General features: G+C 37.9%; 4 protein-coding genes and 1 long non-coding RNA gene across 7 annotated transcripts in view; 3 read left to right on the forward strand and 2 right to left on the reverse strand.

Annotated features, from left to right (window-relative positions):
* The window catches only part of LOC121294167, a 3016-nt gene extending 1517 nt beyond the window's left edge, over positions 1-1499 (reverse strand). Inside the window, exons 1-2 of the long non-coding RNA XR_005946701.1 lie at positions 954-1499; positions 737-831 (exon numbers count right to left, since the gene is read on the reverse strand). This is a non-coding gene — a long non-coding RNA (uncharacterized LOC121294167). The remainder of the gene's footprint in view (positions 1-736; positions 832-953) is intronic.
* A 3800-nt stretch (positions 1500-5299) lies between these two features.
* Positions 5300-9606, forward strand: LOC121330803 (glutamine synthetase). The gene is made up of 7 exons (XM_041277604.1): positions 5300-5404; positions 6446-6630; positions 6844-7005; positions 7306-7452; positions 7564-7691; positions 8031-8230; positions 8442-9606. The coding sequence occupies exons 2-7, from the start codon at positions 6465-6467 to the stop codon at positions 8758-8760; spliced, it is 1122 nt and encodes a 373-aa protein (XP_041133538.1). The 5' UTR covers positions 5300-5404; positions 6446-6464; the 3' UTR covers positions 8761-9606.
* Positions 9607-40922: 31316 nt separating this feature from the next.
* Positions 40923-72089, reverse strand: part of LOC121330908 (guanine nucleotide-binding protein G(I)/G(S)/G(O) subunit gamma-12-like) — a 63118-nt gene continuing 31951 nt past the window's right edge. For 2 of the 3 annotated variants that reach the window (XM_041277867.1, XM_041277866.1), the window contains 3 exons: positions 68849-68895; positions 68650-68760; positions 64517-68073 (listed from right to left, as the gene is read on the reverse strand). In XM_041277867.1, the coding sequence (XP_041133801.1) occupies positions 67948-68073; positions 68650-68742 (219 nt within the window). In that variant the 5' untranslated portion in view covers positions 68743-68760; positions 68849-68895 and the 3' untranslated portion in view covers positions 64517-67947. Of the gene's footprint in view, positions 41081-41882; positions 41953-46960; positions 47026-48233; positions 48355-48625; positions 48715-53512; positions 53611-64516; positions 68074-68649; positions 68761-68848; positions 68896-72089 lie in introns of those variants that run through there. The other variant, XM_041277865.1, reaches the window with a different exon arrangement.
* Positions 41914-46070, forward strand: LOC121330905 (zinc finger protein 648-like). Its single transcript, XM_041277860.1, has 2 exons — positions 41914-42079; positions 42695-46070. The coding sequence occupies exon 2, from the start codon at positions 42774-42776 to the stop codon at positions 44466-44468; it is 1695 nt and encodes a 564-aa protein (XP_041133794.1). The 5' UTR covers positions 41914-42079; positions 42695-42773; the 3' UTR covers positions 44469-46070.
* On the forward strand, positions 55572-58185 carry LOC121330907 (growth arrest and DNA damage-inducible protein GADD45 alpha-like). Its single transcript, XM_041277863.1, has 4 exons — positions 55572-55780; positions 56321-56422; positions 56534-56747; positions 57397-58185. The coding sequence occupies exons 1-4, from the start codon at positions 55731-55733 to the stop codon at positions 57508-57510; spliced, it is 480 nt and encodes a 159-aa protein (XP_041133797.1). The 5' UTR covers positions 55572-55730; the 3' UTR covers positions 57511-58185.

A 72089-nucleotide genomic window follows, 5' to 3' on the forward strand; every position in this document is an offset into this window, starting at 1 on the left:
AAAAGCATTGGCATATTTTATCACAATAAATCAGACTTGAGAGAATTATATAAAACGACTGTGTTATCACATCTCAAAATGTTTGCTCTCCACTCTATATTAAACCCAAAAGTCATATAGACTACTGGAAAATAATCAATTGTGCCTGAGATGGTTTCTGAGAATGGCATGTTCAGTAAGGTCTTCATGTTCATGTACAGTACTGCTTACTGTCGCAGGGTACCATAATTTTAACACTCAACATACTCTTCTTTTTCTAAGTAGAATGACAAGTCAGTGACTATAAAGCCCACGATGAGGGTTTTGTTGTTGACAACTCTGCGCTTTACTTGTGTGGTGTCTCCCTCTTCTTTCTTCTCAGTCACTTGTGTATTGGTGGTACCAGAACTACTAACTAAGGCAGCCACCAGACACTAGTGGAGTACATGAAAAAAGGAAGATTCTTTGCACAACTCTAGGGCATATGTTAACCAAAAAAAAAAAAGGTTAATGGTACAGTTAATATACCAAGCAATGCTATCACATGATTTCAGTCAGCAGCATGGTACATGAAATAAAGCCAAAATATTACTACATTTTTGACAACATGTCGTATGATGTCAAACCCTTTTAACAGCATGTCAATGAACATTCTCCAGCTCTAAGTGTGACACCTACGGTAATTCATTCATAATGAAAAGCAGTCATGTTCCATTTAGGTTCATTGGAACGTGATGTTTGCTTTAGCCATACATACCATAATATGGTCTGTTCTTGTAATAAAGTGTAATTTATGCTGGTCTCCTCGACTGCCAGTTTTGGATTCTTCTTAGCCACTTCTGTAAATGACATCTGATGACAAAACCACAGAAGTTGGAGGGAAAAGGCAAGAAAGAATCAGTGTGTATGATTACTACAGTTAGTAATTAGAAAACAAAAAGGGATATTTACATATATACGTGAAATATACATACATCTGAAGTATGGGTTGAATTTTAATGTATGTATAAACACATATTATAAAACATCTAGGTTTGACATGATATAGTCTTCAAAGATCTGTGTGTTTAGTGTGCCATCTGCTGGAGGTATGCTTTCTCTCACTTAATGTACAAGTAAGTCTACCACAGTATTTTAAAAAAAGAGAGAGAGATGTTGTGTGACGTAGTTCAGGTGGCTCGAAATCCGCAGTGTCTTCTCTGCTCAAATATACCCAAACTTGAAGTGGGGAGTTTCCACGTTTGGGGATATCAGTGGCTAATTGTGTCCTGCCCAGCTGAAAACTAAATGTGGTGAAATATTAATGTGATCATTGTTTCTGTGAGTAGGTATTATTTTTATCGGTATAACTGAATGAGCTGTACTGCCTGTTTTTTTGTGTGTGTGTGTTTTTTTTTAATAATTCTCTGCTGCCGGTTCTAAGCATGCTTTGCGCACGGTTTACTGTGTGAGTGTGAATGGTGGGAGTTATATAAATGAGTCATTGTAAATACCAGCCAATGAGCAATAAGAATATAAACGCGGCCTGCGCTCGCTGCGTGCGTGTGTGCTTGTGTGCGTGTGCGTGCGAGTACGTACTGAAGACAACCGTTCTTCGTCAAATGAGATTTAAACAAACGCAGATGCCAAAGGTTTCAACAGCAGCCGTGCATGTTTCTAGATTTCTGAGGGAGCATTTTGAGTTATGACGCAAAAGACAACAACCACAGTGCATATTTGTTTGTAAAAAAAGGTAGCAGTAAACATCCCCTAAAGATTAGAACGAGATAATTGGTAATTCAGTTTGGACTTTGTTCAAGGTAGTTGAAGATAAATGATGCTAAATAACAGACCAGAATAGCATTTTTCCCTATCAATGAAAAACAAAAAAAACGACAAGCAGTTAAAGTACATAGCATGCATTTAAATCAATTAGTACTCCTCAGACTTTTAAGAGAATGCTTTAATGCAAACATTGGCATGTTACAGATAGGCTTTTGTGTACCTGATGTGTAAGTGCATTATTTACTTGGAATAAAATATTTTCAGTAAACCAGGGTACAGAGATTGAATGGAGTTCTAAAAAGGGACTTACAGCCCTGCTGCCTATTCCTTGCACCTCCTTTAGAAAGCTGACTTGTCGCATCATTATAAAAGCAAAGTGTAGTGAAAGCGAAATTAAGCATGTAAAAAAATAACTATACATTTGTAATTAAATAAAAATAAAGCTGCAAGTCCATGAAACTAACTGAATAGAAAAAAAACCGAGGTAGGGTGATTGCAGTTGTTAGTGATACAGTTTGCCACTAGAGGGCAGGATCCAACCGCAATCATGAATACAATTATTGCATCACGGAAGTTTATATTCTATAGAACTGCATTTAATAAAACATCTGTGGGGAAAAAATGCATGGCACCAAAAAGCATTGCTACTACATTTGTATATTTGACCAATAAAGCCAAGCAAAATGATAGAGATTAGGTATGAGACGGACGCATCAAACAGAGGCAGCTATTCTATTCTGCTGTGGGATCACTGCACTTGTGAAAATGTACAGCCTGTGCAAATCCATGTGTATTTTGTACTTTCTTGCTGAGAATGGCACCAGGCTAGCTGTGACAAAATAAAACACACCACAGCTCTCAAGCGCAAACAGCAAGGTCTTCTGCTGTAAGCAGGATGATAGAGCTCTCGTAACGGGCGTTATTGTACAGTCACCCCTCTTCTTAACAGAACAGAGGGTCTTGAATGTACGGGCTGCTATCATAACCTTTGCAATGCGTGTTTAGAGTCTGCTTCTAATCATGCCCCAGGCAAAATACTTACATGGGCTTAGTCTGAGGAATACGGTTATGCTTTACTATAAATAGCAATGTTCAAGAACTACAAGCTCGACTAAGACAGTGCTTGCTTTTATTCACACCGGGCGCCTCGCTTCACAGTTTGCATCTAGTTTTCATATCTGTGTGGACTAAAGAACAACAAGGTAAAGAGCTTCAATACCAGGGCCACACATCGGAACAGACTGAGCCACAATTCAAACACAGGACCTTAAGCCCTAGGCTGCACCGTCTTCATTAATTAAGGTTCTGTGTTAACTTTTTATCTCCTCAAAAAAAAAAAAAAAAAAAAAAAAAAAGGCTAATTCACTAGACTAGCTGGAGGGTAAAAGGAAACTAAAAGATATGTTTAAGATGTGAGAGCAGCCATTTGTCAGTCCAAGGCAGTAGAGCTTGGTTTTGTATTTATTTAGTCTTCATCGTTGATAAAGTTTAGAATGCAAGGTGGCTTCATGTCCATTTCAAAGTTAATTCTTGAAATTAATAAATGTATCTCTCAATCAAAGATGAGCAGACATGTAACTGTAAAAAGTCTGCAATTCTGAAACTTTATTGTTTAATTCAGCATTATTGTTTATTAATCGGAAACAGCTGATCTGCATTAAGTGTGAAGAAACCAATCTGGGAGACAGTGGAAGGGGGGGGGGGGCTTGGTAGTGAGGAGGTGATCTGTAAACATCATTACTTATTAATAAACATTTTACATTTTTCAACAGCAAGTCATAGGTTGCCATTGAACATATGCAAAAAAGCTACATGTGCAATATTAGGCTACCCCGCATTACTGGATATTTATCGTGAATGCCCCAGTAACTCTTAGAACCTTTATGTAAATGTTTTTTTTTTCTCGACACTCATAAATTAAGCCACTGAAAGCAGCCCCAAGCAATGGAATTTTCCATTCACTTTAAGAATGACTAAAGTTCAACTGATGTCCAGATGTTCACCTCCGATTCCTTTCTGGTATGGTTTGCATGTCATGCATTCACTAGCCTAAATGTAATTGGTTAGATTTAGATATACAAACATCATATTTTCCTTTAATATCCTGCAGTGTGCAGTGCAGCGTTTTTTTCAATTTGTTTTACAAGTTTATTATTATTATTATATTTTATTATTATTATTATTATTATTATTATTATTATTATTATTGACCTGTTGATCATTTATACCCGAATATAATTTATTTGAATGAAAAGTGTATTGTTCATTTATAAACCAAGAAACAGGCTTTCCATTGCCTTTCCACAATGAACCGAATAACATGTCCCTTTGAGTCCCGGAAGCCTGTTCAAACGAACCCATTCTGGTGGAATTTTCCAGGCATCGTGTCTAAACGGGTTTAGGCTTGTGTTACTGGTGTATTTTAACAGTATTATATAGTATCTTTAAACCACTATACAGAAGTATTACATTTTGGTTTACATCTCAAATCGAATTGCAGATAAAACCAGACTGTGTCACGTCCGTACTTTCGCAGACAGGATTTCATAGGGTGGATGCGTGTTAGTAGTTATTATGGTTTTATCTTGAGGTAAACATTTTAGATGGCACACCTAATTAGTTAGTATAACTATTGTATTATGTATACCAACTTTGCAGAATAGAAAGCAAATACGACTGTTTCCAAAGAGATTACTAAATACTTGTAATCCTGTGCATCCAATACTTATTATTAAATTTTAAGAATTAAGCCTACTGTTTGTTATTCTGTCCTAATGTGTTAATCAGATTATTGTCAATTTTATTGCAGCTGCTGTGCCATTTAGTACAGCGAAAATTGTAAAGGGGTACTTGAGCTGAAACCTCTAGACAGAATGGGGTACAGTTTCAAAAAAAAGAAACCCCCTGCACTATAGTATAAAATAGAAACGAACACAGAACACAATACATTACATTAATATGGCACTTTTACATGGACCGCAGGGTGGCGTTTCAGTACAAAAGATGGATTTCAGTTGCTCAGCCGACTATCGGTATACTATATATATATATTATATATATATGTATATATATATGATTATATATATATGAGTATATATGGTGTGAGCATTGTGTGTGTGTGTGTGTGTGTGTGTGTGTGTGTGTGGTATATATATATATATATATATATATATATATATATATATATATATAATATTATCTATATATATAATATCGTATAAGGGCGGTAATTAAATTCTTTTATTTGGTGCAAATTCCCCACACAACAGCGAGTAAAATAAATTCTTTAAAAATACATTCGAGAAATCCCTAACATACGATTTTTGATCAACGATTTTGTATTTCTGGGACAAAAAAAGCCACAAAGTCCAGAATTCGAGTCACGCAGACTGTGAGACTCATCCTAACCAATCAGGAAGCTGCTCCTCGTTTCCATTGTCCAATGATTTCACCGCATGTCGTCCATCACCTGAACATGCAAGGATCACGTTCCCCTCCGACCAATCACGGGCCAGAGGATCTAATAATCCCTGTTATAAATTTCAGTGTAGCGCAATAAATTAGTTCAGGAGAATGAGACAACTACACAAGGGATATTTGGAAACAATTCGCTGGATTCAACGCCAGTCTGAAAACTTTCTTGATTTGTATTTGTTACCAGGTACTTCAATCTTATAAATTCTTCTTACTTTTTTTTCTATTGTCTGTTATGTAGGCTAATTCTGTTATAGTGTATTCATTCATTCAGAGGCATATGTGAGACTAGTAAAGTATTCGCTTTTGTTTAACTTTTTTTTTTTTTAAATAATTTTAACCATTATAATCCAAGATATTCGGATATTTATTTATTGTAAAAATCCTGTTTTTTGTGTGTTTCTTGTACTAGTGGTTCTATACAATATAAAGTTATTTATTTTGTAATTTAACCATTTAAAGCTATTTTGCTGAGTTTTAGTAATTCACCCTTCCATTTAAAAGTACTGTTATACTAGCGTGATTGTAATGACATGAAAACACGCCGCTTCCCTCCAAGATTGTCCTGTTTTAAGATCAAGTCTAGCTTCCAAACGCGGTTGGCAAACTTACTTGCCTAGTAACGAGATAATTCGATTACTACTTCTCTCATAACAATGCAACTCGGATATATATATGATCGGGCTTCATTTAGTGTAGAAAACGAAAACATAGTGTGCAGTGTGTGAACAATGCTGTGAAAACAAAACGTGTCTGTAGTAAGGTACTGCTCACACTATATTATTATTTTGTTGTACTTGTTTATGAAATGTAAATTGTACTGGTATATATTGTGTGAATTGACTGTAGCGCAGTGTTTTGTACACAACTTTGTTGATCCCAATTGGTCTGTTGCACGTGGGGTTGCACGCTGTTTTTTTTTTTTTTGCTGGGGGGAAGGGAAGGGGGGGGGTCTTTGTTAATCTGCGGCGTACACTGAGTGAATTGGATTCGACACATTTGATCAATTTTAGCGTAAACTCGACTGAAATTTCTCAGTTTTCTGACGTCACTGAATAGATGTATTACTTGACATTTATAAATAAGTGGTTCCAACGGAATATGAAAAAAACATATGTCTTGCATGTAACGTGAGGCGCGTTTAATCATGTCTGATGTTTATGCTACACTGTATTGCGTGTGTTTTTTTTTTTTATTTGAATTAATGTATCCCTCACTCCTTTTCCAGGACTCTTTTAGTAATTAAGATGGCCACCTCTTGCAGCTCACGGTTGAGTAAATGCGTTAAGCAGCACTACTTGGATCTCCCGCAAGGTGACAAGGTTCAAGCTATGTACATCTGGATCGATGGAACGGGAGAGAGCGTTCGATGCAAAACCCGGACCCTGGACACCGAGCCAAAAAGCGTTGACGGTAATTCTAACAGTAGAAAAATGAAACGGCCACTGTATACCTGCAACAAGTTAGGTTTTATTCTAACACTACTTCTAAATGTTGCTTTACGTCTGTTTGTATTCTGTAATAAGATTTCTGTTAAACTTGAGTGTTTGGGAGTCTAGAGATGCAAATAAGGCTTTTTATGCTATGTAAATACTGAAACAAATCCTGTGCTTCCTCCCAATGCAGATCTGCCAGAGTGGAACTTTGATGGCTCCAGTACCTACCAGTCTGAGGGCTCCAACAGTGACATGTACCTGATCCCTGTTGCCATGTTCAGGGATCCCTTCCGGAAAGACCCCAACAAACTGGTCCTGTGTGAAGTGCTGAAGTACAACAGGAAACCAGCAGGCAAGCAGCTTTGCTATTCAGAATCCTTATTCATCTGAAGCAGTGGTGCACAACTCAGTCCTGGAGGGCTGGAGTCCCTGCAAGTTTTTATTCCAACTGCACCCTAAAGTATTTTGTTGGACCTGATTAGAAGCTTAATTGGTCCAGTTAACTAATTTAGGGTATGGTTAGAACAAAAACCAGGAGGGACACCGGCCTTCCATGACCTGAGTTGTGCACCACTGCTTTAAAGCCTTTCTTGAGAGCACAGTTCAGTTGATTTTATGCAGAAATGTAACTGATGTCCTTTTAACTCCACAGAAACAAACCTTCGTCATTCCTGTAAGAGAATCATGGAGATGGTGGCGAACCAGCACCCATGGTTTGGTATGGAGCAGGAATACACCATTCTTGGAACTGATGGGCACCCATTTGGCTGGCCTTCCAATGGTTTCCCTGGTCCTCAAGGTAAAGGGATATTACCCTTTTAAATAACTGCACAGCTGTTGCAGCTTCAGAATCTGCACTTCCAGCATCTCCTCATGTGAAGCTTCATCCAAAACATGTGATCCCCTCCAGGTCCCTATTACTGTGGTGTTGGTGCAGACAAGGCCTATGGCAGAGATATCGTGGAAGCTCATTACAGAGCCTGCCTCTACGCTGGAGTCGAAATCTGTGGAACAAATGCTGAAGTCATGCCAGCTCAGGTGAATACCATGCTGCTTTAGTTGTGCTCTTTTAATTGCTGAACGGTTTGCAAATCTGATAACTTGCCATGCTTTGTATTGTATTATTCATCAGTCAATACTGGAAACCAGGGCTAGACCAGAGCATGTTCTATTTCATGAGCAATATGCTTTGCTCATGAAGCATGAGGAATTCTCACAGCTGTTCGTATTGCTGCTCTTCAGCTGTATCCTAGATACTCTTCTCTTTGTACGACAGACCGAGCTCAGACCGCTTTTAATACAGGGCTGCTGACTGGGACATGGGTTGAGCTGGTTTTTTTTTGCGGGGCTCAACCTAAAATCTGATTTCCTTTGCAGTGGGAGTTCCAGGTTGGCCCCTCTGAAGGAATCAACATGGGAGACCACTTGTGGGCAGCCCGGTTTATCCTGCACCGAGTTTGTGAAGATTTCGGAGTCATCGTCTCATTTGACCCCAAGCCGATCCCCGGCAACTGGAATGGAGCTGGCTGCCATACCAACTTCAGCACCAAGGAGATGAGGGAAGATGGAGGCTTGACGTGAGTTTAATCTCAGGCAGTGCTTTCTAATCCATGTGCTTTGCGTTGTGTTGCATATTGGAATTAAGCAAACCCTGGAGTATAGTGTCAAATCCATACTCTATGGGATTAACACCTCTACTCTGAAAAGGTAACGGAGTACCATGAGGGGAGAGTATCTCTGGGAGGGATGCGGTGTTCTGATGCTTTGTCTAATTCTCTCTGCTCTTAGGTACATTGAGGAGTCCATTGAGAAGCTTGCCAAGAGGCATGACTATCACATCCGGGCCTACGATCCTAAGGGGGGGTTGGATAACGCCAGGCGCCTCACCGGTCACCATGAAACCTCCAACATACACGAGTTCTCTGCCGGCGTGGCCAATCGTGGGGCTAGTATCCGAATCCCACGAGCAGTGGGCCAGGATAAGAAGGGCTACTTTGAAGACCGCCGTCCTTCTGCCAACTGCGACCCCTACAGTGTAACAGAAGCACTGGTTCGTACGTGTTTGCTTGGTGAAGAGGGGGAGGAGCCTGTGGAATACAAGAACTAAACTAAAAGACTGAACTTTTTAAATAGCTGTGTTTATAAATTTGTTGGGGGGGAGGGGGCGGCCTATGTGTCTAAAGCCAGTACTGTACTTTTTTTATTTTTTATTTTCTTGGTGGGCTTTTTTTTTTTTTTTTCTTTTTTAGGTCAAGGGGAGAAATAAATGTTGTCTGTGTCTTAATAGCTCTCCAGTAACATAAGTTGACAGGTCAACTTAAAGCAAAAGGAATTAATAATAAAAAATAAAGTTTTAAATCTGAATGTGCTGTAGGACTTTGCAATGCCTGGGCACACCAGCATCCTATCTTGCTCTAAATAGAGTGACAACTGGTTTCATGCCCTTTGGCAATCCTACCAAGTTACACCAGTGATTATCATTCCTAAATAACTAGATTGGACTAACATCCCTAGTAACACTTTCCGTTGAACACTAATATGTATACAGTTGGGGTGGAGATCATAAGTTTGGGGGGATGGGAGTGCAAGGACATTAACGTTCCCCATATTTTGTGTATTGTACACTGAGATTGTAGAAATATTCTCTTTCTTGTTAGTGTCTGATCAGACAGATTAACAAAGTACAGTTTGTCACTGCCCTCCTTTCAGTGTATTTTATAGAATCCATTTAGAAGTTATTAAAATAAGACTTCTGGAAGTGACTGTTTTTGAGTCCAGATGCATTTTGTCCAATTATGCGTCAGGCTCCCTTGGAAGATTGTAATACTTGTTGCTTCTTGCTGTCTAGTATTGTCTAATAGATTTTTATGGCATTTTGTTAGAAATTTACAAATAATTAGTGAACATGGTGTTTTATTGAACCATTAAAACCTTTGTTATATTTTTACCAACATTTGAATGCCTCAAGTATGGTGGCTCTAGATCCTCTTGCTTCAATATCAAAGCACAGGTTGTTCTTTTAAAAGGTGCAGTCCCTTATTCGTTTATAAAATGAAAGCTGGAGGTAACAGTGTGCATGCTGGTTTGGTCCATTAGCAGGCATAAGGCTTCAAATAAGGATGAAGCTTGCCTGCAAATGAAACTACTGGACAACCTACAACGTTAAACATGAATATGTAGTCGAAACCCAGAAATCATATATAAAATGAAAAACTGCAGAATACATCTAGCTGCCCACAAGTGTGTAATGTGTCCAAATCCCCCATAAGAAGCAAATGAGAAACCTAACACACAGATAGATGGGAAGGAAGGCTGTTAAAACCTTTTTTCAAGTTCAGTGGGATTGTCACTTGCCTTGTACTGCCTGCTGGTGGTCACATTGTAAATTACCAAGTTTAACAGGCATGTGCATATTATGAAGTACCAACCATTGCCAAAAACATTATTGAGGCCTCCTTTAGGTTTTTATTATAATTATTTAACCTATTAGATAGTGTGGAGGCGCCTGTTCCACACACATTTTGCCGTACAGTTTAGAGAAAGAATTCCTTCCAATGATCGTCACCATTGATAAGGTCTTTAGCAAAACATTGAAGGTATCAGAATTTGGGGATATACTTGTTCTAAAGGAATCTATAAAAGTAATAATTAGTTTAACTTTGTCTGGAGTCCAAAGTTGCTGATTTTGAAAAGCAACAAATAAAATAACTGAGAAAGTAAGTATTATTTCCTGTATAAATGCTCAGCTTTTCTGAGTGGAGTTATCATTAATTTAAAGATGACTTAATAATTGACATGAAACATCATAACTGGGCTTGTAAAAAGTGTCCTTAATTGACACAGCCTTTAATTATTTAACTTAAATAGAAATAAATAAAAAGGAATTACTGAAACTGGTACATACTGTTGGTTCAGTTTATGATTTGTGTATGGTTTGTGTGCTTAAAAGGTTCCCTAATGGTCATTTTCATTCTGACGTGTATGCCTAGTCATGTCTGTTCTCTTGTAACAATGGAAACTAAATTAAAAATGAATGCCGACGGAAAGCTACAGCTATACATTCAGTGAAAAGCAATACAAGTGCAGGCAAATTCATGGGAGGGTTTGGTTTCCTATTGATGAGTCAATGCTTTAGATTACTCACTAGATAAAGAGCACTAAATACATAATTTACCAGCCTGCGTAATCATACTCGCCCCTACTTCTACTGTGCCTTCTGAACTTGAAATTCTGCAGCCAATTAAAACAAATATCCTGCTGCAATACCCTGTATTCAAGGGGTTTTTTTTGTCTCCCTACTAAGAAAACGACAAGCCTTTTACTCGCCAACCTTGTGTAACTGGTGGAGGCGGGGTTATGGTCCCAAAGCGAACACCTTAACCAATTATAAACCAGTGCTTTTAATGTGTGGTTATTACACATGTATCTTATCACCTCATCTCAACAGCAAGACTCAGAAGTGTATTAGAAGCATTACCCACAAACGCATTGTTTTTTTTTACCCAGCTTTGACACAAACTGTCATGCAGTGCTCTGCCTTTATAACACTAGCAGTGACAAGCTGCAGGTGTTCTGCATTCTAATTAGAATACAATGCTAGTGCAATAGCATTATGGGGAGAATTGGCGCCATGAGCATACCACCTTATAACCTGTTCAGTGGTATACCCTAAATCAGCTATCAATACCATATGCTCACTACAATAACCTACCCTACTGGTTCAGCCTTAACTTACTGAAGTTTTAATGAAGTCAAATGCCCACACTCATTACCATCTGTTATCCATGCACACTGACCAGTGAGCCAATCTATGTGTCTATACATGAACTACATCAATTGTATGTAAACCAGTCCAGGAGATGTTTTTTCCTGTAAGTAAAACATTTGGGATGAACCTAGCTGATGAGTCATTGGATTTGAATCAACCTTGGTTTAATTAAGATTCTATAACCTCAGTTTAATTAATTTATCCAATTAGAGTCTATGCTTAAAATTTAGGGAAACCTAATAAACAAAAATAGAATTACATCACATTACAGTTTGATGTGATCAGGAGATTAAATTAGATTATTATAACCACTGAAGCAAACACATTGTGAGGCTGTGCACATTCAGGAAATGTTTTAATTAAAGTCACTTTTTTTTTTTTTTTTTTTTTTTTTTAAGATGTCAGGGTCAAACAAAACCAAATAGAGCTGCACATACAGTATTTCTCAGGATCATTTTACAATCGTCGATGCAGCCCAATCTGGGAGCTAAAAGTGTGGCTTGTATTTTGTCTATAATATGCCTAAAGTAAAACAGTCAAAACAGAAAAAAAAAAAAAAAAAAAAAAACATACAGAATTAATATTTTGTTGCTGTATAATGTTTGTGAGAATCTCATCCAGAAATATAAAACACTCAACAGTGTTTCATTTATAAATACTAAAAAAGCATATTCAATTAAATGACAAACATCTGAATTTAAAGTTTATTTGCAGTAGCATAGCTAAAAATAGCAACAAATAGCCACCACTGCGTTAATCATTGACCTCTAATTGATAATTAATTTCCCAGATTATTACAGACATGTGTCTTCCTTTCCATATCTCTGCCCCCCCCCCCCCCCCGCCCCCCCGCCCCCCCCCTGTTTCTGCGAAGATTAACATGCGCTCTGCACTAAAATTACGTATTGCTTAATCATTGTCAGTAAATGTCCTCTAGTTTATTATTATTTTACACTCAGTGGTACCAATGAGCTTTCTCATACGATTATTAATAGATAAAATGAGCTTTCTCATACGATCTCACATATAACAGCTGTGAAATTGTTGCTACTTTTTCTCCTGTCCAGACCAAAGCGACAGCTGGCTATCACAGTCTCTGGGAGATATACACTAACAGTGCAGATCGATTTTCAGTCACAGTACTTTACAGGAGTTTTTATTTATTTTTTTATATTGGTATTTAGGGAAGATTCAATCAAAAAAGAATACAGCTCATTTCTATCCATTGATGGCTCTGCTGTTCAACTGAATTCACAGACATTGCCGACACATCATTGCATTTCTTAATTCAGGCTGTTTACCATTATTTCAGTAACGCCCGGGCAAATAATGTAATAAGCACAGAAGCTGCCCATTGCGTTTTGTGTTTATTTAGGTTACGTGATTATACGATCTGGAATTCTGTGGGCGCTGCGTTTAACCTTCCTTCTTTGTATTGGTTGACGTTAGTGAAACTGGCAGACGGTCCTGTCTCATTATTCTTCATATTCGTTGTTTAAACATGAGTTTGTCAGTAAACAGGGTCAGAGTCAGGCAAGGAAGGACAAACCTACCTCATAAACAACTTCTTGGAACATGTCTTATTTACTTCTCTCTCTTTTGTGCTGAATAATGTCCCCACCCTTATCTGGCAGGCACAATTGCTGTTTTTTTTTTTTTTTTTTTTTTTTTTTTTTTTCTTCTTTGCTACTGGAAAATACCCGTCTGTCAAAGGAAAAAAATATTTACATACTCAATCCCTTTCAGTACATCTTGGGGAGAGTTAGCAGGGCGGCTTGTTTTTAGACCTTTTACCTACTTTTTTGTCCACCAAACAGACAGAAACACAGAGACGCTATTGGTGGGTCTTAAAACAGCTCAGCCAATCACAAAACACCGGGAATTCAGTTTCCCGTATGTGCTAATTAGCACTAAGCTATGTTGCTGGGAAGATAAACTTTGAAAATGCCTAATATTATAACTTTAGAGTAATTATACGTGTTATCCTCCTGTAAAACACAGCATGAAAAATAAAAGTATAAATGAAAAGAAACAGAGGTTTAGTGGGGTATGCAAAGTACTGCAAAGCATAGCACATAAAACCAAAGCAATGCATACTGCCATTTTACTGAGATTTATGCTGTAGTTAAACAGGCAATGCACTGTGAATCATTGCATCGTGTACAGCAAGCAACAAGTTATTGTGATTGTTAGACTGTAGTGCAGATAGCTTCATATCTGCACAGTTGATCAGCAGATGGTTCACTGGATCTCCAGGAAGCCTGACTGTTTAAATTCTCTTATGTAATTATGACTTCCAGACATACATTGAAAACACAAGCATTTACCTTTAATGAATGCCACAACAAAACAGGGATATTATATTATTAAAAGTGACAGGTGGTGCTTTATTATCTTTTTGCATTTCTGTTTATTTATTTGTAATTATAACTTCTTTACTGATATTTAAATCACTAGCTGAGCCTGTATACATAATTCATTTATGAAGACTTTCAGGAAAAGACATTATTTATCACACCCCCATCTTCCCTTGTTTGAACTGCAGAGTGAGCTAATGCTAGCCGTAACCTTTCACCCATATGCCTCATTCCGGGGTTGCTGTGTTTATGACACAGCCAGCCACCAAGATCTCTAAATTTAACAGGGAGTCCTAAACACGGTTGGCCCCGCCCCTCCTTGGGAAACTGTGCTTTAATCTGAAGCCCAGCTCTGTTTCTTTACACACTAGGATGTCTGGAACTTATTACATGTGCTTCCAATCTTATTGGAACTTGAAAACACCATTGTGTGTTCCGAAATTCGGAACATTCTGTACATTCTCAGTACTGCAGAGCAATAATAACAAGAAGAATCTGTCAAAATATAATTACTATAACTGGCTATTCCTAATTAAGATGTATTTTACTTCACGTGAATGTATTTACAGAACATGAATTGTGTCTTTTAAAACAATGCATATCAGATTTTGTCTGTTCAATTTATAGTCTAGTCTTTCTTTTTGGTTCCAGTAAGGTGGGCTTGTGTGTTCGTTTGATGTTCCAATGTGTCTTATAAACAGAATCCAGCAATATACCTTTGGAAATGAATGCTTTAACAATCATTGATTTATTCTTTCTTAAAATAAAAACTTAACGTGTACAGCAATTATTATAGTGATTTAAAAAAAAAAATGTGTTACCTCTTTTGACCTGGAATGAATACACATTGCAAGTGTGTTTTTTCAAATTTCTCATAGATGGACAATCGATTTGCTCGTGATCAGTTCATTTTGTTGTTGAATTCATCCACTTCAATCACTGTATGTATATATGTTCTATATTAACTTTCCAATCTATGGATCTACTTTATATTATAATGCATACATTTACATATAGTGTTGGGATTATACCCCCTTGAGTTCACAGAAACAGTTTTACAAATTAAAAAAAAAAAAAAGTTATGTAATTAAAAATCGTGACGAAAGGGGATCTATGTTTAACCACACGGGAAAGTGGTTTATTCTCATATTCCAAAATTCATATCTTAAATAAATACAAACATATGTAAATTTCCCATACTTGATATGTAAAGTGTAATCTGAGTTGGATTGTTGTATTAAATATTGGCGATAGAGTGAATTCTTCCTGAGAAATGTAATGCGGTACACTGGTGCAGTCTTGGAATTAACAGGTATTACAGTGACAGAACATTTTTTGGTTTTAGATTAAAAAGCTGTGTTTTATGTATATGACAAGTACTTAAAATTGCACATATTTAATAAATAATCAAACTACCATACAAGAAGAGAAGACAGACACTTTTGACTCTGCAGCTCTTGATCCCTGTAAAGAGTTTTATTGCAGGAAGTCTCCTGTTGTGACAGTTTGGCTGTAATTGATCAGTTGCTGTTTGTAAGTAGCTTGTTCATAAAGATAAAATGAATGCGTGACAAACATGATAAGAAGATTGTTGATAGAGGAGAGATTTCTCTGTACTGTATCAGCAGATTTAGAAAAAAGTTGTTTTTTTAACAGATATTCCTCCCTTGTTTGACATTTCTGCAGTCCGACTGGATACTTTCACAAGTTTAAATACACAGAAGGCAGATAACCAGCTAATGGTTGATGATAACAAGAGACAAGCATCTCAAAAGCTGTGGCCATCTCGATATTGAGGGATGAAGAAGCAGTGCCATCTCCCTGTCTGTCCACAGCCTTTGAAAGCTGCAGGTTTTGAACCAGGTGCTCAGTATTGGTGGTTGCAAATTATGAATTGTAGCTTTTTGCGATGTGTCCAGTTGAGACCACCAAATGAATCTGACTTGAGACTGAACCCATGGCTATATTGAGGTTGAAAGGCTAGTGCATACACACTGAGCACCGGAGAGTATTTGTTGTTGCCCATGCCTTGCACCAGGTTTAGTCGAGAACAGACAGTGGTCACAGATTAATCTGATGGCAAGAAGAAAGCATGTGACAGCATGTTCTGTGTTCCAGTTAACTTTTTTTTCTGCTTGTAAACAGCAGCAGCTGATTGTGAAACATCCCACATTCAAAACAAAAATTTGAGTTGAATCTCAGCATGTCAGCATCCTCTAGTGCTCATGGTATTCAATAATACCAACCACTTAGACTGGCCAGCTGGCTTGCTTAAAGAATAGGGAGGAGTATGGCACTCCTAGCCAAGAACATGCTTAGTGAGAACAGCCACTGTTCGTGGCAAAGTACTCCATTGTCTTCTGTTTTAGTTGTCTTCTCTGTTGGTGTTTACTTTGTGTCTCTTATAAAGACAGCCGTTGATCCTGTAATCTATTTATGTTTATTTCCATTTCCTTTTCAATAAAAAAGAGTATACATGCAATATATATACACACACACACACACAGCAGATGATTATAGATCAGTGTTTTAATGTTCATAAACACAGCTGAAATATACATTCAAGGGAGCATTTTAAAATGTAACACAAAAAAAAAATAATAATAAAAACAATTCACTTTAGCGAACAAAACTGGATTCAAACCCGGGTCCTCCAGAAGTAAAAGTCTGATTCATTAACCCGTGGCTTGATTAGTCACTCTTACTTGCACAAATTAAAGCCTTGTTTCATTCTTCAGTCACGTGAAAACATTTCTATCAAAAATCTAACCAGTATATAAGAATCCAGTAGCATCGATAGCCTTACAGCATTATTCCATTCAGAAAGCACCATCATTAAACAGGAAATACGCAATTCCGAATCTAGCCTGTTTCATTATTTGTTGTTTGGTACAAGTTTTTTAATAGAGTAAAATTCTACAATATACTACAAAAACCATTAAGGTGCAGATACAGATTTTCTGAGGTTCCTAGCTGCTAAAGATCTGGGGGGTATTGGCTAGGGGTTAACACATTCTTGTAAAATTCCATTAGATTTTTAATATGTGGCACGTTCAAAAATATATATGTTTATATATTTTGCTCACTTAAGAATCTTTCACTTAAATATACAATAATTATTTCTATGCTACATTTTTAATAAACTCACTTCAGCTTGAAAAACATTTGTACTACGTTACCACATAACCACACGTTGCAAGCTAATAGAGTCAGGTTTTCCTCAGTGTATGACAGACAGAACTGCAGTCAGTGGATTGGTGTTGAATTTCTCTGCGGAAGTCAACAGATTGAGCAAGAACATAATTTTCTACACCAGGTGACACTGTAGCCGGAGCCTAACTGACATGCTTACAAAGCACAAATTTAAAAAAACAAATTAAAAACAAGTGTTACATAACATGTATATATTTACACATGTAAAGAGATTGAAATAAAAGCTAAATATAACATTCTCTATTTTCTACACGCTATTGTCTCACAAATAGGATATTCTATGCTTTTCAGCCTATATAGATATGTGTTACATGGTGCATTTTGGATTTGATATCATGTTAAATGTATATTTTAAAATTATTAAATTAATTAAAACTATGAACATGATATAAAGATGTGCATTTCAGCTTTTTGTTTTATTGACTCAGATAAGAGTCTGGATGGTATGTGCTTGTTTTTCGTCACTGTCGAGTAAAAATCTTGTAACAGATGTTTTAATCTTGAGGAACTAGAGTTTATTCTGGCTTTAATATTTCAAGTCATTTGCAAAGCCCTCGTCCTCTACAATAAACTAGACAAGTGAATACAGATACATAGAAATGTTAATTGAAAACATATTATAAAAACTTACATACACTGTCCCCTACACAGTGCATGTGTAATACGTTGTATGGAGCAAATAATAGCAAATACGCACGTTTTATTAGAAACTCAATCAAGATGTGTTTTGACGTAAACACGGATTAGGTTTTGTTTTGTTTTTTTTGTTTTTTTTGTATTGACCCTCAGGTTACCCTGGTGTCCTCCTACACATTGGTATTATCAACCACAAAAAACAATAGGCTAATTGACAGAAAAAAACAACTGAAAATGTGCTGGAATTCTCCAGAAATGTAATACGTTGCTGCAATACCATCTGCTTTCCAGATTAATTCACAGCATCTAGTTTGCAAATTATATTGAATCTGCTTTTGGTAACACATGTACTTTGCAATCACTGTTTTAACCACATGTGTGATACAAAATCAATGTTCTAAAAACATGCTAACAGTCTGAATATCGTTTACAAATTTTGAAACCTCACATGGCACCATATTTTATTTCTGTAATAATATTTACCTTGGACAAGCATGAGTTTCCAAAGATGCATTCCTGTCCTCAGGCTGGTTTGTTAAAATTAATCTCTACCATCAACTGAAACATTTTGTTCCATTCTTTTCCCTCTTTTTAAAACCAGATTTCCATTCACCCATGAGATGCAGGAATATATCTGTGTGCATAGTGCAAGGGGTTATAACTTTTTTTTTTTTTTTAAAGAAACACATATAATGTATATTTAAGCAAATTAATAATACTACATTAGGTCCATAAATACTTATACTAATACAACTAAACTACAATCAGTGCATGTTAGTGTGCATTTAAGAAATCAGTTAGCCCATGCATTGCTGACACATGCAATGAGGGCAACCAATCAGAAACAACTACAGCAGTAGACTATTTGTCAATAAGCCACATCAAATAACCAAATCTAAATCAAGTATAAAAACTTAAATTCAAGTAAATTCTGCCTTGTAACAGATTCCACTGGCAGAAATCCAACCAAAGATCACTCATTCTTCAACAAAACTGCCAGGCAGGAAAACACATTGGCTATAACGTGCAAATGCAGTGCAAACTGAAAAAAAGATTACTTTAAAATATGCTTTTACTATTTAACCATATAAGTCAGCTGTTTTTTTCGCCAGCAGGTGTAATTCTACTTGCACTCTGATCTCCATTTTCCATCAAAATGCATACAATTATTCGTGTTTGGCAGAAGTTTATTTTCTCTGAACCTTGTGGTGGCTGTCAGTCAGGCATAAATCTACCAAGAAACTACTGTAGGAAGGGGCAAGGTAGCTTCAAGCATGTTTTGCTAGTGGGACATGTGTTCTTCCACTTCACCTCCAAAAAACAAGTTTCTGCAATGACTGCCAATATGGTGCCAGTCGCCATTGAAGACAAATGACACTCTAGTGTTCTAGGAAAGAAAGTGTTAATTCTTTGGTGTAAAAACTAAAAGGCTGAATGTGGAAATATAAAACCGGTAATCATGTGTAATTATATGCCCCTGGTAATTAGCTCTAAATATTTTTACATATTCATTGGTGAAGCTTTGCAAAAGTGTTTGATAAGGTAGTTGTGGGAAGGATGAGAAACCGATTTTAGAAACCTGAAGTCTGTATTTATAGAGGCCTGATAGACACCTGTTGTCTGTGCACACCACTAAGGATTGGAGAGCCATAGAGGGACTGTGCAAAACAAACTGCTGTAGCACATGAGAGATTTAACAAAGCCCTTGCAGGAAAGCTATTAATATGGTGGTATGTACAGTAATGCATGCCAAGAAAAATACACCACCTTCCCTGGCATCTTTATATAGCCTGCACATCCTTCAGCTCTCAAACGAGTTTCCAAAACCAATATCCCCGGACCTTAGTAACAGTGGAAAACACAGCTGTCACAGATCATGAAAAAGAGCCTGAAAGCACATATATAATTGGGAAACTCCTTACTATATAGCAACACTCTGCAGGGAAAACAGTTGTGTTTTTAACCTTAAGAAATGAACCTATTGTCTTTAGAGACCTTTACAGATCACATGCAACGATAGCCAATGCTAGCTGTACATCACAAAACTAAATAGGGGGCATCAGTCCAATTGATTTACCTCTCGAGGCTTACTTATTGCAGCTTCACTAAGAACCATAGTTTAGCCATTGAAGTGCCACAGCATTGACATTGAAAATAATTTGAGGGTATGGAGAATGTTAATTCCTTATTTTCTAAGAAATTCTTTTGGGAGCATGTTGACATGAGGGGGTGAGTTCATGTTTCTTACTGTATTCATTAACAAGGGGGGGTGGGTTCAGTGCCAGCCAATAGCAAACGGATTAGAGAGGGGCCGCAAAGGGGAACAATATGGTCAGTTCAACCAGAAGGGGCACTCTCAGGTCTTGGGAATTAAAAGAAAGCTGAGATAACATCTTACAAACAGCTACAGAAAGACAAATCACTTCCTGATGGAAACAGAACAAGAAAATAAAGGTGCTTTTAATAGAATTAGCCACTGTGGTTACAGCACACTCGCTATGCATCTCAATATACTGTACTGCTGCAAAACACCAAACAGATGCATTCTGTCCCCCAGTTGACTTGGTTGTTAGTTTTTGCACAGCATTTACGTAAACAGGGCAAGGTCTTGCAATTGGAAGGAACCAGACTCTGAAAACAAAGCAACAGTTGAGTGAAGTTGGAAACTACTGAGCTCAGCATAAACGGTACCCTAAGCACCTCTGTCAAATACACATGTCTGGATTCATGAAAATGCTAACTAAATAAGATCAGGCTGAGAGAACAAATGGTATAAAATGTCTCTGCGCTCAAAGTCATAATTGTTTTCTTACTTTTGGTATATTTACGATGCCTGTGTCTCACCAGGTTAGCACTTTAAACCAATGCAGGTAATGCATATTTCCAGTAAAAACAGTAGGCTTGGATTTAAGTTGGTCGAGTTTTACTATACTACCAAGTCTGTAATCATTATACTATCTACAGTTTTTTTAGTTTTTGGCTGAAAAACTGTACTTTACCACAACTGAGTATCAGTATTCAGCCTTCAGAAGTTTTAGAAGGAACTTTTGGGTCCATCAGCGGAAACTATGGCAGTCAGCAATGTGGCCCTCTTTTACAAAAGGAGTTTCCATTTTTGAGTCAGGGCAAATCATTCTGAACATAAAAAGCAGTGATTGCTTTGCACTCACTTGTTAATTTTATACTCACTGTTCATGCAGTGCTATTGAGGTCCACGTTTCAGTCGAAAAACAACTAGCATTTGGTTTTCAGGACCACTGCAGTGGGGAGGAGGAAGAATGCCCTTTGTATTCCGATAAAGTGCATTGGTAAGTTTGTCATCATTGTTAGAATTTACACACAATACTGGACAGATGTCATCAAAAGGCAGAAGTTGGTTGATAACATAGAACGACACCAGTAAGATTGTGTTGCTAAATGAATCAACAACCTTACTTATAATACCTATGGTACATTACTGACTCTCGTTGAAAGAACATGCATGCCATATTAACACAAAGGGATATTCTTTAAGGAAACTTTAAGTATTTATTTTTAATCTCCATACTGTACTGGAACATATGGCCATGCCATGCATTCCACTGTGCTGTGCAAAATGTGGTTTACAAAAGCCTAGCTTGTTTTCTGACACACAAAGAAATATCACTGTGAATGAGTGCTCATAAAGAGTCTCTGACTAAGCACTTTGTCAAAGCAAAAGGATATCCTTGATCCGTTTTCCCTTTTTATTAAAAAGCATTATGTAACATCTTCACAATACAATGACATGATCTGTATGTGTCCTGAAATTCCACTCCTATCCATATACAGTGTTATGAGTTGGCATCTCTGCCCATTGAATTGAATGGGAAGGCAAGGGCTAGACGTTAACCGCAAACCACATGGTTCAAAGACGAATGGCATTCGATCGAAGAGCAAGGTTTGTAGTCAAGAGGTAAGTATGGGTCATATCAGTCACTAGGAGGAGATTCATTAGAATTGTTTCTCTGACTGTCTATAATATTGTCTAGTTCAGCTGTTAATAAATTGTGTAGTGTATATTTGTGTGCAATGTTATTGCACACAAATATATTTATTATAGCTTTGCTTGCAAAAATGCAGTTAGGTTTCTGCAGACAAGATACAATACTTGTGTTGCATAAGAATTATATTAAAACAACAAAAAAAAAGTATTGTCCTAACATCAATTTCAGTAACCTGAACAAGCTTTTCATAAACTGTAAACATGTCACTGTCTGAGTACCTTGCACAGGTGCATTATAAACCCGGTTATTCTCTAACAGATGAGGGCTTTCACTCTAGCACACTAAAGCACGAGGCCAGTTTATCAAAGTGCTACAGTGGCATTTACCAGAGAATTACAAAAGTCAGTGACTGACAGTCAAGAACAGAGGTGGGCAACTCCTGACCTGAAGGGCCATTGAAATTGGGCAGTAAATCACACAAAATTTTGCAAGCCATATTTGTACAGCTATTTACACCATAGCTTTTCTGTATATATATATTTGGCACAGACGGCACTCTATCATGCACAAAATGTGTGTACAATAGTCTGAAATAAACATGTTCCTGCTGATTTCCATGAAGTCAAAAATCAATAATTGGACTGCATTTCTGTGCTGTAATGTTTAATTCATGCTGTTTACAATTCAAGGCACTCAGTTTGTCCTAGGGTTTATTAATTGCTGACACTGGAACACTGTGGGGGTAGTAAATACAGGTTTGTTCTGATTTCTCATATAATGCATAAAGCTAGATCTAGATTGTAGACAGATTTATGTAATGATTTTCTATGAGCTTGAGTTGTTTACCAGCTTTGCACCGGGAACAAAATGGGGTGATTGGCAGATCTCAATAACCCCATTCACTGCGTAATTTGCAGGCCTTCAGCCCACTTTTCACAGCCTGGTACAAAATATGTTAATGGTTTTATTTTTAAGTTAACGTTATCATTTTTTTTTAATCTCTTAAGATTGAGCTTTCGCTAGAAAATAAGGTCAATGTGACTTTGTCAACTTTTCTGCCATACTATCATCCTGATATTCACCTTATATTGAAAACCCAGCTTCAGTGCCAAGCCTAGCTCAGCATGTAATCAACAGACTATTGCTTCTTGTATAACATTGTGACCTTCTTTTTCACACATAACAGTCTGATAAAGAGATGTCCTTAGTTTTACCTTAGATTGTAAAATTCTGTTGCATTGCTTTTTGAATGGCATTTCTGACTACAATTGTAAATTAAGCACTAGCAATCTGATGAACTAAAGCTATGCTTCCTTATACAGCAGGCTGCATCCTCAGCTATTTGAATTAAACGCAATCCTTTGGAAACTATTCAAAATATTAACAAAATTATGTTTGGGGATTTTTTGTTCATTGTTCTGGGGAAATACAAACATGCCTGTATTTTAGTTTTTTCAAAAAAAGTTATGTTATTTAACAAATCCAACAAACCCCAAATTCAGTTTTGGTGGAGACGTCATATTTAGGAACACCATTTAAAAGAGTTATCTGGTCAATAGTAACACTATGGTTGACCGCTCCCTCTAAACCAAGAACAAAATGCATTGGAAGATGTGATCACTGCAGCAGAAAACACATCGCCAGATTCTAAAGAACTTATATCATATAACATATTGGTTGGGCCATTTTCCCCATGTCCCCTTGTTCAGTTAAGAATGGTATGAAAGTCTTGGTCATCAGTGCAGAAGCCCATTCAGTTTTGGATGACTTGCTTGATTCACACAGGTAGCTTTTCCCTATTGTTTCATCATTTTATGCAAAACTATGACATTTTAACTTGGATCAGATCATTCTTTGAGCTTTGAAAGATTATTATGATTATTTGTTTTAAGGTTACGGTTATTCTCTGTGTTTGGTTTGAGGGAAAAAAAAAATCACAGGAATAAAATTAATTTGAATTACAAAAAAAGGGGAGCATCATTTCATTGAAACAACATGTACTTGTTTCCCCTTTTTGCCACTGATTTGCAGAAAGCCAGCTCAACTTTTCCTCCTTCCTTATCAGTTACTTTTGTCAGTGTGTTCAATGCTTTGTTTACTCTTCAGTCTTGGGTTACTGTTCATCATCGCTAACACTGCAGGATTCTCCCCAGTTCTCCTATATCTCTCTAGAGAACAAGATGTCCAGGTGATTATGCACATTAAGTATTGTACAGCGACAAGAGGGGAGTCTCAAGGATGCCTCTCACCGTGGGAAACACACAAGAAACTTGGGAACACATTATAGTATTTAGACTGCAAACTGGAGCTGATACAAAGCTGAAATACAATATGCCATGGGTTCTAAAGTTTTAGAATAAAATTTCTGGTGCATGCTACTATGACACAGTTCCCTAGCATGATACAACATGCCCATGGTACTCACAAGGCAGCCCTTGAATATTAACACTGAACTTGAAAACTGCTCAGTAATAATGGCTTGCTTGCAGACTAATCCGTTTGTTGTACAGCAGATAAAGGGTGACATTAAGCAGATTGTTTAAATTGATTTTTAATTTTAAAACGACACGCTAGTTCTGGCAGTTCCTGACTATGGAAAGATAATGGGGTTTATTAGAATGAATTAAACAGCGATGGATCTAGACCCAGTTCAGCCAACTTTAACATAATCTGTTTTCCTCCAGGGGTGATTTCTTACTAACACCTCTGTGCAATACGAATACAGGTAATCATTTTTAGGGAAGCGGCATCAAGATCCGTTGCTGTTTAGATGAATAAAATAGCCCAATATGTCAGACCCACATCTTGAATATCACTGCATCATCTTTGAGTTTGGTTTACGGTGTGTCATGATTTTAAATGAAAGATGCAAATTGGTTTTACCTGCAGCCTCTTCAACTATTATCAAAACAGAATTAGACATCATAAAGAACCAACAATAAATGGAATATAAAATGCTGCACAGTTAGTACGCTTTTCAGTATGATCTGAAACGTTAATGAAGTCCAAATGAATGGCTCACAAATAAAAAAGGGTGTGCAGTACAGTACCTAGTGTAAATAGCATGCAGTGGTGAAGATAATGTGTACCTTTAAATATGAGGACCCCATTCTCCAAAAGCAAAATAGCAAAACAGCGGATCTAATCTTCTTTAGTTCCTGAGGAACTATGAGTGTTTCTAATTGAACTCTGTAGGAGTGGTTTTAAATTTGGCTAAAAGAAAGTTTTTAAAAACACTGCATGAAAATTTCATGCAAATATCCAGATTGAAAACAGGCACATTGTTAAGACTCTGCACGTTATTTAAGCAAAGATCCTGTTAACACTTGAAGCCAAAATTGAATTATGTAGGCCTGGAAAAAAAACAAAAAAGCAACTTTGTTGTGTTTGTCTCGGGTGTCTGAACTTTAAATTGCGTTTATTTAGGTTTTCTCCAAATAGATATTACTGTAACAACCCATCCCAGTGTCAGAAGAGTAGTGACACAGCACAGGAAACATGCTAGGAAATTCACTTTCATCCATACTTACTGAGTGGTTACTTACTGGAATACTTTCATTTCTTTTAATTCTCTTTCAACGTGCAGTCTTGTATCAAGACTTTACGCTTCTCTTTCACTGAGTAGTGTGTCATCCATGTCTTAAATGTATCACAGGTCATACAAATGCTTCAGCTTTTGGAAGTACAGATGGTCTGCACTGCTAGAATAATAAGTGCCCCTTGAGCTTGATTAAGCTAAAGGATTTGAAGTGTTTGAATAGAACCTCATACCCCTTCCGAAAATAAAACCGATGTTAAATCTACATTATGTAACATGAAAAGGGGTGTAGTTAAGTAGTGTATGGACAAAGTAACTATTTTTAGCAACCCACAGACAGGTATGAGCAGCAGGCTAGTCTGGGTTAGCTGTACACTTCTTCAAGTCAGCGTCAGGATGTCTCCAGTGGTCACTGTAGTGTCAGGACGTCTCCAGTGGTCACTGCAGTATCAGGATCAGATCCAAGACTCCTGGAATTTGAGTTTAACAGCATTTCATTCAATCAATCAATCAATTTTTATTTTATATAGCACCTTTCATAGTGGACCACCATCACTAAGCGCTTTTACAAGATGCAGTAAATACAAGAAAATCCATAATACTTCAAATACAGAGAAATGCATAATACATTAACTACAGTGGAAAGTACATAATACATGATAGTAGCATAATACATGAAATAGTACATTAAATACAGTGGAAAGTGCATAATACATGATAGTAACATAATATGTGAAATAGTAGCAGCAGGTAATAGCAGATATCAAGCTAAAGAGCATGTAAAGCAAAAGAGAACAGGTGGGTCTTGAGAGTTGATTTAAAGTGAGCGATGGTGGGAGCATCACACACCAAAGTTGGGAGAGAGTTCCAAAGAGTCGGAGCCATGAAGCTAAATGAGCGTTCTCCAGGTGTGGTGCACTTTTACTTGGGGATAACAAGCAGGCCAGAGTCGAAGGACCTCAGCCTGCGGGTAGAAACATAGTGAGTCAGCAGGTTGAGGAGGTACTCAGGACTTGTGTGATGAAGGGCACTGTAGGTGAGCAGGAGAGTTTTGAACATAATCCTGAACTTTACAGGTATCCAGAGCAGCTGGACAAGATATGGGGGACGTGGAGGGGCGGGGTGGGGGGGGGGTCGGACGGCGATATGATCAGGTTTTTTACATCTGGTATAGATCCTGGCAGCAGCATTCTGAACTAGCTGCATTCGGTTTATGGTGTGTGCCAGGAGACCACCATATAGAGAGTTGCAGTAGTCGAGTCAAGAGGAGACAAATGCATGACAAAGTATCTCCGCATCCGGGAGGGAAAGGTAGGGATGGACTTTGGAGATGTATCGAAGATGGTAGAAGGAAGTTTTGACCACGGAGGAGATGTGGGCATCAAAGGAAAGGTTGCTGTCAAGAAGTACACCAGAGCTTTCTACATTTGGTTTCAGAGGCGATTGCATCACCAGGACTGAATTACATTTTCAGCACAAGGAGCCACTTTGCTAAGTAAGTATTGACATGATGTTTAAGTTAATTAGCCAGGAATTTAGTACTGACAATTAGAAATGGACAATTTCTTTAACAGTATTACAGTTAAACTGCTTTAAGGTTTTGTAAATTTGCTATCTATTTTTTTTAAAATAGTGATTTGTACGGTGTAATTAATTCATAATTATGTCTTGCATGAACTATACATTTTCCAGGTTACTAACTGTGTATATTCTTTTAACTGAATGAACATTGCCTGTATCCCCTTCGGTCACAAATTTCTAATGAAATATTTAGAAATTTTAAAACTCTATGGAATTCAATAAGTTTCCCTGCCATAACTTTGAACATGTATTTGTTATAAAATAGATACATAGATAGGATTGTATAGACAATTGTGCGCACAGTGACTGAAGGGGATATAGTTGATTCCCAGTGGGAGCTATAGATAAACCCCTATGGTTGCAGTAGTCAAGGTTCCTTTCTCTGTGTGCCCTCACAGACTCAAGGTAGCAGTGTACTGTATTGTCAAACTGTGGAGTGTTTCCAAGCCCTGTTTTTGCTTTCTTCCAACCCGTGGGAAGACTTTTTAGACATGATTGCAGTCTTTTATAAATTAACTGGCACATTTTTGCAGTCATATTACTGAGATAAAAGAAAGGGTAATTTTAGACCGGTACTATGTTTCACTTCCTCCTTTATTGCAAGACTCAATGTGACTAAAAGCCTTGGTAGAGAAAGCTTGTTGTTTTGTTTTGTTTTTCCACAATCCAGGAATGAACTTAAAACCTAGATCCAAAATAATTGTGCACCGGTGCTACTGATCTGCCATTGTCCACCCCTGAAACCTGTGTTTAAATTCGGGTGTGAGACTGAAATACATAAACAGAAAACAATGTCTTTCAAAAAGTGTGAATCATCTACTAATTTCTTTATACTGTAATGTGTTAAAACAATTTAACAATCTGTGTTTTTGGGAAAATAACCTGACACAATTATGTCTTGCCGTTTCAGTGTATTAAAGCTTTACTCATGGCACAAAAGAAACCATAGCTTATCTCTCCACACATGGCAAGTATTCTGCGTCTAAGCTCTGTAGTCCTTGGATGATTAATGCGGCCTGTTTAGCTGTTCCAGCAGGGGAGGTGACGGCTCTGTAAGGTACCTGGCCACTGGCCCTGGTCAATGAATGCTTATCTTGTGATTGTTCTTTTGTTTGTTTTTTTTTAAAGCATTCATTCATTTCAAGTCCAATAGCTAGTAATGTCATTTTCATTAAATTATACAAATGTGTTTTTTACACATTACAGTTTTAGAAGTTTTCACCACCTTTAAAGGCAGCTGAGTACATATGTAGTTTCCTTGGAATTATATTCAATACATGTGAAAATTCAAGTAATCAACAGCATTAGTAACCAGTTGTACAGTTCAGGTACATCACAAGTAAGTCACCACAGTGTTGGGTTTTCTTATCTGATTGAGGTACAATGTCTATCATTTGAGGGAGTAGTTAATCTCAAATGCACAGTTACATTTACACTGAAATTACAAATGTAAGTACAACACAAGTAACTAATGCCACAAACAACATGTTCCGAGATTATTTTCCTATTTTATGGTCTCCCTCACCAACCTGTCTGGGCATTGTCTGCAGAACAGTTTATATCCATGGGACAGAACATACTGTACAGTACCCCCTGAAACAGAATGCCATGAGGAGACAATATTTAACAAAAACAGTCAAGCAAACAAAGAACAATGTGATTAGAACTGGTTAATACAGAGTCTGTTAAATAACCTTCTGACGTCAGCTGTGCAACACTTCCACATGTTTATTACAGATCCAGTCTGCATTTCATAACAACTTGAACACAGAGGATTAAACTGGTTTACAGAAGCTGAAATCTGTAATCAAAAGTCGCTGTCCTTTATTTACGTACTACAGAAGTAAGACCTGTAGGGCATACAGTAAAACATGCTTCTGGAAAAAGTGAAATGGAAAAAAATCATATCGGATTGAATGGTTTGTAAAAATTAAGTTAAATGGCTAAATATATATATATATATATATATATATATATATATATATATATATATATATATATATATATATATATATAGTATAAACTAGACATAAAGGTAGATAAATTAAGAGATATTGCAGCCTGTAATCTGTAAAAGCAAAAAAAGAAAAGAAATATTCAGTCTTAACAAATCCGTCATGTAAGGATAACAGCCTTGTATATGGTATATTTTGCATAAAATGTAATAAAATACAATATGTAGGAGAGGCAGGTACATGTATATGAAAGCATATAGAACCACTTATCAAATATAAGAAATAAAAAAAAAGAAAATGAAACAATAGTATAGCACTTTAGAAAAAATGAAATTAGATAATGTACAATACAGTGTTTAAATACGACAGGATCCTACCTCAGTGTTAGAAAGATATTTAAAAGCATTTAGATCAACTAATTCCTCCACACCCCGATAAATGTCTACTAATCCTATTTTGAACTCAAACATTGCTGCAGAACATCTGTAATGCTCATTCAGTAGAAGATGCGTTGAAGCTGCATTATACTATAGTTTCAGTATTTTCATCATGAATGGTAGCAAAGGAGACTTTAAAAAGACATTCTCTTGAAACTTTGTAGTTCACTGCAGGCCGGAAGACAGACATTCCAAATACTTTGCCTCACTTGGTCCAGCTTGCATTGTGAAGAACATCAAAGTTCATCAACCTGTCAAAGATTAAATCAGAATCCAATACAGATGGGTCAATAAGTTAAGAAAAAATGTATCATGGTATGGAACATTTTTGGGGGCTGGAATTTACATGAATAAATTGCCAACCAGGAAAGGAGCTTATGCAGAAGTGTTAAACAGGCAGTTCTTGTTGCTGGGCAGTTTAGCTGGACAAACTTTTGCATGTGTGTGGTGGGGGGGAGGGGCGGGGTCGGTCATGTCAAAGCTGCACAGCTTGACAGAATAGACCTGCTAATACAACATAAAAAAACCCACGTCAAAAGCCTTTCAGAACTGGCCAAATCTGGATCCCTCTTCCTCTCTGTTCAACCTCTCCTCTCGTAAACAGCCCTGTTAGATAACAGCCCTCCTTCCTCCACCCCTCTAATTTGAAACCAAACCCTGACATCTATTCACGAGAGGCTTTTCAGAGTTTTTATTTACCCCTTTAGATGAACTTGGGAGCTGTACACTGCCAATAAAACGTCCCATTCTATTAGCTATAGAACAGTGGAAAAGGAAGGTTGTGTGTTATTTTTCAAGAAAAGGGGTTTTTCATCTGCACTCATACGCACTGGTTTATTGCAGTGACAGCAAGCAGCTATGACATGTCTCCAGGCTGCTATCTGATTGGCTAGCTGGGTTCCATGGTTGCCAAGTAGCTTGGCAACCAATATTTTAGAAGAAGAAGAAGAAAAAAACACAGTATACACTTTGTTCCTCTGGCTTTTGAAAGCATGGGTATGATATGATTTTATTCTAGCAACATTGGTCTCTGACCGTGTATGAAAAATGTAATTCTTAAATACTCTGCAGCCCTTTGAAGGAACTGTAATGTGCACATTGAATGGAGAATACTTGAATGCGATTGTTTCTCTTTTCAGACAGACATTCTCCTCAAGCTTGTGGCAAAGCCGGCTTGTGTTTCTCTCTTCAGTAATATTGACCATGATTGATCAGTTAGGGAGAGCACCAAATTAAAATGTGTATTTCCCTGTAAGAGGCATGCTTACCAAACCTGCCCATCTGTTTAAATCTGGACAATCCAGCTGTTAACTAATATACATGCCATACCATTGTAATCAGCAATTAAAGATTACATTGTGGGACAAATTTCCATTTATTGTATTGCACAGAGAAATGCAAAAGTATATAGATTAGCAACTGCTCTCAGCTAACCTTGAGGGAAAAAAAAACAGGGTTTAAGATGAATTTAGTAAAAAACACAATTTGTTGCTATGATATGCTATCTAACTTCTCTTGAAAAAGTCCTGTTGCTGAAATGCCAAGCCAAGGTGTTTGCCTTTGCAACAACACAAGACCATGGCACACTAAAACTGCATCACCCCACTCTGGCTCCACAAGCCCGCACCAGCTAGATGGGACAATACAAATGCCGTCCATCCTGCCCAGCTAAATAAAGACTGATTATTCCCCTTCTTGGCAGAGGGACAACCCTCTCCAGTGGACAGACAGGGACTGTTTATCGGGACCATCTTAGGGCGTTTGCTTCTCAGTATCACTTGTACTGCTTTTGAAATACTGTGGGAAAGTCATTAAAGCTGTCCACCTTTATTGAGAATTTAAAATTGGGAAGGGGGATGTTTTCTAATACTTTTTTGATAAATGGCATATTTTTTTTAAAAGCTTAGATACAAAGCAGCAGCAGGTCACATTCCCAATACACACGCACTCACTCCACTCACATGGAACTCATTAGGACTTTCCATTGTGTATTACTTCTCAGAGTATCTATCCCTGTCACTGAAACTAAATCTATTAAACAGCCCACAACATAAAGTACACTATTACAGTAACTCCAATATATTTCTAACCGAAAGATTTGCAAAATCAGGACATGAATGTGAGCTCTTGTCTTGCAGGTTTATCTGAGGACCTAAACTGAAATATGTGCAATGCAATAATGACTTCTACTCGTTCTTGCAAGCCTAGCTGACAGTATAGCAAATAACAAACTGATAACAATCCACCGAGATGGAGAAAAAATACAAATGTATTTACGAAGGGTAAGGATGTGGCACAAGAATGTTGTGCAGTACACTTCCATTGGGCCTTGCAAACAAAACCGGGAATTGAATGTAGTCCAGCTGCATTGCAGTGCGTGCACAGTTTTATGGAAACAAAGAGGTTAAGTGATTTGCTCAAAGTCACACAGTGAGTTAGTTTGGATTTGAACCAGTGACCTCCTAGTTACAAGCCCTTTTCTTTAACCACTGGAACACACACCCTGTATCAAAGTTCCACTGCCTACAATGACATCGGTACCCAAGTACAATAGTATCCAAGCTCAGGCTATATGCTTTGTGACAAGACGGTGTCTTTATGACTATAAAACCATAAAGCCCCACCTTCAAAAGCTCATAACTGAGATCACATTCTGTCTCATTGGCACCAAGATTAGGGTCTAGTTACACAAATGTACAAAAAAACAATTTAGGCATTTAAGAGGTAAAAATATTTTTTGTCTGTTAAAGCATGGTTGTCTCACCTGCTTCAAAATAACAAAAAGCAGAGATTGTGTCCAGTACAGTATAAATTAAATACTATGTAGTGCATCTTGTGAGATATAGAGCCCTCTGCTGTCCAGATCTATTATTGCAAATTGTTTACCAAAGACACTGTTAGTGCAGCGTGACCAGGAATGTTAAATCTGTTTTTTTTTGTTTGTTTGTTTGTTTGTAATGAAAGCAATATGGAGTATAATAAATTCTGTATCCAGTCACAAATATTTGCAGAGTAGCAGCCCCCAGTAGTCTCCAAATCTCTCAAATAGAACGAGCTTAGATAGGCCGAATGGCCTCTCGGTCGAGATTTTTGTATTTTGTTATGTAAATCTGCCACTAGCCCCCCTTTGTAATCAAAATGTTCAACCAAATAGTGTGAATAAATTATTATTACTTACATTTAGAAGCTATAACTTAATACTGCAGAAATTTGTTGTAACATTTGTTAGAACAAATGTTACAAACTGAATCAAAATGGTATACTAGAAGGGCGTTCTGTCCCTTTGGATGCTCTTTAGCACCTCATTCAGCATATACATTCCACTATATCAAATTGATATTCTCTTTACAGTTAAAACCACCCCTCTGAGCTGGGGTACATCCTTGGCATTAGTAATAGGTAAGGTACAGGAGCACTTTGTATGACTCATACAGACAGGCGTCGTGGCAACGGAAGAACAAAACAATTCAATTGCAGTCACTCTGTATTGACTATGCAAACATTTAAACACACAATTCATTTAGCTCCAGTACGAATTGTTGCTATTTATTTTTTATCCCTGTCTATCTCTACACATCATTCTTAGTCACAGAACTTCATGGGAATGAATTGGAATTATAGAATTTGGTCACAAATTAAAGTAACTTGTTCTCATAGACCACATTTGTACATTTTAGCTGCCCCTTTAAAACCTTCACCTTAAAACGTAGCCTCTGCTCTGTCCACTTTGCTTGGCGATGAGCCCCTGGGCATTCTCTTCTGAATGGTCACTCTAATAGCCTCCTTTAACATTGAGTTTTTTTCATTCCTTCTATTTTGCTGCATATTGCTTATTATTGCATCTGTTATGTTAACTGATAACATAACTTGTATAATAACGTAATAATAATATTGACTATATATATATATATAGATCTATACTTAACGATATATATATATATATATATATATATATATATATATATACATAACAGATGCAATAATAAGCAATATGCAGCAAAATAAAAAGAATGAAAAAAACTCAATGTTAAAGGAGGCTATTAGAGTGACCATTTCAAAAACAAAGTCAGAGTTACATAACTGCTGTCGGTTCAGATTGATCTCAGATGGATCTTTTTTCTTCAGCTTTCCCTGACTGTCTCTTTCTAGCTGATTACATCCCCAACTGTATACTAACAGAAATGGCTTCAGGCTTCCAAAGCCAATAGCGTGAGGAAAGTAGATACTCGATCTCTGATCCCACAATCAACCGTCTTCACACCCAGGAGTCCCGCAGATCAGTGGGCTTCACTCCGACCCCACAATGGATGTGAAGAGGGTTGGTTGTGAGATCGAAGTGAAGCCCACTGATCTGTGGGGTGTAATCAGCTAGAAAGAGACAGTCAGGGAAAGCAGTGAAAACTGAAGAAAAAAGATCCATGTGAGATCAATGTGAACCGACACAGCAGTTATGTAACTCTGACTTTATACACACACACACACACACACACACACACACACATATATATATATATATATATATATATATATATATATATTACCAGTATCCTATATTGACTTTTATGGCCATACTGTACAGTTTTCTGCTTGGTACTCATTTGCTGTCTAAACAGCTTTGTAACTAAATGGCTATAGTAATCCTGGTTCCTAAGGTGAGTTTTGTGCATCTGATCATTTTTATTTCTGACTTACTTGCAAACCAGGAGCAACTAAACACCCTACTAGGTAAAATACAAATAGTTTTAAACAGGACAGCCTGTTTCTTAAACCCTGTTACCCCAATGGTAAACGATCAACCGACATGGTGTTTTAAAGTCTTCTTCATGGTTTACTTAATACAATTTAAAGGCTTATATATAAAGTTGTATGAAAATTAGTGTATTTCCAAAGTTACGACTGTCTGTAGATAAACACATGTGGCAGATGATGTCTAACACCTAAATGCACCAGGAAGCTGCATGTATTGTGATAGGACTGAACTCCATTCCAGTGAGCATGGTGTATTTGGCAGAAAAAAGCAGAAAAATCCTTTAAGGGTTGTTACAGGTTTTATAACCTCCAAAATCACATTTCTAGCAAGCTATCGACAGATAACCTTTCTATGTACTGCATCAATTAAAAGGACACAATTTCTACGTCACACTTGAAGATTATCGGAGCACATTATTTGATCATGTTTATTTAAAACACATTTTTATTTCTGATAAAAGCACTTTATTTTGCTCACTGTTATCATTGCCTCGTTGAGGGAGGAGAAGTCCCAGCTGTTTGTGTTCTAACTGGATATCCATTCGGTTCTGCACTTTCCTCATTTGATATTAATACAAATGCATTGTTTACACAGTAAATCTCTTTTTACTCAGGTGTGTCTAACAGCCTTGAGAGAATCCGCAGCCCATCTATTCGCAGTGGTTCCCTCATGAGGCAGCCCTGGCTCAGTCTGCGGTGGCTTGGTTCTCTTCGGATAGTTTTCTAAGCTGCAAATAACCCTAATATCAATTAAGGGGAACTACATGCATTGGGTCAAGGATAACACATATCATAAGACAATAGCAGTGTGCGCTCTACATGCATGACTGTGCAACTCAGGACCTGTATTTATACTGCAAATGGAATACAAACCAGAACACTGTCAAACTGAACTGCTCCAATCTGGAATGCTTTATTACTTTTGCATCTGTGTGTTTGTATTTAGGTTTAGTGAGACTGGTTCTATATTTCTTACTAGATACACTGTGCTGGCATTGAACCATTTTAAAATTATTTTATGGGTGATGTGAGTTCACTAGATAATATGGCTTCCTGTTGGCATCAAATCAAATTAAAACTGATCATATTGACATTGCTTTGCTGTAATAATGGGGTGTGATTTCTCCCTCCTGGCCAAAGCGTGAAGATACTCTGGAAATCAGATAATGTAGAAAGACATTAAGATTTTAAACCTTAGCTTGTACATTATGGATTGAGCTTGCAACACAGAGAACTGCACAAAGGGAATTCAGAACATCACAACACGAAAGTTTCCATCTTTAGCTATCTAAACCATTGCTGATCATCACTGAAATACAGGTGTATGGGAAGTGGAGGTTGTCCAAGAACGAGGCAGAGTTTTTGTGGGCATTAAATGCAAAGCAGCCACTCATTCACACTCAACATCATACTGCTGTAGAATAGTGGTGCCAAACCAAAAAACATAGAATGAAATCATATTGTGAAATCATAGTGACCTACTTTTATACTGTACACATGAACTATAATAGGGCTCACTGCATATAGATATAGATAAAATTGAGGAATTAAAAGTCTCAGAACACCTTATCAGCATTCGTGCAAGTCAAGTTCAAAAGCATACAAATGTTCTCCACTACACCTGAACTAAGTATCTAACATAAACAGTTGTGTGAGATCTCCTCCTCGTTATCAGATATGTTCAAGTAAAATGTAGGCCATGTGTTATTTATTCTACAAAGAACACAATGTTGCCCTTTCAAAAGCAGGTAAAAAAAAAATGTAACTCTTTAAAGACCAGGCTTTTGTTTTTGAACCCGTCAATATATGTGCTTTCATGGTACCCCTTTCACCGCAAACAAAGAAGAGCTCCATTCCAAAATCCTGGAAAACACGAAGCCTTGTATGAATGCAAAGACACGGACATACTCTTTGAAAGGGAAACTCATTCTACAATCCAGCTGTTACTGTGGATGTAAATGTACGTGTGAACGGTCACACACACGTCACAACTCTTCAGATGGAAAGAGTATATGTAACAAGGTATCAAGAAACTGTGTCCTTCTCTAAATAAGCAAGGTCATTCTTAACAAGTTAACAAAACGTTAGGTTACTTACCGTAACCCTGGTTCCCTAAAAGACAAGACAACTCCTATCCTGCTCCAAAGCAAACGGAGGTGGATGGAAAGACTCCAGTTCCACTGACTGATTCATGTGAAAGGATGTGATCACCCTGGGGAGGAAAGCAGGGTTTGTACACAGTGACACCCTGCTGCTATTGTCCCAAATACGAATAGAGGTGCTGTGCATCGACAGCGCTTGCAGATCACTGACCCACTTTGAGGAGATGATAGCCAAGAGGAAGGCTGTCTTCATAGACAGATGCTTAAACTCTATGGCATGTATAGGCTCAAAAAGGGCCTTCATGAGAGCCTCCAGTACAATATCAAGGCTCCACTTGGGGACGGTCCTCCTGGGAGGGCAGAACCATTGAGTGCCGGGTCAGCAAAAAATGCAAGGAGATACTGAATCTACAGGGGCATGGCATGCATAGATAGCCGCTAAATACACCTTCAAGTGGAAGGTGACCTACCAGCATCAAGCAGTTCTTGCAGAAACTGCAAGATAACTGGCATGGGGCAAAATACTGGGTCATGACTTCTAGTCAGACACCAATTCTGAAAAAACTTCCACTTACAAGAGTACAGCGACCTAGTGGAGTCTGCCCTACCGCTCTGCAACGTACCCATAACCGTGTCTGACAGCCCTAGGGTTGGCCAGCAGTCCCGTTCAGGGGCCAGACGCATAACTGGAACCAAGACGGGCCGAGGCAGCCGCCATGGTCTAATCTACTGCAGGGCTGGTAAAAATACAGCCCACTGAATATATATATATATATATATATATATATATATATATATATATATATATATATATATATATATATATATATATAAATTTAACTGATAACAGTAGCCAGCAGAGTTGCTCAATAGTGGGGGTAAGGCGAAGCCGGTTGACGGTTTTAATCCCTCGTGGGCGGGACCAAGGGCATCTTCCCAGGAAGGAGCCTATCGGCAGCTATGGTTAGAAAGCTCAGAAAATACCTACCAATAGGCAGACATATCCAAAACATAATGTTTTGGTGGTCGTCTTCGAATTGAAAGGGAACTGGAATTTCCTGCTGTATATTTCTTACTAGATAGATGGTGCTGATTATATTAATTTTACTTTGCTGTAATAATAGGATTTGATTTCCCCATTCAGGCCAAACCACTTAATATTGTGCAAAACTAACAATCCCTTCACATCTAAGTTTGCGGGTGAAACTTGGAAGGAAACATAATTCTGACAACAAAATAAACAGAGACAGGTTTGGTTGCTAAATACTTTAAGAAGTACTACTAAGATATATTTGTTTGAGGCTAATCTAATCTAGCGCAAAGGAAGGAAACCTCATCTCTTGTAAAACAGCGCCATCTGGTGTATAAATACATTTTCTCAAACTACTTTGGGGTTTTATTCCCCCAGTGCAATTATGTAAACTTGGTCTATATAGCGTATATATTTAGGAGTCTGCCAAATAAATAATAATAGGTACAGTACCTTTTTTAGTTCAAGAGGAATATACTATTTTCCATATTATATCGTATCCAACAGTAAAATAGCAATAATACATAGAAGGCTAGGATGGGATGAAGGCATGCCGATGACGGCTGTCATGCAAAGATGTTGTTGGTGCACTTGTGCATTGTAACAGTACTATATGATTTTCTTAATTTTACTAAATTTACTTTAACATTTAATTCCCAGGGTCATACTATAGAAATAAGATGCTATAATATACGTCTGTGGTTAGCAGTCCATATTGGATATACTGTGTACTATACACCAATAAAACGGCGTAAGTGTTTTTGGAATGCATATGAAGAATAATGTTTTCACTGTATTGTACATAATATTATACACTGGATGCATACTATAGCTAGTGCCCCTTGTTAAATAATACGTGCTTTGGTTGTAGTATAAAATATAAAAATATCGAGTCCTATTTCATAAATAATTGCTAAGAACTCGTGAAGCTTTACATACATGAAACACTTAGGTTTGCACTCCTATTGCTGAATGGGAAAGATTAAATTCGCCAAACCGAAGACAACTTTTATGGAGAATCCAGGCATCAGTCGAGGCAGCCATATTTCTTGTCTGTTCTCCTGGCCCGTCCCAGAAAATGCCTCCAGCTGCTGCAGATTGCATTGGCATTGTTAACAACATCTCCAGAATCAGTATTAAAAATGTGCGCCGATTACAATGAATGCAAAGCGGTTTTACGTTTTCTGGAGAGGTGCGAAGGTGAGGTAGATGTGTTTGTGTGGAATGCACCTCTCTGGGGCCTTTTATTGTTTGGTGCTGATGCTTGCTTGTGTGCTGCAGGAGGACAAATACATGAAGCAGGCTGTAAAGTTGCAGTGGGTACCGCAGTAGATATAGTATAGTAACTGCAAATACTACATGATGAAATGATAAAACAGCATTTTGGGAAAATAAAATGTCCGACAAGGAAGATGAAGCACTTTGTGCTGGTGGCGCTGATTTCCTGGAAAGCAGTACCTATCATGATGGCCAGCACATCTTCCAAGGCGAGCATGAAATGGAGAACCACCACCTGTACACCCATTGTGAACATGATTCCATTAATATAAATGAGGAAGACTATACTCCGGCAGGCCAGGACTGTGAGCAAGAGGAGGACGAGGTGATGCCAGGGGTCTTGCTTCATAAATATTCGGACCTTGGCAGTGCTTTTCTAGAATATGCAGTTCCTGAACCAGTGGTGGAGTTCATTGCAGATCCATCTTACCACCAGGATTCCAGGATAACGAAGGAACAGAGCAAGGGCCTGAGTAGACAGTCTCAGATCCCACTCATCACAGTGACCACCTTTACTTGTGGGGACTGTGGAAGAAACTTTGTGAGGAAGTCGGACTTTGTCGTGCACCGCCGCATTCACACAGGGGAGAGACCCTATGAGTGCACGTTTTTGCGGGAAGGGTTTCTATCAGGTATCCATGGTGAACCGGCATCAGCAGACTCACACAGGAGAGAAACCTTACCACTGCTCAGAGTGTGACAAGTGCTTCGCATGCTCTACCTCCCTCCCTCCTGATACACCAGAAAACGCACACCAGGGACCATCCCTTCCAGTGCATCTTCTGCCAGAAGACCTCTCGGACCCCTCCACCCTGCAGCAGCACCGCAAGGGGCAAATGGGCCTGAAGCCCTTCCTGTGTGGGATCTACAGGAAGTTGTTCAGCCAGTCCTCCAGCTACACCCGAGTGGGCCTTTAAGTGCTCCCAGTGCAGGAAGGCCTTTTAGCAAAAACAGTACTGGTTATTCAAAATACACCTTGCTAATTTACTGACCAGTAAAATTATGACTCACTACTGCTGGCATTGTATAATACAGTATGTATAACACTACAAAACAATACATTTAACTCAATGTATGCAGAGTTGTTTTAATAAAGTTTGTATTTTGTAGACACAAATGCCACTGCAGTCTCCTTCTAATGTTGACAACACTACATTGTTTCTAATATGTGTTCTCGGTTATCATGACGTTCTTGTTGTCACTAGGTCATGGAGACTCATGTGGCTTTCTCTCTATACACGTACACATGCACACAAGACCACCCTCATTATTCTTGTGTGGATCACAAGGGATAGAAGGGCTGTTGGCTTTGTTGATAACTGTTTTCAGCATTGGGTAGATAAACAGACTACCGGCTTTCCTGTATGTGCTTTATAGCTGTTAAACTGTGTCTGCTTCCACAGCGTGTTAAAAAACGACGGCCGCAAAAGTGATTTACTCTTCAGACGCAGGTGTAAAATATAGTGCAAGACCAATAGGGTCTCCAAAGCTCTGTGCGCAGCAAGGAACCGCTGCTCTGTTCATAAGGCAAACTGACGGGATAGTGAGAAAAAAACAGCTTCCAGGTACATTCCAGTATTGTTTATGTAAGCACTGTCCATTAGGGTCAGCTTTATTTATATACATTTGTATTATTAATCCCAAATCTGGAAAAATGTGCACAAATGCAAAATATTTATAAAATGCGTCTTTTGTATACTTACACTGCCACGTGTGTTTCCCTTTGTGTGTCTTTGTTTACCGTTCTATAATAATTTTAGATTACATAACAATCATTGTTATGTTCACTTCAGGATTGGTACAGCACAATTGTATTTTTACGTGAAAAGGAAAACACTGTTAGAAACACGAATGCAATACTTCAATACAGTGCATACAACTTTAACCTGACTAAAGAACAATACCTTTTCAACTGCAGTAACAGCTCCTGTCAGTCTCCAACAGCCTGTTATGACATCAAGATAAAGTCTAACATCAGAACACATTCTGTTTAATGTGCTCAGACATATACTCAGAATCAACCCTTGATGAAAACACCAAAAACATTTTTAATTCCCCTAACAGTGCTGAGCTGAGAAGCAGACTCTCATCCAATAATTATCAGGCTGGTGCATACAATGGTGTACCCTGTTGTTGTACCCACTACAGTTAAACTGCAGAGCGAACATGTGCCACTAGCTTTGCATCCTCAGGGGAGATCAGTATAAAACTCTCTTCCAATGGGGCATTGCTATGTGCATACCTCAAGCAGTGACTAAGGTTTACCATCTATTCTTCACTTTCAAAATGTGTAATTAAACCCCAGGGGTTGTCAAATACTTTGTTGAATGCTGAATAACAATAACACTATGTAACACAATTTTTGTGTTATACTGTATTTACAGTATAATTGTAAATCTCGAAAAACTACTCACTTCTAAATCTTTTGTAGTCATTTTTGTATTACTTTAGAATAAATACATGTTAATTTGGATTCATATGTTGTTTTTTTCTGACTTTATGTGAATGAAAAGACACACATTTGCCCATTTTCCCATTGGAAATAGTGATATTTCAAAATATCACTGTCCTGGTCACAAAAGCAAAGTTTGTGGGGAATAATAGGCATGTTCTATACTTTTGAGGCATAAATAATTAGGAAATAACACTTACTACCCAGGAACAAATTTTATTTTATTTTTTTACACAGTGTAATTCCTTATAGAATGATACAAAATATTTTCTGGTCTTCTTATTTTGTCACTGGTAAATGTGTGCTATCGCTGATGTGCTTCTCCTTTCACTGCCCTGCGCAGTCTAGATTAGGGTTGGTATGTACCTGTTTACCAAACAAATTAAAGTCAGATTCAAAACACAAAATCATTCACTCAATGTTTATATAAATATACCTGAAATTACATATTGATTAGCTCATAAAAATAAGTAATACATGGGCATAGGCTTTCTGGCATGAATGCTTTAATTCAGATTTGACAGGATTACATTTTTGTCCAGTAATATTTAATACCACCTAGTGGCAACACAAGGATTGTGTTCTGAACTGAATTGACAATAACTAGAGTATACCAATTGTGTATATTTCCATATATGTATTTAACTATACAGTATATTCGTTATGCGTTGAAAGCAAAATGTTATTAATTTAAACCGTAAAACTTTTTTTACACATTTTTTTTTTTTTTTTTTTTTTGATCGTTGTAAAATAATGGTTGGCGATCTACAAAAAATTACAGTTCATTACATAACCCCCCCATAGGACAGGGATGCAAAAATATTAGTCCCCATCCGCCTTCCCTACACACTTTATTCGCAGAACACGCTGTTGTGCATGTTTAGTTTAACTCGACGTTCAAATTTGAAAGTGACAGTCCTAAAAAAAAAAAAAAAAAAAAAAAATACGCATTTCTGAATCAGCAGTGAGAGCACTAAAAACAACTTTTAGTTGTGTTGGTGATGGCAAAACCTTTATCATGCTCTACAACTGCAGTGATGTAACGTGACTATTGCAAAAATCACCAGCAGAAATTTGCGTGTACAGCAAACTCGTTTCTTCTTCCCTTGCATGGCTTGGGTCACAGAAGCTTTCGCGCAAGTAAAAGGCAGTGCAATAGCCAGCTTACCAGCATTCTTGTCTCCAGTGAGCAGGGTCCTGTAGCCTGTGAAACTCCTCCAACAACACGTTCTGCGTTTCTGTATAATGAAGAGAGGAACTGCAAAGCTTTAACAGCTTTTGACTTTTTTAACATAAACAGTAATTCACCGGGACGCACGGGACAAGCTGTTGGGAACACGTGGTTAAAATATTTGCATTGAAAAGGTAAGTGATTGCGGTGTTTGCATTCTGTTGCTCCTTGTCTTTAGCAGAAGTGTTGCAGCGGCCTGCTTTGGTCATTCCTCAAAACAAAAGAAACGGGGCATGTGCAGGCAGCTCTGTGAAACTGGACTGTTGTGAACCAGTTTCTCTGAATTGCTTTGCTGTTTGACAGCTGGCGCTGGGGTTGGTTAACTGGATGAGCCAGTTGAAAACAGACTCGCCAGTTAATGGTAGTATTATGTTATCCATTTTGGAAAGAAATGCAGCAGCAGGGTTGACAACCGTGTCACGCATCGTTATGACAGGTTGGTTGGTTGGTGGGTTTATTTGGCGACCACCTCTGGTTTTGACAGAGTGAGGAACATTGCAGTCGAGTGCTATTGTGCATGTTTGTATTTACAAATTTTAATTTATTGTTGGAAAAGTGTTAAATATATAAGATAATTTGAGTTTTTTTTTTTTTTTTTTTAAGCAATAAGGATAGATGCAACCTACATAACTTTACCTAAATTAACCTTTCTGTACCGATAATTAAGTGTCATTATGTTTATGCGTTAGTATGGAGCACTGTAAATTAAATGCATCTGAAATAATTATGTTTCTCTTTTAAATTGTTAGGTGTACAAATTAAATGGTTCAGCACTAAACCATGATAATATTAACCTGTTAAGTAGCCAGATGAAAGTAAATAAGCATCATGGATGATCAACAGCTGGATGAACAGTCTGATGAAACACCTTGCAGCAGTCTTTCCTCCTCCAGCACCTCTAGGGAAAGGAAAATGACAGTTCCAAGGCGAATTAAAAACAGGAACAAAGCTGATTTAAAGCTACCTGCTGATAACAATTCAGCCTGCTCTTCAGGAAAGATTGCAGAGAAAAAGCTTGCAGCAGGGGACCCTCTCTGCAAAGATGAGGTGGCGCCAAGTTCACTATATCAGAATTTTACTTTCATCAACTCTGAAGGTGTTGCAGGTAACTATGACGTTCCATCTGATGAATACTCCAACGGAGTGACCTCTGGTAATTTCGACAGGGCACGAGTTGAGGACAGTCTAACTGAGGTGTCGAATAAAACAGGGGAGGGAGAGAACCTGGACACCATGGTTCATATGCAGTGTGATTCTGATGATTCGTACAATGACAGCTTCACCGTTGTGCACATGAAGGCCAAAGTGGAGCAGCCTGCTGATGGGGTAGAGGAAAGCCTGTCTTCTGACTCGATAGGAAGGAGCAAGTATGAGAATGGGGATCAGGAGAAGAAGATCAAACTAAATTCGGAGCAACTTAAACAACAGGAGCCTACAAAAAAGGCAGAGACTGTCACAGCTGAAGTAATCGAGAAAAAGAAAGTGGCAGACAACACCGGCAAGGACGCAGAGAACAGGCCGTACAAGTGCATGCAGTGTGGCCGAGCATTTAAAAAGTCCAGCAACCTGCTGAGCCACATTGAAACTCACAGCGGGCTGAAGCCATACTCGTGCGAGCTCTGCGGGAAGGCGTACTCACACCAGGGCACGCTGCAGCAGCACAAGAGGCTGCACACAGGGGAGCGGCCATACAAGTGCCCGTACTGCGACAAGACGTACATCTGGTCCTCGGACTTCCGCAAGCACATCCGCACACACACGGGGGAGAAGCCGTATGTGTGCGCGGCCTGTGCGAAGGCGTTCGTGCGCTCCTCCGACCTGCGCAAGCACGAGCGCAACATGCACAACAACAACAAGCCCTACCCGTGCCAGGAGTGTGGCAAGACCTTCAACAAGCCGCTGTCTCTGCTCCGGCACCAGCGCACCCACCTGGGGGAGAAGCCCTTCCGCTGCCCCGACTGTGGGAAGGAGTTTGCAGTGGCCAGCAGGATGGTGGAGCACCAGAGGACCCACACTGGGGAGCGGCCCTTTATCTGCCCCATTTGCAGCAAGTCCTTCACCAAGTCTTCCAACCTCTTCGAGCACCAGACCCTCCACACGGGGCAGCGCCCTTTCAAATGCTCGGAGTGCGGGATGTCTTTCGCCCAGTCGTCCCGGCTTATCCGCCACCAGCGCATCCACACCGGGGAGCGGCCCTTCGTCTGCCCCAAGTGCGGCCAGGCCTTTGCCCGCTCCTCCACCCTCAAGCGCCACCAGCAGATCCACTCTGACAAGAAGGCCTTTCTTTGCACGCAATGTGGCAAAGCCTTCCGCCACGCCTCCCAGCTGACTCAGCACACCCGCATCCACACCGGGGAGAGACCGTATCAGTGCCCCCAATGTGGGAAAGCATTCACCCAGTCCACCCACCTCATCCGCCACCAGAACAAACACAGCCTGGAGAAGGCAGAGCCGGTGTTGGAGGAGACAGACTCACTTTATAACTCTTCTTGCAGCCCGCGGCCGGCCTCTGGAATCATTTAGAATTTTTTTTTTTTTTTTTTTTAATCAGCAAGATAAAATTTAAAAAACACTTAATGTTTAAATGAGTCAGACGTTGGTGGGTGGCTGCTCTGTATGTCAGGGGTATTGAGTTCAAATGCTGTTGAGCCATTCCATTAATATTTGCATTGTGTTTTAGTGTATCTAAGGGACCCTGATTAGCTTACTAACATTAGGTCGTGTGAGCCAGGGGTCGGGAAACCAGCTGCAAGGGTTTTGATTATCAGTAGTAATATTCAGGGAGGTAGGATTCTGTATCGTAAAAGTAAAAGCTTTTCTAAAACAAAAAATTTATGACTACAGAAGACCTTAGTTTACCAGCGATGCCCCAAATTATGTAACTTCTGTTTTGTATCATTGTACTTTGTATTCATGTATCATAGCCAGTTGTGCACAGACCATAAATGTTCAACTGGAAAACATGGCAGTTCTAAGAGGTTTATACGGCCTGGTTTGAACAAAAAAAATACTGTAATAAGTGTCGAAGGCATCATAAATCCCAAAAGACACTATAAATGTCAACTGGTGGTTCGTTTGTGATTTTAACAATTTTAGACAGATTTTAATCCTGAAGAATGATACTGATTTCTACCCAAGGTACAGGGATTATGGGTTGGTTTAAACTGAAACCAAATCAAAAAATAAAAACACAGTGGCTGATGGTAAATCATTTTGCATGTGTCAAATGTGGCTTGCTGAGTTGGAAGGTATACACTGCATTATTCTTGCTCTTTTTTTTTTTTTTTTTTGAGAAATGAAATGTTCTCTTGCATGTGAACCATTGTACCCTGACAGTAGCACAGGTCATTCACAGCAGTGCACTTGTATCTGTTGGAATATCACAGTTACACAGTCACAGTATTCTAATGTCAGGTGCTTCCCTTCATCCATTGCTGTTGTGTCGCGTGGGCCAAAAATAGGGCAGAAACTTCCAGAAGGTGTTTCTGTAATTCTAGTTCACAGTAAAGGGGACAGATTGATGTAACATGAATGCCAAACAAATGTTGAGTTTCTAAAACTAGATTTGTTACAAATAAATAAATAAAAGAAATCCAACTGCTAATGTAAAACAATATATAAACTTGCATTGTTTATGTTGTCGGATAAAAACTTTATTAAGAGCACATTTTTACAGTCCTAATTTCCTAAAAATCATGGAATATACTTTTTGCACTTACCTATTTGCCAATGAGAGTTTGGAGAATGTCACTTAAGTAGTGAAAACGAGCATCGTGTTAATAAACTGTATGCTATGTAAATTGCAATTTTACAATTTTTAATTTATAACCTCTGAGTTACAAATTCCACCTTGAATTCCACCTTAACTAAACCTTATAGAGCATGAAGCAGTGTTTAAATGTTGTACAGTAGATGTACCGTATTACTGTTACCGTTTTACTGAGGATCTCCGCATTTAAACATTATTTTAAAAAGTTAAAAAAAAAGAATTTGTATTAAATGGCAATCAATAACAAAAACAGAGGTTGTGTGTTACTGACCTGTTTTCACATCATCTGTGATTTTATATATATCGAAAACCTTACAAATAAAAAGCTGTCAGTTTTTGTATTTTTTTTTTTTATTAAAGGAAAAGCAAATATGTATTTCTTAAAGGACAATATATAAAATAAAACATCATAATAACAGTACTGGTATTGCAGATTATTATTTATAGAAAGGCTGTTTTATTTTATCTGTAACACCTTTATTGACTGTTATAGAAGCCAACTAAGTTTAACGAATATCAATCTCTATATTATTAGTCAAAACTGTGAATAATGTATACGTTCAAAGTTTGTGAATAGGTTAGAAGTGCATGGGTAAATACTGGTACGCATCACACATGGCATTACCCTTGGTACAGGCAGCATACGAAAGATCCATGAGGAGGGGGTTGAACACAGTATTGCAGTATACCAGTCTGGGAATGTTAATTGTAATGTGTTTTTTTTGTTTTTTTGTTTTTTAAAGAATAATTATTTCAGTGATTAGGCGAGGTAGATAATGGGATTTGGGATTACAAGTGGTTTTAACTTTTAGGGTGTTTATAATACAGCTGGAGGGTCAAGAAACACAAATATCTATTAGTAATATACCTTTTTTTAAACCAGCAGTAAAGTGCAAAAATTGGGCTGTTTGTCTTGAACACGTTTTTAATAGGAATCGTTTATAAAAGTACAGGGTAAATGGAAAAGCCTTCTTTTAAAGCATTCTGCTAAATTATTTTCATATTTCATACCTGTATTGAATACCCACATATACAAATACATAATACCCTTTTTACTTTCAGACAACTGTTTTGCAAGTTAAAAAAACACTTTTACCATACTATTTATATATCTTATGCATTTGCTTGTTCTTGGGCAGATGCCAAAATTACGCGAAAGCTTACTATAATACTGTGATCATAACATAATACATAATGGTACTCTGAATAGCCAAGAGGATCCCACTGGTGCTAGCTGTGTTCTGACCTGAAGTGTCTGCATGTCTGCCATACTGAAGTTCCTGACTCTCCTGTGCTTTACCATCACGGTCCCTAAAAAAAAAAAAAAAGAAGTGTTTCAGGTAAACCTACTCCATTCTGTCTGCACAGCAGTGCCAACAGATTCCAGAGGAGGGCAGCAGAGGGCTTCTCAGTGACTCCTCTTTCCAGCAAGCGTCGGCTCTGTGCTAGGAAAATGTTATTGCAACCACCTTGTGGAGATCTTCCCTGCAAAACCTTCGAGTCATCATCCACTGTCTGTGAATCATATATATCAGGATGACTAGTGTGGAAGAACCAGAAATGCTTACTAATAGGGAACTATAAACACATTTACATTTTCAACCAGATCTTTGAACAAAGAACAATTCGAAACACTTTTGAGAACAGTGCTCAAATTTAAAAAAAAAAAAAAAAATTTTTTAAATGGGATGCATTTTATACTACAAATGATAAATTATGCAAAAAGAAAAAGAAAAAAAAAAAAAAAGAAAAATAAAACAAAACATTTATGAATGAATCATGTCCTTGTAAAGGTTATTTTATTTGTTAAATATTCTTACTAGCAAGTGTTTGGAAAAACGCATCAACCAATGGATACAGCTTGTTATTTATTACAGGAATATTGGCTTGTGGTTCGAAATGTAACCCTATAGAATCAGTTATAGCCTTTACCTTTTTTGCAGAACTTCAAGACTGCTGCATTCAGCAGCTTGAATATTTACCTGGTCTGCTGCTTAGGTTGCAGGGCTGCCTATTATTTGCATTCTTCAGATTTCAGTGGCAGAACATTCGCACATCTAGGTTATAGAATTGTTTGCTAGGTTCAGCCGACAGAGGCTTTGGGCTCCCATGCTATTCCGTGCTATTATCTCGGAGGTAGTTCTACTCAGTGTACCTCTCTGTGATCGCCTCCAGTCTCCTCTGCATCGCCGCCACTGGGTTTTTATTCTGAGTTGTAGTCATACTGGTAACTCCCTGCAAGCTCATTATATCTGAAAAGGACATGTGCAGTGGTTTGACTAGGTACTGCATACCTGCTTACTGGCTTCAGACAAACAGCCTTTCCCAGGGAAACAAGTTCTATTGAATAGGCAGTGTTAAAAGATTGAGTGACATAACAACAGAGTATCATATGAATATTAGAAATATCTGTTTGGACCCAAGGGTTATGATAGGAGCAGGAATCACTTACACCAGTACTTCCAACCACTATAATATTCTGTTATGTTATTATCTGAACGCCTCTGGACACAACTGACCTGTCTGGGTGAGGTTCCCTATATGTATCACGAATCGTTTCCTGTTCATATCATCTGTCTTGGTAAGGGCCTTGGTTCCAGTAATCTCGATGGGGATTGATGGGATTCCATCGCTCAGCATCTACACAAAATATGGCCCATTTCTGTTTTGCATAATACAATTAGCTTTTAGAAAAGATACAGAAAGCACAATGGTTTAAACATGTGCATTTTTACACAAAAGCTATTACAGCTTGTATTAAAGTAATAAAGACAAACGCTTTGCACAGTTGTAAACATAAACTTAAAGATATCAGTAGCATGAGAAAGTAGTTCAGCTTGCCCTAGAACAACTATATGTGCAAGTAAAAATATACAAGGGTAGTGATTTTAACTTATAATAATATTTCTACCTCTGTACTCATGCTGTCCTCTTTGATAGCCATAGTTATAGTGCCCATACTCCTCTCTGGGGTCGCGGGCTGGATAATTGTAGCCCTGTCTAAAATAAACGTTTCATTCAGGTCTGTTAGGTACATTTTAAAGGCACTGATGGGATGATTAACTCACTGTGCTTTTAGAGAGATTTCTCAGATAAAACAAGCCATCATAATTACACTCAATTGCATTATTTTAAGAAGTCCACTGAGGAGATTTTCAAAGTTTCCTTCTATTTAGTTCTCAGGGCTATCCTGACTGTGACCAGTTTTATGGCTGTGTAGAACTGAGGTATATCGAAGTGAAAATACTTGGAGGAATTGGCAGGAGCCCTCTGAGCGCTGAACTATAACGCTTCTAAAGATACACTGGATACCAAAGCCATAAAACCACTAAAATAAAAGGCTAAATGAGTACTGGTAAATGCAGGGCGTGGTCAGTGTTGTACCCAGACAGCCTGTCACGCTTCCTGCAGGTAAAGAGATGCTAGAGTGGGCGACTCCAGGAACTGCAGGCCCATCATTCTTACTTGGAACAGCAGTCATTAGATGTGCCTGTCTAGTCAGAATGGGTGAACATTAAACTTTATGATAGAGGCTGAGCAAATTCCACTACACTACTTCATTACAAGTAGCAGGGAAAGCAGATAGCTTTCAGAAAATATTCAAAATGAAGCTTAAAGCTTCTTCGCTATCCCCACACAGAACAGTGCAAGCAGGTTTCAGGATTTTCTGTCTGATGAAGTAAATAGCATAAAAGGCTAAACTATGGAAGATGGTAGAAAGCAAGACACCAATTATATAATAGAGTAGCACTGATATGAAGTTAAACAGTACAGGGCAGTGGTTCCCAACCCTGGTCCTGGGGACACCCTGTGTCTGCTGGTTTTCATTCCAACTGAGCTCTCAATTACTTAACTAAGCCCTTATATTAAACTAATAATTAGTTTAATTTGACTTTTTAACTTAAACATTTGCAGATTTCAAGTTAGCTATGATGTTTTATAAGTAACTTAGACAAAGAGAAGGAGATGTGATACCTTTTATTGGACTAACTAAACAATAATTAATCGTCTATGTAACTAATGAGTAACTTGAAATCTGCAACTTTTTAAGATCTGAGAACAATTAAAAAGGTCTAATTAAGCAAACCCTTAGTTCAATTTAGCATCTGGTTAAGAAGACACAGGGGATCCACAGGACCAGAGTTGGGAACCACTGGTACAGGGGTACTCAGAGACTGGGTTGACTAGCTGCGCATTTGCATAGGACACAGTATACATGACCAGCTATATATTCTTAAAAATAAACAACTAAGAGCCCTTAAAGTCTGCAATGTGGCCTCCATTATCCTGAGACAGCAATCCATAATTGTCTTTTAACATCCTCTGATGAATTAATCTCTAAAGTTCAAATGGTTTTGTGGCAGGGCCCTGCTTGTGTAAATAGTGTGTGGGAATGTAAGGGTGGCAGGATGGGGTTAATTCTGTCCCTGTCAACAATCACAGGTGTGGCCATTCTCCAATTATGTCATTAAGTGCTAACTGGGGAATGGCACCTGTATAAAACGAAAGCAACATCCTTTGTTTGTTGGAGGGGTTTGTGCTGTACTGAGTAGGAACTGGGTAGGAACTGGGTAGGGAAGGTCAGCCTACAAATGTGTTCTTCTTTTGTTTGAACCACAGATTTCTATCTCTGGGTCTAATTCCTGCTGGTAACCTGCCTGGGCCACGATGCTACACTGTCACAGATGTATAAAACTAAAACAGCCCACAAAGAATGAAACGGGTTGTTTCTAATAAAGTAACACCCCTGGTGTTAGACCCTCGTGGATAATCAGATTCGAAGAGGGGTCTTTTTGAGTAGTAAGACGGTGGCTGAGACTGCCTTGGGTCATGCCACTGATAACTTCTGGACTCCATCTCGTCTCTGCTTCCCTCTGATTTTATTATTTTTCAAGTTGCATTTTTTGTGACTGAAGTTACAAATTTAAATGGTGTGCCTTGGCCAAAACAAAACGTAAGCAGATTTTGTGGAAATTAATCTATAAGAATGTATTCAACTCCACTCTTTAAATGCAACAGCACAGTTATAAAACACTGATGCCTACACACATCTTTGAATACTTTCCTTTCAGTTTATTTAAAAGTGAAGACTAACAAGAAAACTAACTTAAACAACCAGCCGTGGTGTAAGTTTAAAAGCTTCCTATGATACAATGAAAAACCGAATCTCTTACCCTGTCTGGCTCTGCTTCACCTCAGCAGCTACCCTTCATGACATGCTACCAAGCGCCAGTACTGTACACTGTCAAATTTTACCTGCCACATCAGCTCCCTTGAAACCACTGCACACATTGATATTCACGTCACTCTGTCTTTCACTTCAGCTAGTAATCCAGGGTCAAGTGCAGGGCAAGATGTAAAAGATCTATCAAAAACATGGTTTCAGAAGTAGCGTAACTGAAAAGATATGAAAAGTCAAATTCTGTCAGAATGCCAACTGATACCGCTACGATGTGCTGTTATAAAAACTATTCTGATCCGGTTTAAAAACAGCCTGTTTTGCATGTGGCTATTGCTGCGTTTGCTTTGTGTAGTTTACTTCCTTCGGTATTTATGGATTTGTGGAAAACTATCTGTGCAAAATCAAAGCGATGAAAATGCAATGCCTCTTTCCCCGGGTCCTTCTGCCACGTATTTGCTCGGAACCATTTATCTGGAGCCTCGAGTACCCAAACAGAATCATGCAGGCGGGGTAGCTTCTGTAAAAGCCCCAAGTACTTTGCAGTCATTCAGGACAACCTTATTTAGAAGGGAGAAATGTTCAAATCTGTAGCAAATATGGATCATGGAGACAGTAAACAATTTACTTTATCGCGTGTACACTTCTGCAGCAGAACAGACTCACAGGTGAATACAAGAATGGGTTTTGCACATACCTGATTTTTTTAATTATAATTGTGGAAACATTTGCGCTGATGATAACGGGACAACATATAGCTAAATGTTATTTGATTTAGCAGATAAATGTACAGTACTACCAAAAGCAAGTACAGTATTGAGTGAATGCGGTGTCACGTCAGATCAGAAATACAGTCTTGCTAGACTCACTGGAGAGAGCGCACAGCCCCTTGTTGCTAGCGCATCCAGTTAAACTAGGAGTCGTGGGATCGGAATTCCTCCGGAATGTCTTTGCAGAAGATGGACGGGTATCAATGCACGAGATGAAAGGAGGCTGGGGGGTGATTGCTGGGTGCGGTCGCTGTGAAAACCAGATTAGGGATCATGGGGGTAAGCGTGCAAAAGACTAGTTAAACTAAGAGGGGTGCTGTAACAGCAGGAGAGTGTTTGCTGTTAAGTGTGTACAAATAAAACAAAAACCAAGCAATGCAGATACAGAGAATAACACCTACTGTAAAATACAAGCAGGCTGGCTTCAGAGATTTGTTTTGTTTTGTTTTAGTTCACAGGGTTCTTTGTTTTTTTTTTTTTTTTTTTTTTTTTTTTTTTTTTTTACCACAATGCCTTAAAATTATAAATTCTAAGGTAACAATATATATATATATATATTGACATATATATATATATATATATATATATATATATATATATATATATATATATATATATAAGAGATACGTAATGTATATGAATACCGTCTATATGTGCAATATGTGTTGACTTTGAAGGTATAACTTAATCCTGTGGGCTTGCAGTAACCAGAATTGCAAAGTTTCATCATTCTCGGGCGAACGTTCGTCGCCATTAACATCAGCCATAGGCGACTGGCACCTTAATGCATGCCAAATGTAAAGTGCTACTAACAAGGTAAGGCATAGCTGCTAACAGGTAAGGTTTTTAGGGCAATGGTTATTTTCACAGCCACAAGAAGATCCCGTTGTATATGTGTGTGTATAAATAAAGATGGTTCACAATGTATGCAAAATCAGAAAAGAAGTTCCATAAGTTAATATCTGCAAATGTGTGAATTTGGAACAGGTCTGATTAATAGGGCAAGGACAAAGAATACAAACCTCCTGAATGAACAATGGTGAGCTGTGAGACTTACACTAAGAGGGCAGTTTATATTGCCAGTAATTACCACAGTTTGTACTATCAAAGGCGAATCTGTTGGGGTTGCAGTTTACACAGGGGAAAAACACAGTGTTACAGAGGTAGCTTCAATCTATTGCGTCACGTGTGTGGAAAAAAAGCTATCCGCTCCACAAACTGCCAGCTTGGGAACTAGTGCTGTGTCATATTATTTTTCTTGCTCTGAGAAAAACAAGGTGGTAAACTTTTACAGCAATACATTCTTCCTCAACCAGTCAGACACCTTCCTGCTGACGACTGGAAGATATTTATTGTCAAAGCTAAGAACCGTTTTCTGCCAGAAAGAGGGCTTTGTTGTGTTTTCCACAGCTCCAGGCACAGTTAGCAAAGTCGGACTGTCTTGAATTAACTGCTAAGTTGTTCCACAGCTCTTTTGTGGGTGTCTGACGTTATTGGATCACATGATTTCCCGCCTCTGATATCAGCCCTGGCAGTGGCGGTGTTCTTTTGTCTCGTGTCCATTTTCAGCTTGATGTCATATCCTGGGATCTTTTCAACGCCCTGCAAGATCAGTGCTTTTCCCTTGTGGTTCTCATTTGTTGTTCTTGCAGAGCTGTCCAAAGTCTGCACAGTTAGTATTGCTAAGTCATCCTGTGTAGGTACCTGGATTTGGTGCCTTTTTTTTATCACATCAATGATGAAATAATACCTTGCATTCTTGTAATATGTACATTAGAGTTAGGTTCAAAAGTATTAATCAAAACGCCCCACAACTGCAACAGTTCCCCAAATATTATTAATTCCCTACCTGTGCAGTAAGACTGGGTGGGTCCTTTGTTCTTCATTTTATTCTCAATAAGTTTTTCTTTTTTCAATAGTGATTGCTTACAGTACATGGCCTTCTACCTGTAAAAAGCAAGTTTTAAAACAGTCAGTGGCAGAGTAGCTATTGTCTGCTTGGTTCACCACACCTACCTAGTTGTCTCACTACAGTGCCAACTCATCAGTATTGAGCTTTAACTGTGTTCCCGCGTACGTTTACCTCATACACCACTGAGTAGCTCTAAAAAAAAAAAAAAAAAAACGTGTATTCTTGTGAAAAATGTAGGTTGCTGATTTAAATTTCTTTACCAAATTAAGGTTAAGCATTACTTATGCACTTGACAACATTTTGCTATATTGAATACTTCAATTGTGTATGCAAATAGAGGTAACTGGTCTTTTAAACTTCTGAAGAAATTATCACTTTAAAAAAACGAACTCAATAATAATAATAATAATAATAGCAAATACTGGGTACAATTGTAAAATGACATTTACTTTTCAAGGGCTTTGGAATTTCATGAAATAGCCAAGCACTTCATTGGAGTTCACAACTGTTGTCTCTCGCGGGGTTCTGGCGGCGGCCAAAGAGCTCCAAACTGCACTGCCCTTGTCATTGAGTTCGGCATCTACACAATCAAAGGTAAGCTGCAGTCTGATGCTATGTGGTAATACAAACGTTTTAAGGTAGCTTATGATCAAATATAATACAGATAACATCTGAGAGAATTTTTAAAACATAATCCCAATTATTTTGAAAGAAACTTGAAACACGAGTTTTGGCAAGTGTGCATATTTTAATTCCCAGTACAAATAGTAGCAAGCACCGTTCTTTTTTTTTTTTTTTTTTTTAACAAAAATATGCTTTTAAAATGTAAAACGAGTTTATCGGCTTCTCGGCGAGTACCTCAAGTAAACTCGAAAGAGATCTGAGAGAAATTACGAACTAAAACAGATTAAAATTATTCTTTGAAAGATTTTAACCAACGGTTCGATTCAAAGACTGAATAGCGGTACAGTAATCACTGTAAGTACAGTAAGTAAGGAAAAAAAAACAGTTGTCTTATTTATTTTTTTGCTGCAACGTCTGCGTAACCAGGTTGTTTTCCAGTTATTTATTTTGTATATATGAGAACTCAATTGCTAGTTTCCTGTCCCAAAACTGACAGTTTAAACTTTAGAAACGTGCTGTCTTTCTCCAGTTTGCAATACCAGTAACATTTTGACAGGTAACACCCCCGCCACATGTACACACGATTTAAGGATCTATTTTGAATTTCAAAACCAACTGATTTGAATATTGCTAGAAGTCTTACAGGGATGTTTTTTTTTTTTTTTTCAAAGCGCTTGGTCTGTCTCTCCATAACTTCAGTAAATTGACCACTCGGGGTCGCCCTTTATCTGATTTCTGTTTTCGTACTTTTGTTTGCAAATGTTTCAGGTGTGTATAAGACATGAATTCCTTTTAGTAGTGGCATGCAAATGAAAGCGATCAGGTTTAGGTCAATCTATTACCTTCAAGTCTTATTTGAAAAGAGGTTGACATTATTTAGCAACATAAGTGATTAGTTAGATTTAAACAAATGCACCGTGCAGTTTCACACAGACCTTGTCACTTTTCAGTGACCTCTATAAAGAATGCAATATTTTAATAATGTGCACCGACATTATATAATAACAGCAATCAAAAATAACCTTTTCATACCATCATATTCAATTTCACAACCCAATAAAGCCCTGTAGTGTGTATATTGTTCCATGGTCGCTAAAGGTTATGTGTTTTTAAAGTATATTCAACACCTAGCTTTGCATTTTACAGTATTTCGAGCTGTCATTGTAAATTAAAACAAAGACCTATTGTCACCACTGCATACATATGGGGGGCGAGGCCAGTCACCAAGGCACCTCCCCTTGTATCGATGTCCCCAATGACCTTGTTCTTAAGTTGTTACTACCAGCCTTTCCTCAAATCACTCCAGGGTACGCTAATTAGCATGAACCAATGAACTTTCATATGTAAATAACCGGCAATAATTCCCTGGTGATTGTTCAGCGTTTACTAGAAATTGCTGATCGCCGGTTTCTTCACTCGCAGACAGGATTTGTCGCTGAGCTGTAAGCATGTGAGAAAGACGCTAGTGGAAACTATAACTTACACTTATTTTCAAAAAGCCTGTCTTCCTAGAACATACTTGGATTACGTTATGTGCAATATGACTTTGGAGGAGTTAAGTGGAGATCAAAGTACAGAAAGGTACTTCATTTTTTAAAATTATTTTTGTCCATTTTAACTTGTTACGAAGGAGAAATTCGGGTGCTGCTGTCGCTTATCGTTGCTCGATTTTGTTTGGGTGTATAAAGACATTATTTGTCAGTCAGAATTGATTGTCTCGTCTATTTTTTTTTTAAGTTGTGTGGAAAGTAATTGAACCGAGTAACCTCGGCAACGTTTGCAAAATAAATAAATAAAAAAAAAAAAAAAAAAAAAAAACAGCTATTACAAAATTGTAAAAGGCTAATCATCAGACGTATTTTAAAGGAAATACAGTTTTCAATGTCTTTGCAGCTGAAATATAATATTATGATTTAACATTATAATTACCACGTTTACCATAGTAACCTGAGGACCCGTGAGTTTGTTCGTGGTTAGCTAGCTTGGGTATATTATTAACTCCATCGGATTGTAAGCGGAAGCTTTCTTAATGGTAGTTAATCAGTTAATGCATTGGTATGGGTGTAGTTTATCACAAAGAGACCAGATGTATGACCATTCCTGTTTGCGTTTTATTCCTAGCATGGATACAGTGGGAAAGGCCCTTGAAGAAGTTCTTAGCTCGGCGTTACCTCAAGGATGCATAACTGTTGGAGTTTACGAGGCGGCAAAGTCACTCAACGTGTAAGTATTATATTAAGTGTTTTGTAAGCAAGTGCATTCCATTATTGTTTTTTTAAACTATATTTAAAGAATTCATGTAGAATCTAAACGCTCAACTGTTTATTTTTGCAGGGATCCAGACAATGTGGTTTTATGTTTGCTGGCTACAGAGGAGGAGGATGCGCAAGACGTTGCGCTGCAAATCCATTTCACCTTAATTCAGGCATTTTGCTGTGAAAATGACATTAACATCTTAAGGGTGAACAACATGAGGTGTCTGGCAGAGCTGGTGGGCGGAGTGAAGCAAGGAGGGGAGCCCATGGACCTCCACTGTGTTTTAGTCACTGTAAGTGTCGATTCCTGCTTGGTCATAAGCCACATTTCAGTCGGGGTGCTAAATATAGCTGGAAAGCTTAGGTGGTAGATATAACCAATTCATGTTTCTTTTTCTGCTGTTGTTAGAGTTAAAATTACATTATTTTATATTTTAAAGTACGTAATATAGGAATTGTGTTATTTTGCTTCTGCTTTCAACTCGTATAAGCAGCCTTCCTAAACAGTCTGTGGTGTGGATGTCTTCTGAGAAGTCATTGTGTGGTATTTGGTGGCTCTGCTTGCAGAATGCTACGTATTTCCTGCCTTGTTGCAGGATAGATGATGTGCTAATAGTTGTTACAGGAACTCTGGTCACAAAGAGGGGGGGGTTGCATTTTTCAGCAGAGGCACAGGAATCCTGTGAATGTGATCTCTGAGTACTTGGGAGACCAGTTAGCTGAATTCCAAAGCTGAGTCCTAATATATGCAAAATTATTCTGATTTATTTTTGTGTTCAAGTATCCAATTCTTGAATGCACATAGAACCTATAATTTACAGTTTGTGTGAATGCAGGCACTGTCATTGCTGAGCCTGTGTGCAGTTAACAGTACAGCATGCCTTAGCAGAATCAATGTGCTGGTTCAGCGTTTTAAACAACTGTTTTATTATTTCTTTCCAGAATCCACACGGATCTACATGGAAAGATCCAGCTCTGAACAAAGTGAATGGATTCTGCAAAGAGAGCCGCTGTTTGGACCAGTGGGTGCCAGTGATTAACCTTCCAGAAAGATGATGAAAAGGGCAGACAAAGACTTTTTCAATGAATCGCACTGGAGTTGCATAATTCTCAGGAGAAAATCCCCCAAGCTGATGCAAAACATTTTACGAAGTGACCAGGAAGGGGTGGAGTTCAGTTCAACTACAAGAAAGAATGCTCTGCCCAATGAAGAGTGGTGACCTGGAAGTTTGGGCACCGCCAGGACTAGGGGGGGAAGGGGGGGGGACAAGTTCAGTTAAAACTGATTTGTACAGAGAAACAGATACAGGAAACGGAATCATGTGAGACCTAATCAGCATTTACTGGAAAGAGATTTGACCTGTGTGATCTGGTTAACAGCAGGATTGATGCAGTAGCGGTGACATGGTTTGGGACTGATTTAAGGAGATGTGATGGAGTCAAGGTTTTTTTTAAATATATGTATATACCATAATTTTATTATTATTTAAAGGGAAGGGGGGGGGGGGGGGGGGGGGGGAAAGAATAGGAAATGTAATTTAATGTTTTGTTTTTTCATTGAGAAATGTTAATATTCCAGCCATTCTTTCTGAATTTGCTTTGGAGTTATTACTATTACATTTTTTTTACATGAATTCAAATGTATTTCTGTGTTTACATTTTCCATCATCATAATATCTGTAAATAACTGGCATGATTGTACCATTTGTTTTAATAAACTATTTAAACTTGGTGGTTATGGTGTGAGTGCATTTTACTTTCCAGCATTTTCCCAGTATCTGAAACACATTGGTAGTTCAAAAACAGCTACAGAGAGGCCAGTGCAGGCTTCAATGAGCACTGCATGGAGGGGGGGTTAGGAGGAGGATCATCTATTTGCTACACACAGGTTTTCCAGAATGGCTGAGAGTATCCTGTTTGGTCAAAATCCATGCCCACCACCACTGTCTGAAAAGTGTGGGCTCCATCCTGTTTGATGGTTTTGATTATTTAATTGGCTTTTGGTGGGATACAGAATGTTTTGGGTTGTTTCCATTTGGTTAGCAAGATTATTCACTTATTGAATAACTGGATTGGAACAGTTTTCACTTCCTGCTGATGAGTTACTGTATTACCGTATTTGGCGCCGCCCTCGTATTTATGCCACAGTCATATATCAGCTTTACAATAGAGGCTGCTATCAATAAAGAAACATTAAGGTTTATTTTTTTTTTCTCCACCTACTAGAAAAACACACAGTAAACAAATAAATGTGCAATCTTGACTATGTACATGTAACACCCCCAAAGAGACGGGCACCTCAATCTAGCATGTAAATTACAAACTAATGCACACACACATAGTAAGCACATTTTATTTTATGATAGTACAGTTCTGAAAGAAAATGCAAGATAAACTACATACAGAACAGCTGTCCTTCTACTGTTCTTATAGGTTGTTTTGTTTTTAGTTCAATTGTAATTCCTGTAGAAATAAAAACGAGATTTATTTTCGGTTTCTCTTGCAGGGAAATTACAAACAAGCAAGTTACAGTGAGGAAAAAAAATAACAGAGTAGGATATACTGTAGTTTTAACAGAAAGCAAGCTGATATTCTGAAGTAATTTTTAGTGTAGAAAAACATCTACGTCACACTCTTGGATTTAACTGCCACACCACCATTGTCTCCAGTATGACTAAGAGTGTCAGCAGGCTCTTTGCCTTTTACACACAGGGTGTGACAGATTACCGGTGATAACTTACATCACTGGAGCCAGAGGTATGCAGAGGCAGGTATGCAGATTATACAACTCTTGCCATGTACTAATGATGGAGGCCTGTCACTGTTGTAACTTCTGGTGCAAGCCGGGCAATCATCTTGCTAACGAACAGCAGGTCAATATGATGAGCTTAGCAATATCAGATAAAATGGCATAAGAACATAAGAAAGTTTACAAATGAGGGGAGGCCATTCGGCCCGTCTTGCTCGTTGGGTTGTTAGTAGCTTATTGATCCCAGAATCTCATTAAGCAGCTTCTTAAAGGATCCCAGGGTGTCAGCTTCAACAACATTACTGGGGAGTTGGTTTCAGACTCTCACAATGCTCTGTGTAAAAAAGTGCAACTTATTTTCTGTTCTGAATGCCCCTTTATCTAATCTCCATTTGTGACCCCTGGTTCTTGTTTCTTTTTTCATATCGAAAAAGTCCCCTGGATCGACATTGTCAATACCTTTTAGAATTTTGAATGCTTGAATCAGATCGTCACGTAGTTTTTTTTTTTTGTCAAGACTGAACAGATTCAATTCTTTTAGCCTGTCTGCATATGACATGCCTTTTAAACCCGGAATAATTCTGGTCGCTCTTCTTTGCACTCTTTTTAGAGCAGTAATGGTCTTTTTGTAGGGATGTGCCCAGAACGGAACACAATATTCAAGATGAGGTCTTACTAATGCATTGTACAGTTTTAACATTACTTCCCTTGATTTAAATTCAACACTTTTCACTATATATCCGAGCATCTTGTTGGTCTTGTTTTATAGCTTCACCACATTGTCTAGATGAAGACATTTCTGAGATTATTCATCAGACCAAGCTGTCTCCTGTTAAAGGATATAAGGGGCTGTGTGTGTAGGGAACAAAAAATTAACATTGAGCAGAAACCAAAAAGGGCAACATACAGTAGATCTTTTTATAAAGTGCTTTTTTTTTATAAACTATCATTTTGCTTATACATTCATACAAGGTCAAATAGTTTTCCTTCAAAAAACCTGTTTGCTGTGTTGATTGTATGTTTTTAATGCATTCCGCTGTAAAGATACCTAATCAAAGAGCTTACCCAAGTACTACTGAGTGTATTTCCTTCACTTCTATTGCCTTTTTCTCCTGTTCTTGTTCTGTCAGAACTTGTGAAAACATGTTTTTACTTGTACTAGCTTGAAAAAACACACCCACGTCCATTATTCTGAGATTTTGTGTGATTCCCTAAATAGCTGCCCACATGCTGACAGGAAATCAGGCCTCATACTGCTTCTATTTATAAACGCTCTCATAAAGTAACCTGTGAGGCTTAAATGGGGTTTTATACACTAAGCTCCAAATTAGAAATCCTATAACTCTTGAAAAAAAAGACTGATTCACTTGACCAGATAATTTTTAGGTTTTCAAGTGCTGGAAGTTTAGCACTCATTGAGTTAGCACTGGTGTAATAAATGGCATTGTGACGTCACTGGCAGACGTACAATAATCAGTCAACAGAGAAACAGCTTTTGTCAAATGCACACCTGTTTCTAGAATATTATATCACATTATGGAAGAGACCATGTTTCCACGTCTGGGATCTGCACTTCTTGTGCAATAAAAAAGGGAATAAATCAGATTTGCACAATTTGTTGTGAAGGAAAAAAAAAATCTTCATATAAAAGTATCAGTAAATATGGTGCAGGTGAAATGATTTCAATTAAAGTTTTTTTTTTTTTTTTTTGCTAGATACAAACAGTGGGGTGAATGCACCAGTGAGGTGTGGATTAAAGGTTGGTTGATCATTTCAGGTTTGAAATATCTATGGATGTTACATCTACTAAAAAAAAAAATACAAGCTTTGCTCTAAAACAAACACACTTTAAAGTTCCTACATTATTTTTTTTTTTTTTTTTTTTTTTAGTCTGTTGGCACAGAACTTCGAGGTTAAAGTTGCTTTTAGTTCCTTATTACTGTAAAGATATATAGGATGCCCCATGTGACGTCAGTTCCATCTGATTCAGACTAACAGATACAAAGAAATGGCAGATGGCTGAATCACATCAATATCATGCATACTATAGTATACCTGCATTTGGAAAGGGGAACGGACCAGAAGGTTAATGTAACATTTCCTTTGGTCCAGCTTAGTTGTCATCGCCTGTTTTATTACATTAAAGGTATGTTGCTGAAATGCTAAACACTAAGGTAAAATATGAGTAAAATCCCCTTTATTTTAAAGGAATCTATATATTTCATGAGGAATAGCTTGTGCCAGTTGCACTGTAACGCTCTCATTGTCACAGAAGCATATCATCCTGATCGCTACACTGACTTCTTTCTATTCTTTAAACACCTGTAATTATCATGATGTTGTGAGTCATGGCTTGGAATCCCCATTTGCCAGTCACCCTGGAATGCAGCCTAGAGAGGCTTGACAGGGGGTCCCTTCTCTTAGGCACCAGTGATGAGTGAGGGGTGGGGGGTGGTGGGATGTGAGAGACAGAGGGTCTTGTGTGCTTGTGTGGGAATTTATTAAATACCCTTCCGCAGGTGGGCTGTCAATCACAGGCAGCTCAGTGGGGATTGTTAAAGGGGGAGGTCGTGGCTCTCCAACACTTGAGTATCCAGCAGAGCACCAGACAATGAGAGTAGGGAAGGGGCTTTGGGAGAGGTCCACACTCACACAGGCAACCCCAGACTGTGCACTTCAGAAAGGTGTCATACTGATCGTCTCTACAGGCTCACGGTAATCTGCTGGGACAAATGATGTACTTCGTATAACATCCATAACGTCAAAATACTGAATCTCAATAAAAGGTAAAAACTTAAAGGAGACAAAGTCAATGTTTAAGCTCTGTCTTCATTGCTATTCTAATTACCTTGCTCTTGATTTTACACAAAAAATGCCTGATGTATATGTTCTGATAAACCAGGCATTTGACCAAATGCCTGGGACATTGATGCAGTTGGCTGAATGACTGAACACAATCTGCAGTCATGTGGCTAAAGCAAATCCCTAACCCTGTAAGTTAATATTGTGTTAAATCACTCTGAGAAGGGCCTGTTGAGTTATTTTAATAAACTGCATCAGATACACACAGTGTTGTGTTCTACTTATTTAACGTAGGCTATAATTTGTGTAACATGACAAACATAAGAACAGCTGATCTAATAAATGACAACCTTCAGCACCACACACATACTACTGTCTAGGTACGTTACCCTTTATCTCATCACTCACAACGCAGTGGCTCCTTTTATGATGTACTCCAACGATTGTTTGAAAAAAAATTACAAACATTACATCAAATTGGGTCACTGATTAGTCAATTTTGAATTCAACCTCATTTAGATTTTAAAAAATAAACCTTGAAGCAATTTTGTAAATACTGCATTTAACAAAAATAGAAAATAGAGTCAATTAAAATGTTTACTTCATCTGACACAGAACTGTCAGTAAACTGGATGCAAATATCCATGGAATGCTTTACAAGACATCATATTTGTTTATCAGTGTTTGAAACCCAACTGAACATGATCCAAAATTTGGATATAATAAAGTGATTGTATTATATTGTATAATTTGAAACCACAATCTGTATACAATTTTATAAATTATACTGTTTAAAAGCATTACGATTAAGTTCATGTTGTTGGTCTTTCCATTCCTGGTCTTTGTTCCAACCCTGTTCAAAATTGTTTAATTGAATTAATTAAACCTGCACCCAGACCCTGAAGTAGTTAACTCTGTACACTGCTGTTCCAAATGATTGCAGTGTACAGCATGGTGCAGGTCACACAATGGATCTGGGGGAACAGTATATATCAGCAGTCTCCAATCCTGGTCCTGGAGGGCCAGTATCCCTCCTGGTTTTTGTTTCAACTGTAACCTAAATTACTTAATTGGACCAATTAAGCTTCTAATAAGCACTTATTAAACCTCTGGAAAACATAATTTTAATATTATAGGTGTAAATCCTAAAAGACACACCAGAGTGATTGTGTTCGTTATGTAAAGCCGTCATATTAATGAGTTAAAGCTGCAAACAGGTATGATATATTTATCATTAATAGATTGATTGATCGATCAATTTTCTTAATACTGTATTTGACTGTTTGGTGGTTGTATGTTTCAAATGGCATGGGCTGCTGTTTAGTTCTGTAAGAAAGCCACTCAGTTTTTCTTTCCACTAGTTCCAAAAACCTTAATGCACACAATGGCTGCATATCCACCAAGCCACATCCTGAACATGTGAAAATCCCTGATGCCATTTCAAAACAAGAAACATGAGCACATGTGCCAGCTGATGACTCTCTCATACAATGAACTACTGAAAAGTGACATCAGGACCCTCTGGCATCGTACAATAAAAGAGGCTTTTATTCATTTGTAAAGCTCTGTTTGCATTCCTTAGGTCATTGGTAATTTCAAGTTTTATTTGCAGCTGCAAATCAATCATGGTTGTAGGAAGAGATTGACATGTATAATGTGTGTCTCATATCAAATCAGGATGCTCTCAAAGATCCTTTGTTATACCAATACTGTGTGTGATTAAGAGATACCTTGAAGGTCCATCAAAGGAGGGGTTTGTCTAGTATGAGAGTACTGGTATGTGAAAGTATTTTGGTCCTGGATTTGAATGGAGAGTGATCTAGAGATGTATGCGATTCTTCTGCTCCGCGTCTGACTAATCTGACCATCTCTTCAGTGGCGGTTTTTGATGTGTTGCGAGCGAGGGCCCTTAACAGTTTTTTTGTATTTATATAAATATATAATTTCAGAACAGGATCTGGAATCCCAATTAAATTTAATTGGATTTTGCATATAATTCGTGAGAAAATACCCTTAGTTATCTGCAAAGATAAACTTTCCTTCTTTGACCTAATTAAAATACCAGCTGCACCCCAGTATGTAACCAAATCATTACTCTGGAATCATCCAATATTTTTGTATAACAAATGCCATACTCATTGTAGTAAAACCTGTATTTTCTGTTGCTATGCGGAAACTCCGTTAGGGGAAGGGTTTGTGTTATGGGATTTCTATAAAATGTGTCTTTCCATTGAATGTACTTTTTTTTTTTTAAGTTACCATTGCAAAACAAAAACATTTAAATTAGACCTACATAAGGAAACAAAGACAACATGCATTTGAAGATGTGACTTATCTTTAAAGATCTTGCTATCCCTAGTTAAGGGTTTCTGAGAGGCGTGACACAAGCACCAAACCCAGCCCTTTCCCAACCATGACTGTGCCCCTAGTTTATTTTAATAGTATATTCCAAGTTATGATTTTTATTTTCATTTAAAATGCCACAATAGTAAAACAAGACACAACTAGTATAAAGTGCTGGTAATGTTTATTGAAGTAAATGTGAATTAATTGCACCCATGACATTCAACAGTGCAGTACTTTGAAAAGTACAGTTTCTGCATTTATCTTTGTCAAATTAAAATGATTATATATATTGCTCACTATTAGTACATTTACATGCACAGGGAATCAATCCTTTTGCAATTATTTATTTTCAATATGAATACAGGATGTACAGAGTTTACATACTAAACACCATCTAGTTTGGAGTGGTCTACCTGCACAATACTTAGAGAATCGATTCATCCAACAGGAAACTTAAATCCGGTTAGATTGTGCATATAAAAACGATGTCATGTTGGCAAAAAAGCATGCTTGATAGAAAAGCAAGATGTTTCATGGTTTATGTACTTTTGAATTGAAATACAGCAACATGATCATGGAAAGGTAGGCAGGGTTATACAGCTCAAGTAAAGCAATATAAAAAAGTACAGTAGAATGAAAGTAGAAGAAAAATCAGTACACAATAAGAAAATCAGGCCTCTAGTACACTGTCACAGAACATGTTTAGAAAACTCCTCTAAGTGAACGCTGCATTGCGGCAGCTGGTCACACTCTGAGCAACCATGTAGAGGTTTCCAAATTTGTTGACCATCAAGCCTTCATGCCTACTTTTGCAGTACATTAATTGGCTGTTTGGCTTGTTTAGATATATTTTGAGGATCTAGAATTAAAATGGCCCGTGTTTTTTTTGCGTATTGACAAACCAACCAATAGAAAGGGGGGTGGGCTGATAATCCGCTTACATTAATTCTTACAGTAACTGCTTCTCAATCAATTTAGACACAGCGTTTTTAGGACTTGGAGATTCATTATTTGTTACATACCATACTCAAAGTAGAGAGCCTTTCTGTGCATTATTGCATGTCATACACAAAGAACAGTCAATAAAGGGCTGCAATTTTAGCCACTTAGATTTACCAGTGTTGCTTAATGACCTGAACAGCTGGTTTTATACAACATAATACCACTGGCAGTAATGTGGCTTGACACCCCACCATTCAATTACACATGCAAAGAGAAACACATCTTAAATGGGCAATGCCATTATAAAGTGAACAGGCCACTGACGATTTAAGGAATACCATCCTTGGCAATTCGAACCATGGCATGACTCTCCCAGAGGGCAGTGCTTTTAATAGGTGAGCCAATGAGAACTATGTATCCACATTTCAAAATGGCAGACATATACTAGACCCACACATTGAACACTAAAATATGGCAGCATACATTTAAGTGTTCTGCTGTCATGTGATTCAGTGTGCTGACCTAGTGTATGTCTGATTTATGAACTATTTGGGGGGGGGGGGATCTACTGTACGCACCTACACTGTACTACTTGATAGACACCATTGTGGGCAGTAAATTACTACTTGAGATTCCATCACATTTCAAATGGAACATTTGCTGCCCATATTAAGCAGTGAATATAAGTGGTACTTCATATCAAAGTATTTAATTATAGCATGTTAGCATCTAAAACAAATCCTTCGAAACATTTAGTGTTATTAACCCACATTTGTCATAGCCAAAACCACATTTATGGCTAGGGAGCAATCACAAGAGTGGATCTGGTAATAAGTTTAAAGTGTTTCAGGTTACAAGACATGGCTCTCCTGATCTCTCTGTGCTATTCTACTACAAACACATTCTTTTACAAGGCCAATACTGGTTAGAGTACAGCTGGCACATAGATGCTGGTTGTACTGTGTGGCACATAAGCTTAACAACTACCAAAAAAGATTTTATAAATATTATATTTATCACACACACACACCGCAGATTAACTTCCCATCATCTCAAAATGGAATACCATCGTCGAATAAAAAAATGACTACAATAGAAAAATCCTCTCGATTGTTTGAAGGCATTTCCACGTTACATGCACAGCAATGCTGCTGCCTCTTGCCATTTACTACAGTATTATGTTAGGAGAGGGCCTTCTCTTTGCTTACCTCCAAGGTAACAGGTAGTTGAAGTTCTGCCCTGCAAGTTCTTCTATTCTCTCTTGCCTACCAATGTAACACACACAGTAATATTTTTACGTCAGATATCTGGGATTCCAGTTAGCATTTTAAAAACATCTGTTCAAGTTATTAAATCACTTGTTTTTTAAAACCACTATTTCTATATTGGACCATTTCGTAAAAACAGTATGGTTTTACATGGATAAGTCATCAATACCAGACTAATGGAAAGCCCAAATTTTTTGTGACGACTTTACGTTAATAAAACAGAAGTCTGATCACCCCAGTCTTGTGATAGCAGCATATCGATGACTTATGCAATGAATCAAACGTTAAACTTATGGAATGATGCAATATCTATTTATACTGTATATGTTTATTCAGTGTCAGACATAAAAGGGCAACAGGCAACTCAATCTACAGTAAAGAGGGAGGGAGAGAGAGAGAGAGAGATAGATAGAGAGAGAGAGAGCGCTGTACTGGCATTTAGGCATTAGGAACATGCAAGGTTAATTTGTGTCGTCATGTGGCAGTACCATAAAATACCATCGATAACCTTTTTAATATGGGACTAAAAAATAACCGAGCAACCTTTAACATCAGCGAGATTAGAATCTGTGCGAAGTGGTGAACTGTAGTAAAAGTTAAATTCTGTTTTCATTATATTTGTGATGCACCTGAAAAGACAACTTGAGAAAAAAAGGACAAAACTGATTTGCAAAACAGACAGTCGTCATCCTTAAGTATGCTGCCCGCTCTTTGTACATTTACTGGACACCCCAGGAAGCTTCTGAATAGATGACACTCTATTCAGCTTACACTGTATAACACTCCAGCTGTCCACCCAGAAAACAAAAAGGGCAGCATGCAGTTACGACAGAGTACTACTGACGTCACAATAGCTGAATGCCTCAACAAAAGTGCACTTAAATGTTTCTGTTTCGCATTCCAGTGCTGCGTTTGGCTCCCTGGAACACACAACCCCCTGTCTTAAGACTGTCAAAAACATATAATCCCAGTGGTGAAAGTATAACATGTGGATTGAACACTTAGAAAAATGTGACAGAATTAGCACTTTAATACAACAGAATGTCAATATATTTTAGGATAGGTTTTTTTGAACTTTGTAGTACTCCTGTCCAAATACATTTTTTAAATGACTAAAAGGAGCAGCTGGCAAAAAGGTGAATCTAGTAAAAAAGCACATATACAAAAAGTACGTTTGTTAAAAACCTTAATTTTACATAAAGTATAATTCTGAGGCAACTTTGGTCTCAAAAGAGAAAGAGAAAAATATAGATTTTGTTATTTCATCATGTAAATTACCTTAAAACAGAGAGTACGTACCAGGAGGCTTTAAGACTACACAGATGAGATTTAAACTGGTTTCTGTCTATATATAAAAAAGCCACCACATTAAAAAGCAGTTGTCCACTACAATATAGTACAAGGCTTCTTGTCCTTGAAGGGGTTTTCTGAAGCCGGGATGCCCATTAGCAGGGGGTCGTATTTGGCATGTTCTCCACAGTAGTGCATCAGGTCTGCAGATGCCTTTGAAACCTGGAGAAACCAGAAAGGCAGGCTTTAACACCATTAAAACTGAAAAAAAAAAAAAAAAACAAAAAAAAAAAAAAAAAAAAACACAAAACAAGAAGTTCAAAAGTTTCTTCAAGTTTCGTGCCTCTGCCTGTGAAGTGATGTGTTGGAAGTAGATAACCCTCATTGCTGTGCAAGGTCATAGCCTTCAAAACAGCTCCAGGGTAACCTCAACAGAAGCTGAAGAGCAACACTCCAGTATTGTGTGTGGCAATTGTGGAGATAGGAGGAGGTTTTGTTAAAGTACTGCAGCTGAATTAAATGCAACACAGTTTATGTATATTTGGTGGACAGTAAAAGACCACAAAACAATTGCTGAACAAAAGCAGAGGCATTGACCCAGGTCCCTGGGGTCAACTAGCCCTAAATATATTTGCTTGCCCATTCTAACTTGTTGCAAAACAAGAAGGGAAGGTCCTAAAATATATTCTTGTGCAAAAACTGGAGCAGATAAGAATGTTGTTCTTTACCAAATGAGATCTATAACCCTGGAATTAAGCAATACATTAGACCAGTTATAAATGTAGAGTGAAACTTTACCTTTATCCTCTCAATACTGGCTTCTATTCTTAACTGTTGGACTGTCCTTCTTGCTTGAGATATGTTGTTTGAACTGGACATTTTAGAAGACATTTTAATATAAATAAATGCCTGCAACATACAAGAAAAAAAATATGCAAAATCAAATGTCTGCAACTTAAACAAAAAGAAAGAAATCTAAATAAAATTAAAAATGGACCTTTTATTCTTTCAAACAGTGGGGCTCTCACAGGTCCTGGTTTCTGCCTGCAAAACATTGATTGAAGACGTGAAATCAAACAGTTTAAGATATGAATAGTGGGTCCTAGTTGCAATGTTTTGAATGCAGTATCAGAGCACATGGCTATGAAGCCTTTTTCTTCTAGTTTTGTTTAACCCTCTTTTGCAGCACCCTTTTACTGATGCATTGTATACATAAAATTAAAAATGCCACTTTTCCATTGCATGTATTTTTTTTTAAACCCAAGTTTGCAATGAAATTGAACATCAACAGGCAGTAGTCTTAACAGAGCACAAAGTATTTTACAGTCAACATTAAGCATTACACACAGCCAAAATGTACTTCAGTAATTTGTAGTAGTTTCTTGCACATTTTGTTTACACTTAATATATTTTTTTATTGGTCACCTTAATTAAAAATTGCCACCTATGACAGAGTACTTTACATTTTTACAATTATAGCCCAAGTCAGGATTCAAAGGGATAGCGTTAGAAATAAGCAGATAGCACCATTTACGTTTGGGAAGTGGTTACACAATTGCAGATGCAGGACGTTCTGTACTGTACCGGCGTGTAGCCTTTTTTCTGAAGCATGGCATAACATGTGGACTATATGAAATGTAGACACAGTTTATCTAGCGGCACAAACTGCAGCTACAGTGCTCTTAAAGCCTGACAAATTGCAAGGCAGAGACATGCAAAAATAGTGAGATCTGCAATCTTTCATAAAAACCTGCCCTTGTACTGGACAGAGGTATTACTCAACACATGCAATGATGAATAAGATTTCTCTTGTCAAAACAACCCATTTACTGGGCTTTCTGAATGGGAAACCATATATTCAACCCCATTTTCTGTGTAAATGACAAAGGCACTGGAAAGAAACCTATAAAAAAAAAAAAAAAAAAAAAGTGTAATGCTATTGGCAAGGGTCTACGTGCATTAGATAGTGTGTACTTGATAACTGTTGCCCACTGCTGCAAGTTTATGCAATTTACAGATGTCTATTCAAGTACTGTGGCTCCGTTTCTTTTCATTATAACGTACATCTGTGTGGGAAGGGAAACAGAGTCATATTGAGTAGGAGTAAGCGACAAGGGTGTAACCTTGATTGACAATAGCATTAATGGACAGTACCCCAAGCAGGCTGACAAGGCTTGGTTAACCAGTTTAGTGGACAGTGAGATTTGGATATCATGGGACCTCACTACTGTTCTACCGAAGGGGTAAGCAGACAGTTTGTAGGAGGTAACAGGAGCAGCTTTAGGAGGAATAGTAAAGCTACTACAAATTGGCCCAGAGGTAAGTATTTGTGACCATCCTACTTCTCACCCACTTTTTTTTTTTTTTTTTTTTTTTTTTTTTTAAATCAGACAACTTAATTGTGGAGAGCTCAGAGCCAAGCAACAGCAATACAAAATCAATATGCAAAGTTCCCTAAAATGTTTTACATCAAGATTTGTTTTTTGTCCAGAGTGGAAAAAAAAAAAAAAATGGTGCACGACTTTAAACGCTTGTTCCAGCATGTGCTACAACTCCCCCTTTGTACTGTTTTCCCAAAAGTGACTTCTATAGGTGAGGAACCGGACTCAGCTTACGCAAAGACCAGCAATAAAATGTTCTGCCTTGCAGTGCACAAAGGAAGTAGTATTGCACAATTTTAACAGCAACTGCAAATCAGCACAAGCTGGCTATACTGGAACCAACCCTGACAAAAGTCAACAACAACTTGTCAAATTAACACAGCTGTCTGGGATTACTCATCAGTAATGAACAAAAAAACCAAAACAAACATAAGAGTTAGTTCGTTACAGGCACCAAGCATGCAAAGTGTATAATTGTGCGTGCAGAAGGGTATGTAGTTGCTGTAACCTTTTGCTGGCAAAGTGCCTCTATCCTGAGAAAAGATGGCAGTGATTAAGGTGAAAAAAGTGGCAGCAAGTTTGAGGCCAAGAGCTCAAATCTATTCTTTTATCTGCAAAGTGGACAGAACACCTGGTGTTTACCTTCGTAAGGGAATAAATGTTTGCAGTGTCTCTGCAGCCTAGTTCAAGACTACGCTGCTAATGGAACAGTTCACCTTCCTAGGTGGTTGTAGCTATAGAAGCACAGCAACATTGAACGAGAGCTACTCAAAATATTACACCCGGTGAAGTTTGTTAAAAGGTCATTCTGCAACACTGAGCTGTAACGAACAGAACTATACTAAAATCCGGAAAAGTCTTACTACAAGGGCTAAAAGATGGCACACCACATTATATGGAGTTATGTAAAAACCAAAATGGCCCATAAAGCAACTATTCATGTCTAAAAATCAGGGCAGAACAATTACAGAAATTGCAATTAACAGAACACACTCCAGACAAATTACAGAAAAGCTTGCAATTAACAGAACACACTCCAGGTAAATTACAGAAAAGCTTGCAATTAACAGAACACACTCCAGGTAAATTACAGAAAAGCTTGCAATTAACAGAACACACTCCAGGTAAATTACAGAATTATAACATTAGCGTGCCAGCTTGTGTATTCAGTATAAACACTGCAGTTTAAAACAAACAGAAGGCATTCTGGTTGTGTGTTGGTAACACAATTACTCCTATTTAAAAATGAGGCCTACTGTACAGCTGTGCCATGGACCTCCTCTTTCTCCCTCTGCTGCCCCCAGAGTCCTGGTAGTCTTCTGAGTCTCTCTCCACTTCCTCTTGAAACATCCTCTGTCTCACACAGACACTTTAGCAGCAAATGGAAAGCTTACATTGTATCTAGCCAGTCTGTTGCAGGAGTCACTATTAGTTCAACTTAAATGAACCCTTGCTGAAAACTAAGCAAAATGTATTTTGTCTTTAAGTAATATATTGGGTAAGAATTTGTGTGGGTTTGCCGTTTTAATTTCACAGAACATACAAAATCAGAAGGAAAAAAACAGTTTATTTCTTTGGATCTGTACTGTTGAAAGGGACAGTATAGTAATTAATGTACAGTATATAAAGCATCATAGTGGATTATAAATCACTAAAACCTACTGTCTAGGTCTCAAACATCATACTTGTATTGTATTGCAGGTTTCTATATTTGAATACTTCCGCACATCAGACTTTTATATCCTGTACTGCCTCGAGCTGAAACTGCAAGAACACATTCCTGAAAAAAATGGATTTAGCCAACTAATCATACAGCAATTTGGTAGAAAGTACAGTACGTTAAAAAAATTGTCTGAA

This window comes from Polyodon spathula, chromosome 18 (genome assembly GCF_017654505.1).
Source record: "Polyodon spathula isolate WHYD16114869_AA chromosome 18, ASM1765450v1, whole genome shotgun sequence".
NCBI classification, from domain to species: domain Eukaryota; kingdom Metazoa; phylum Chordata; class Actinopteri; order Acipenseriformes; family Polyodontidae; genus Polyodon; species Polyodon spathula.

Excerpts from the sequence above, each read along its gene's own strand:
- LOC121330803 (XM_041277604.1), top strand. The coding sequence starts at position 6,465 with ATGGCCACCTCTTGCAGCTCACGGTTGAGTAAATGCGTTAAGCAGCAC. Across the intron at positions 6,631-6,843 it reads CGAGCCAAAAAGCGTTGACG|ATCTGCCAGAGTGGAACTTT; the intron begins GTAATTCTAACA and ends CTCCCAATGCAG. Across the intron at positions 7,006-7,305 it reads GTACAACAGGAAACCAGCAG|AAACAAACCTTCGTCATTCC; the intron begins GCAAGCAGCTTT and ends TTAACTCCACAG.
- LOC121330905 (XM_041277860.1), top strand. The coding sequence starts at position 42,774 with ATGGATGATCAACAGCTGGATGAACAGTCTGATGAAACACCTTGCAGC.
- LOC121330907 (XM_041277863.1), top strand. The coding sequence starts at position 55,731 with ATGTGCAATATGACTTTGGAGGAGTTAAGTGGAGATCAAAGTACAGAA. Across the intron at positions 56,423-56,533 it reads GCGGCAAAGTCACTCAACGT|GGATCCAGACAATGTGGTTT; the intron begins GTAAGTATTATA and ends TTATTTTTGCAG. Across the intron at positions 56,748-57,396 it reads TCCACTGTGTTTTAGTCACT|AATCCACACGGATCTACATG; the intron begins GTAAGTGTCGAT and ends ATTTCTTTCCAG.